The sequence below is a fragment of the Durio zibethinus genome, chromosome 7, assembly GCF_047325235.1.
Source record: "Durio zibethinus cultivar Kanyao isolate XHJ-2024 chromosome 7, ASM4732523v1, whole genome shotgun sequence".
Classification (NCBI taxonomy): domain Eukaryota; kingdom Viridiplantae; phylum Streptophyta; class Magnoliopsida; order Malvales; family Malvaceae; genus Durio; species Durio zibethinus.
Window position 1 is genome coordinate 20,649,052 of NC_143168.1, and position 72,089 is coordinate 20,721,140.

A 72,089-nucleotide genomic window follows, 5' to 3' on the forward strand; every position below is an offset into this window, starting at 1 on the left:
TGTTTGATCGTTGATAATATGTATGGGCTTTTAAATTGTTTCTATACTCACTACATGCATTAAAATAAAGTATTAACAATAAAAAGTAAAGTTTATAAATTATGCTTAATAGAATGAATGATTTTCTCTCATGAATAACTTACGTGTAAAATGATTCAATTGAGTCATGATGAAAAAGAACATATTGATGTGCCTATGCCCAAGATTTATTATCTAACTTTACCACTTTGGCTTTGCCAATTGGTTGTCCAAAACTTTCAAAAAGATAAGTATAGGCAAAGTCAATATGCTGCATACCAAGATTTTTTGATGGTCTATTAAATCTCATTTCAACATTTTTAAATACCGAGAATAAAATGTCATACACTCCTCTGTTAAATATCCTTTAGTAACAGAACCTTCTGGATAGCATTCGTTGTGACAATAAGACTTTAACCTCCATAAAAATCTAAAGCATAAAACATTTGTCATATATCTTTTTAATTAGAATGGCATCATAAACATTAACAACTTATTAATAAATAATACATTTCGATAGGATGCATCTATTGATAATAAACTGATCTACTGACTTTTGCTTCATATGAAAGGTGGATAACTAAATGCATTATAATAGTGAAGAAGTTTGGAAGAAAAATCTTTCCTAAATGGCATAAAGTAATCGTGGCTCGATCTTGAAATTTGTTAAGCTCTTCCACATTCAAAACTTTCCCACGGAGAGCTTTACATATGTTACTTAATTCAATTACGATTGAAATGACTTGCTTTGATATTGATGAACGTAAAGCAAGGGGAAGTAAATCCTGCATCAAGATGTGGTAATCATGTGACTTCAATGAAGAAAGTTTTTGGTCCTTTAAATTCACGCATCTTGATATATTTGATGCATAGACATTCAAGACTTTTACATTTTTCAACACCTTGTAAAACACATTTTTCTCACTTTTAGACATCCCAAAACAAGCAGAAGGTCATTGAGATTTGCCATTAGAAAGCAATTTTGGATGAAGGTCAGGGTGAATCCCTATGTTAACTAGGTCAAGCTAACTCTTTAAGTCATCCTTTGATCTTTTATTCACATTGAGTGTTGTCTTGATAAAATTTTTGCAAACATTCTTCTTTATGTGCATTACATCAAGGTTATGACATAATAAATTATATTTCCAATAAGGCAAGTCAAAAAAGATACTTTTTTTTTCACAACTCAAACTCATTAGGGTTATTTTTTTTATCTTTCTCCTCATCACTTTGAATATCAGCATTACCAACTTGAGTATTAACATCACCAACTTGAAGAATACAAGGTTAGATACCTTCAAATATCTCTCTCACTCTTTTTATTGATTGAATCATTTTTTTATAAATGAAATTTATATCTTTTAACTTTGACAAGATATCAGACCCAATAATTGGTAATGACGCTCTCTTTAACTTTTCAGTTTCACCAAAGATATGTTTTTGGAATCTAAATAAATGATTATCATTAACCATCTATGATGTGTCATATAACTGAACTTTTTTTCATTATATAACCACTTCAAACATGTTTGTACAGCATAATATGAACAAGCATAGTGACCTTTGGTGCTCCAACCAGATAAATTTGCATAAATAGAAAAATCATTAGTAGTCCATAATAAGGCAGCATGCATATTGAAGTTTTTTTTTTTTTAAAGCATCATAAGTCTCAATTCTTTCTCATAAGTGCTTTAACTCTTTAATCAAAGGTTGTAAGTAGATGTCTATATCATTTTTTTGAACTTTTCTCTCTAGAAATTATCATAAACAAAATAAATGATTGTTGCTTCATGACAATTCATGGTGGCAAATTGTAAGGAATCAATACAATTGGCCAAGTATTATAAGAAGTACTCATCACTTTGAATGGATTGAATTCGTTAGATGCCAATCCAAGCATAACATTTCAAGAATTAAAAGCAAAGTCTGAAAACCTAGAGTAAAATGATTTTTATGCTAAAAAATTAGTAGGATGCCTTAATGATCTATCATTTGTCCACTCATTATGATGCCACCTTATAGAATCTATAGTTTTGGAAGACATGAAGAGTTGTTGAAGTCTTGATATTAATGAAAAATATTGTAAAAACTTTACAGGCTTTTTTTTTAACATGGACTTCATCATCATCCTTATTCAACCTTTTTTCAGGATTTGTGTCAACCAAAGAGAATTACCACACATATGACAAGATTGTTAATTTTTTCTATCACTCCAATATAACATGCAATCATTGAGACAACTATGAATTTTCTCATATCTAAGACCTAACTCATTGATCATGTTCTTTGAATCCTTACAAGATTCAAAGATTTTTGTAAAAGAAAACATTTCTGTCATAAATTCCAATAATAAAGTCAAAAAGTTTCTTGTCCATCCATAAAAGTATTTCAAGTGAAAAAGATAAAAACAGAAAGACAAACTTGAATGCTTAGATCCCTTATAAAGTTGTTCATTTATATCCTCAAGCAACTTATAAATCTTTGATGCTTTTTTACTAGGTTATTGGTTACTTACACCTATCCCATGTTCATCAAAATCATTTATTTCAACATTTGGCTGATTAAATCTATCATTTTGAGGAGATGAATTATGAAAATATTGGTTATGAATGTTGAAAGTATCTCGCAACATACTTTCTATGTCATTTTGTCTAATAAGATCATATTGGTGGTGAAGAGTTCTTGAAGTTGAAGGAACTCTAGTCATTAACCTTGACGGTATAGACTCTTCATGAAAATACCAATTAACATACCATAAAATAAATCCAATACAAACTAAATGTTTAAAAACAACTTCATAGATTTGCTAACCGATATTAGCACACCTCAAACATGGGTATAATATCATATTATCTTTACTTGCATTATCAAATGCAAATTTAAGAAAATTTTTTGCTCCATCTCGGTATTCTGACTTAATCTTAACTTTTGCATCAAACTCTTATCTATTTAGTACTTGCTACATTATCAAACTAAAATTATATAATTAATTATATTAAAACAAACTAAATATTACACTTAAATTAGTAACAAACTTAGATCTCCTAACAAGTTACTTGAATTAATCAAAGGTGATTATTTGTTGAAAAGGGAAATACCTTTACAAATTCAAAACACTAGTGGGCAAAGACATAATTAACAGAAATGAAGCAATTGCTAATGAGCAAATCTTAAACTTAAATTGAAAATAAACAACAACAAAAAAAAAAGAAACATATTAGTATTTTTACAGACTAATATACAAAATGAGCAAAAAATTGAAAACAAATAGTTTATTATTTCTTAAACATGTTGTCGACATAGTAATTAATCAATTATTTTAAGCTTAAGCATAATTAACTTTAATAATATGAACTAGTTATGAATTATGATTGGTATGCACATAAATGATAAAATAATAGAAAATTGACTACCTTTAAGTTGTTGTTCAGAACAAAAACATGAGGTATGAGATCTAGAACTATTGTTCACACTATACTAATAATAGACCAAATTATGCAATCTGATGAAGTCAAGGGGAAGGGTTGATCAGTAGCTGATCACAATTGGATAACAAAGATTTTAGACAATCCATTGCCTTTCATTCAAACACATCTTTGAAAAATAGCTTAAGTCAATGGGGTTAAAATGCATTCTATTGGCTATAAATTAACTTATTTTACCTTGATTTTGATTTCATTTTGTAATTTTACGATGTCTCTGAATAGTTCAGAGCTTTTTCATTAGAATTATGGTAAGTTTTTATAAAGTTAACTGGCAAATGAATTATATAATTTTATTGATAAAAAGCATGCAACAAACATTCCAGGGAACTTCCTCAAGTTCCTTCCTTGGTCCATAGGTAAAAGTTTTAATAAATCCTTTTATTTATCTAACTCTGAATTTTAACTAATGATAGTCAAGTATTTCATTGAACCCACAAAGAAAAAAAATGCTAAAATCTTACTACAAACAGAGAAAAAATGACGTGACTAATATTTTTCCATTGAACCTACAATGAAAAGACTCATGAAGTATTCCAAACCCCTACTTGTTGGAAAAACTAAGAAGGAAAATTGAAATCATCAAATAATACAACATTACACTCACATATTTTACAATTTGAATTAACAACAAATAGTTTAGATCCACCAATAAACTAAATTAGCAATTTTTTTAAATATTAAATTACCGTTTTAAACAAGCAGCTCGAAAAGAAGCAAAGATAGTATTTCATCACAACCTTAATACAACATAACTAGTAACAGTCATATAAATAAAAACAAGAAAAGCAAAGACAACTTTAACAATTACACAATGGCCTACAATTACCAGAAGTTTGACAATTAAAAAGAAAGCTTAGCCAATACCCAGTACCCAATAAGCTCAACCAATATAAGATAGAGATTTAATTTGGGGAAAGAGATTGAGATTCAAGATATTTGCAATAGCTTTGAAGCAAAGAGGCAAGTAGATTTAATGGTTTTTTAGGGAAAGAGATAGGGATTTAAGGTTGCAAAAAGACAAAAGGAGTGTGGGGAAGAATTTGGGGAGGGAGACGAGATGGGTTGTGTGATTTAATTTGGGCAAAATTTTATGTAAAGTCAACCTTTAGCGACGTTTGTTTAAGAAAACACCACTAAAAATACTATATTCGTGACATTTGTTTATTAAAACGTCACTATATTAGTTGTGTTTTTAACTAAAATGCCACTAAATATTAAAAAACGATGCATTTCAATTTTAAGAAAAATTTTATAAATTTATATTTTTAAAATAATAAATTTGGATAATTATTTTGTGGTGTTTATTAGATAAACGCTGCTAAATTTTACCTTTAGTGGCATTTTATATTCCAAATGCCATTATATTATTTTTTTAGTGACATTTATCTAATAAACGCTACTAATTTTATACTAACATATTAGATAGCAACGTTTGTTAGGAAACGTTGTTAAAAAAGTGCCACCAATTTTCTCTTTTCTTGTAGTGCTCTTTCTTCAAAAGAAGTCCATTGGAAAGGACTGCATCGCTGTTATATTGCTAGCAATTTAGCTATGATTGATTTTGTTTTAAATTCTTGAATGAAACAGAAGCCAGTTTAAGCATGGTTTCTGAATTAGACTTAACCAAACATGATAAAATCTAAATTTTAAAAAATGTTGTGTAACAAATTCATACACTTTATGGCTAATTTCTTGAAACCCCAAAATTATGCACATGTTAGCTTCTACTTTGTTCAAGTTAATTATGTTGTTCATTTGAAGAAAAAATCCCTTTTAGAATTATATTTTTTATATAATTTTCGCTGACTGTATTAGAATAAATATATGAGTTTTAAAAACTAAAACAATTTTATTTTATTTTTATCTATGATCATTAACTTTTGTTTAAATCATTTTTCTTATAGGCTAATTTTAGGTCACTCTTGTAACCAACAAATCTCTCCACAGGTATAACAGGTACTTCATATGAATAATTGGTTCCTTAACCAATACATTGTTAGAATAATTGTGTAAACTTTAAGAAGAAATTGTTGTTTCTTAGCTTAATTGAAATATGGTAATTGCCATTATCTGTTTTGTTGTTGCTTTAATATTGCAAACTTTTTTTGAAATAACATTTGATAGAAAAACTTTCTTTGGTAACTTATAAGCTTTCATTTCGACAATGAATGGTTAAAAAAGTTAAATCGTAAATATGGATTCTATTGTATGCTATTGTTAGTGTAACAAGTTGGATTACAAACATTCTAAATATGCTGGCTATAATCCTTTTTGTTATGTTGAGGTCAACTTAAACCAGTGAAGCTTACCAATGATGCTAAGCTGGTCTTCATCGATGTTTACTTTTAAACTAGATGCTTCACTTGAGAGCGAGCTGGGGCTTCAGGCTGTAGCATTTATGGAATTTCAGCTGAGTAAGCTTATAAGGGATGACAGGCCTATGCTTGGCATGGAGTTTGATCCCTTGCCACCAGGTGTGTTTGGCACACCAATAGGCAAGTAGTTTAAATTTGTTTCTTGTTCCTCAAAGAATGTGAATATAATTGTTGAATAGCTTAATTATGTGTTTGATTAAGAATTTTTGACATGGATCATGTACTGATATTAGATTTTGACATTATTGTTTGAAGCTAATTTTAGAAGTTGTTCCATTGGATTTTACTTTGCTTAACAACACGTAGCTTCTTGGACTTGGTTTTTGGACTATGTTAGTAGTTACAAGAACAAGTGGGAATCATGATGTTAGGAATTGGGAAGAAATATCTGTGAGTGATGAATGTCAATTTTATGTTGAAGAAAAGGTTAAAACTTTCTTTGGTCTTAAGTCTTTCGTGGAAAAGCAATAATACATGTGTGTGTATGTGTCACGGACCTAAGGGGGAGTCCTGAATCCCACATCGAACATAATAGGAGGGTCCCTAGGGTATAAAAGGGTTCACACCATCTCCGCCTTGTGAGGCGCCTTTTGTAGGACAAAACCGTGAGGCCAGGGGGCCAGAGCGGACAATACCTCACAAGGGTGTGAACCGTGGCGGTCAGGCTGATTCGGGATGCCGGAAGGGTGAATGCCCGGGTCCCGGAGCCGTGCGGGTTCGGAGCTTAAGTCTCGACCCGTGACATATGCACGTGCATGCAAATGTAAGATGGAGTAGATAGCAGCATAAGAAATTGTATAAGGAGTGGTTTTCTCATCAACTTCTTAAATTTGATATCAATTTTATGCAAATATTAGGTCACCAGTGTGCATTTCTATTGAAGTGACAGTTTAATATGGTTTGAATTTTATGTTTTATTGACTTGGTTTTCTGTTCCTCTTTAATTGGTTCCATTTTTTTTTCCAAAACCATGATATAAAGTTATGGGGATGTATATAACATTCAACATATTGTCCTGGACTTTGTGTATAACTGTTGTCTTTTGACTTAAAGCCAACCAGCTATGTTGAATCGAGAATCATAGTCGATCCTGACATTCCACTATCTCATTAACTCAAAAACAGGTAAACCACAAAAAAAAAAAAAAAAAGCTTTGACCTTAAATTTCCATATAAAATTGTCGAATCTTAAAACTTAAAGGAATACATTTTATTCAGGTGTAATGCTCAAAACAACAAGGTTAAATGTCTGGAACTCAACATTGGACCTCGACCTTCCATCAAAAGAGGAGGAAAAGGAAAACCATTGAGCAACCGATGAAAATTGACCCAACTGGAGCAATGGTTTAGCAATATGTATGTTTATGTTTCTACTAGACAATTAACTATACATTTTCATTCTCTTTGTTTATAAAAATCTAAGAAGTATTATGAGGAAACCCAATACTCAAATAGCATCCCTAACTTATCTATAGTACTTATTTGAACATAATATCTATGATATAAATTTATAAATTACAAATAATTTTTTTATGCATGTTTTATTTTAATCCAATCTGTTAATATTATATGATAAAAAATATTATTAAAAACCTGTAGCAACGCGCGAGAAGAAAAGACAATCCAGCAGATTTTTTTCTCAAGCAAATAGATAGAAGAACTCTTTTTCCTCTAACAGTTCTCAGCGCAAGCATTGATGTATAAATTAATTAGAAATAATGAATCTTTATCATAGTTTTGCGGTTGACTAAAGAGAGTAGGAGAGTTAATGATAAGTCAATGTTCACAAGTTATTCAATTTCAATTTGGATAAACTTAAATTCAGTTTGATTATTATAAAATTCGAGCAATTCGACTTATTAAGTGAGGTGAATTCAAACTTCTTAATATTTGATTCTGAGTAGCTCGCAAATTTAATTTAAATTTTATATTTTAATATATTTTAATTATTTTAATTAAAAAATTATTATTTTATTTTTATAAATGAATTCAAATATAAATAATCGAGTTTAAAATCGAGTATAGAAATTGAGCTCTTTTTTTATTTGATAAATGAGCTTAATCAAGCAAACTTGAGTAGTTTGACTTTTATTTTGAGTCGAGATCGAGTTTAAAATTTAAAATTCGATTAAGTTTAAATCGAGTTTCGAATATTAAATTTTGAGTCGAATTCGAATTTTTTATTATATCGACTCAGCTTGATTCGATTACACATTTAAAAGATAACAGAATTGGGTTGAAATCTTTATTCTTATTACATCCGTCTTGTATAGAGGTTAGACATAATGAATCTTGATTGTAGTTTTTGTGGTTATGAGTGACGATTGAGGACAGTTCTTAATTTGTGTTTGTAGCTAAAAAAGATAACTATCTGCCATTATATAAGAATGTAATATTTAATTTTATCACTATATGTCACTCACATTAAATTTTACCATCATATTCTAATTTTTATTGATTTTTAGATAAATATTAATGTTGAATCTTCATTTTTTTTCACAAAAATTTTTCTTGACAAAATTTACACTTTTATTCCATCGATAAAAGCCACAGTATAATAACAAAATTCATTAATATCAAAGTATATAGTGACAAATTTAATATTTGTCTCAAACAAAAAGGGAACATGTAATTAAAGTTTTCTTGAGGCATTTCCATAGTTGCAACTGACAGTTTACGCTTTTAATAATTATTAACATCACGATAGTTTTGATTTTAGTTGGTAAATAAAAAAAATTTTAATTAATTAAAAAAATGATAAAAAAATCAATTAATCACACAAAAAATAATAATTTAACGAGATTCAATTTAATCAATCTATATCTATAAATAAAAAAATTCATTAATTATAAAAAATTACAAACAAATCAAATTGTCAACAATCTATCCCAAACAAATTAATACCTATGAATGCTCTTATTCTTCTCTAGTCTTATGAAATTTTTTTAATAAAAAAAAGCATATATTCATATGGCTCACTGTACATATGTGAACCCTCTGATTCTTTTCTAGTCTACTTGATGACTCCCTCTTTCTCTTTTAGTCTACTCAAACATACAAGTCTATAACTCTCTTAATCTCCTCTAATCTTATGAGGTGTTTATCCCATAAAATCTTACAATTTTCTTGTATATTTTTCTTATACCTAATTCTATAAAGATCTCACTATTTATAAGTTTAATAACTTATCTATCAAGAATATTTTTTCTTTTAGAATTTTTCTCTTAAAATTCTTTTCATCTATCAAGTAATATTTAACTAATCTAAAAAAATCTCAAACCAAATCTCTATGAGATTTAAGTCACTATCCCAAGAGCAACTTATGTAGATTAAATGCTTCAATTAAACCTACAAAACAATGGTAAACTGTGAGAATAGTCAATACTTCATCCATGACTTGCAAAAACTAGCTAAAATGTAGTCTGCCTTTTCATTTGCAATAATGCACTCCACGACTCGTAATCTAACCAATTTTTTTCCTTTTCATTCTATAGTACATTTGTCCCGCCTGGTCCGAGGGGATAGAGAATTTGTTAGTTGTATATATATGATTCAATGAATCATTTGTCACTTCTGGTTTTCCCAATTTTCTTGGGTATCCTTATACCCTTTCAAGTGCATTACAAATATGAGATCTAATGAAAGGAAAAGAGAGAGAGAGAGAGAGAGAGAGAGAGAGAGAGAGAGAGAGAGAGAGAGAGAGAGAGAGAGAGAGAGAGAGAGAGAGAGAGAGAGGACTTTACTTTATAATCTACGAAAACTGTGCTCGACTTCTATTCCTTTCATGGTCGTCATAAGCAGGCCTGGTCCATAAGAAGAGCAGAAAACTTGAGATTAGGCCTAAAATGGAAATGCATCCCCAGCGTACGAATGTCCGCAGATAGCAGTCCCTGCCCATGCACACCATTGCTTCCTCCAATGAGTTTTCTTGCATAGAACTTTTCACGTTAGAATCATATACTAAAGCTGCAAGGAGACCATAGAGTAGTGATCCGATGGGAATATTGGTGATGAGGATGTTGTGGTTGACACTGGCACTATTAGGCCCAAATAGCTCTGATGTGATGGACACTGCCACTGAAAATACAAATCTCGAGCTTAATCCTGTCATGGCTGTGCCAGCATGCAATGCTGCCTCACTACCTGATGCAGCAAGCAGAAAGAAAGCTATTGCTGTTGGCACCAGGGCAACTGCTAAGCACCCAGTCCTTGCATACTACACCTTGCTGCATTTGTAAAGCATTTAAGTGATCATTTTCTGAGTTAAAACCTACATGGAACTATGGAAGTCAATTTAAAATTTACATTAGAATTCATTCTTCGATTATGAAGCAAATTCAATTCAGAATTGCTTCTGAATTCTACAACTGTATAAATAATGACTATGGAACTCTAATAATGGCCATATGGTACCAAAAGAGTAAGGGCAGTTTCCATGCAAAGTGATGCTACTTTGCTGGAGATGCCTTTCATCTACTTTGCTGGTAATAAAGTGCTGCCGTGCTTATTATTAGATGTTGATGCAATCTCTAAACAGCGTAAATATACTATTTGCGGTAAATACCTACTCACGTAGGAAATCTGGAGCAGCTGAAAGCAAAGGACCAAAGAATGAGAAAGAGGAGTAGAGAGTCATGACTGTACTAATCTGGGAGTAGTATCCGAGTGATTGTGCAATCTGCCCTATGTTATTGCTATAACCAGCCTTATTGTCCTTCCACAGAAATAGGCCACACAATATAGCCAGAAATCCCACCGGCGCACTAGCAATCTTGTAGAGTGTTCCTCACCGAGCATTGTTAACCTGCCTTTCTCCATTACCTTCCCAAAAAACCCTTCTTTGTTTGTCATAGAAAATGAATTGACACTCGAGCTATTATTTTGATTACTTCCAATCAATTCCTTATGGAGCTCGAGGTCATCAGAATCAACCAATCTGAAGTTCGAGCCATCAAGACAAAAGCTGCTATGGATAGCACAACGAGCCCAGTTCCTAACATAGACAATGGCAGGAAACACAAAGGTAGGAGCAATAGGATTAAGGCACCCACCAGAAGAATGCGTGCCCTTAATGCTTCAGATGAAAGTAAATTTAATAGGAGAAGATATAGGTCAGTGATAACAGCTAAAACATTGAGGACGATGAAAATGAAGGAATCCTGACTAATAACATCAGTGGTCAGAAGTTGCGAAGGTGGTTGGCGGAGGATTGGGATGAGAGCTAAGATGGCTGCAAGAAGAGGCACAAGTGCATTTAAGAAGAGATAGAGGGTGTCATCATCAGGGTTTATTGCATTGGCAATTAAAGTGTAAAGTGCAGCGGTTACTCCATTGAAACTGTTGGTGAGGGACAAAGCAAGCACCCTGTTGGTTGGGAAATTTCTGATGCGTAAAACAAAGCATACTGTGTTGAACAAGCAGATGCTACAACCAGCAACCAAACACCGAAGAAATACCTGCCATGGATTCTCATGAAATCACAATTAGTATTCACTGGAATGGCCTCTCAGTACTAATCAAAGGCTTTTACTCAAGCGACTATTTCCCTCTTTCCCCACCAGGGTATTATCCATCAACTCCATGCAATATTTGTTTGTCTACATGACTGAGCAGAATCATCGAGTAATGTACATAGGTACCACATATTGCAAGCAATGGATTCAATAGATTTTCTTTCTATCAAAAATAAAGTAATGCATTCAGTTACGTCAGTATAGAATTGTAAGTTTTGGCTCAATGGTAAGTATATTCCCCTAGTTAAGGAATGACTGAGGGATTTTTCCCAGTGGATTTGACCTCTTTGGTCCTCTCCTCGCTGTGTCTGCAAATAGAGAGGATGTAGACATGGCAACAACTTCAACGATTCAAGGGTCTTTTCATGATATGCAACAAATGAAGCAATTTATTCATAGGCTGCAAGCGAAGGATTTGTTATCATTATATATAATTTTATTCATAGGGTTTTGTTTCAAAAACATTGCTGAAAATTACAATTCAATCAACAATAATAACCCCGTTCAACAATAAGCGGATGTATCTTTTAGTCTCCTATATAAAAATGAGCTAGTAGAAATATAGAATAAAAAGCATGAATCAACTTAAGTTTCCATATTTAAAAAATCTATACAATGTAATAAAAGCAGTCCCTAAATTAGGACCGTTCATTAAGAGCTTAATTTTGTGTCAAGTTTTGCACATTAATTGGTTTTTCAATTTTTTTAATTTTTTAAGTTAAGCCTTCTTATCTTCCAACACTCTCTTTCTATTTGTTTCCACTCAATGCAATATATATATATATATATATATATTTACAAAAAAAAAATTTAAAACTTGAAAAAAAAGAAAACTTTATCAGATAAAAAATAGTTCTTAATTTTGTCTTTAATTTTTATCATTAAGCTGCTTTATTTTCTGTAAAAAAAAAAACCTTCCCTTTTATCAACCTAATGCAAAACTTTTAACCCTGCCCTTTACCAAATATTTCTTTCTCTTTTATTATTTAGAAGAGTAATTCACTTTAAGTAAAAATAGAAACCAAAATGCAATGAAATTAACCAAAAAGGAAAAAAATTTAAAGGAAAGGGAAAATAATTATTAACAGTAACATTTGGTCTTAAATGCTTAATTAGATGACACGTCTCCTTAATTGTAAAACTTGATTGGATTGAATTGAATGAGTTATAATACATAGATTGTAAGGTTCGCAATTAATTGGGTTCTTGAATACTCTTCCATTGGTATTTTTATTTTTTATTATAAATTACATGAATCTAATTAGTTATAAATTTAACAATCAATGAACATAGTCATTCATGAATTTATGGTATGCATGAACTTATTTAATTTAGGATGAATGTACTTTGCATTTAGTCTCATTTACATTTAATATTTTAAGTTTAAATTCATATATACTATTGAGTAATATAAAAAACCATAAATCAAATTCAAACTACATGAACATTATTATTTATGAATTTAATGATTCATGAATATATGATATCTATGAACTTAATTAATTACGGATGAATGTACTTAACGATTAGTGTTATTTAAACTTAACATATCTATTAAATATTATAAATACATATGAATCAAATGCAAATAATTATATTTTAGTTTGATTTTTTATGTTTCAATATATTGTAAAAATATAAAGTATTTGTTCTGTATAGTTAGAAATTAAGTTTTATTTTTTAGTTTATACATCAATATGGTTCCATTTGAATGAATTTATTGATTTGTTCATTTAAAGTATTTTTTGATAAATATTTATTATTTATTTATATTTAATAAATTTATTAAAAATAAAAACTCAACTTAAATTATTAAAAATAAAGTTAGATAAAAATGGATAGAAGTTAAATGTAAACTTGCTAAGATTATTATGCCAAATGTCCAATCAATTATCATACAAGTAAGCAAACGCTTTATCTCAAAAAAGAAAAGAAAAAAAAAAGGAAAACGTAAACTCTTACAACTCTACAAATTTTTTTCTCTCATATCACGCCGTATAAAGATTCATCTATATTTATAGATCAATTAAATTATCAAACAAGTAAATTTGATCACCAAATGTTATTTAATAGATTAAAAAATCTCAAAAAATCTTCAAACAGTATTTAACATTATATTAGACTTGACGATGCAACAAAAAAAGTCATTTTTATCAATATTTATAAGTACAAATAAAAGATTAAAAAAATATTGCTATTACTATTGAAGACAGTATCTTAACACTTTTTTGACCGCTAGTTGACTGTCGGCTAGGTGAGTGTCGATGAAAACTTTCTGTAATCAAGCCATCGGTGCCAAAGTTATATATGTGTTTGACAACATAATTTTTTTCGACACTTTAAACTGTTGTTATAAGTAAAAAACTTTTAAATGCATTTTAAAGTGTCAATAAAAGTCACATTTTATTCAAATTTTTTATATTTAATAAGTGAGCTATATTCACACTTAAAATCGCCTTTAAAAGTATTACTTTATTTTTTAAAAAAATATTTTCTTATTAAAATCAGATAATTTATGAATGCATATTTTTTTTATAACAATTAAAATTATAAAAAAAAGAAAAAAAAAGGAACCGTGATAGTGGAATGCTCCTAATAAAATGCAACATGCGGTTAATATTATGGAGATAAACCACACTTGGAATCTATGGGAGCACATCAAAGAACCTATACATATATGTTGGACACTACTTGAGCCCAAAAGCTTAAGCTAGTAGGTTCTTAGGTCCTTCATGCATAAATAGGACATCTCATTCAGATTCCTAATGATGTGAGATTCTTTACTCACATATGAACCATATCCCAACAATCTCCCTCGTTCATTTGTGAGTTCTGATCAAGTCCCACCTTGGCTCTCCCGTGTAAGTAAGTCCTATCAATACTTTATTTGGGCCAGGCAATTTCATACCTTTAGTGCACTTTTTGGGCTAGGGCACAATACTCAACCTGGGTGCCTAGGTTGTCTTAATGCTTCGTCAAGCATACACTTCAGGTTGACTCAACACGTCACCCACTTGGGTGTTCTATTTCTGCATATTATCATATGCTCGCTGCATCTAAGTCAAACCTTTTTAATATCGGTGTTCGAACACATGGAGTTGATGGATTCCAAGTGTGGTTTATATCTCCCCAACAAGTGGTATCAAAGTGAAGATTATTTTGAGACATCGATACAAAAGCAACCCAAGATAGAAGTAAATTTTATTGGAGATTATGAAAGGTGATATAGGTTCCATGATAAAATTGACAGCATCAAATTATTCAATTTGGAAGCCTATGATGGAGGATCATTTATATTGCAAAGATTTGTATAAGCCAGTATTGGGTGATTCGGCTAAACCAATGAAAAATGAAAACTGAAAGAAGTTAGGCAAAAAGACACTGGCTATAATAAAAAAATGGGTTGATATTAGTGTGTTTCATCATGTAGCATAGAAAGCAGATGCCCATATTGTTTGAAAAAAAAATAGTAGCATTGTATGAGAGAAAAACATGTATGAATAAAGTTATGTTTGTTAAAAAGCTTGCAACTTTACAGTACGAGGATGGATGATCTATTATAGAGCACTTGAGTGATTTTTAAGATATATTTAATCGAAGGACTACTATGAAGCTTAAGATAGATGATGAAATGAAGGCGTTATTTTTTTTTGGGTTCACTGTCAGACAACTAAAATACTCTAATTGTGATTATTCTTAATTCAACTTTTGATTATAAGGTGACATTAGAGATGGTAAAGGATAATATGCTTAATGAAGAAGCAAGGCAAAAAGATGTAGACCTTGAAAATCAAGCTCTAGTCATAACTAACTAGGGTAGAAACATCGATAGAGGTCAGAACTTAAAAGGTCGTAGTAAGTCTAAACATAGATCTAAGTCTAGAGATAAAGTGAAGTGTTTCCATTATAGTGAGGCAAGTTATATAAAACGACACTGTAAAATCTTAAAGCAAAAGCAAAAAGATAAGAAAGATAAAAGTTCAAATGATGGTAATGTTGTAGCAGTGAATTCAGATAGTGATTCAGTTACTTTGATTTGTACACATGGTGATTGTAATCATGTTGGTGATCCTGACATTGAGTAGATAATTGACATAGAAGCGACATATCATTGTATTCCTAAAAGAGAGTTGTTTACAACTTACAAAGCAGGAGATATTGGTTGCACCAATATGGAAAACAATAGTATGTCATTGATTATTGAGATTGGTGATATTGTTGTACAAACTAGTACAAGTTACATGTTGACTTTGAGGGATGTCAGACATATTTCGGATATGAGAATAAACTTGCTTGCTATTAATGTCTTTGATAAGGAAGGATATAAAAGGTCGACAAAAAAATAGACAGTGAAAGCTTTTCAAAGGATCTATGGTAGTTATAAAGAAAAAACTATGCTGCATAATGTATAAAGACATGGATGCAATTGAATGATAACCTAGTAAATATCATTGAGGATGATGCTTCAGCAAACTTATGGCATAAGAAGTTGGCACACATGAGTGAGAAAGGGTTACAGGTTTTGGTAAGGTAGTCTCTCATTCTCTTGACCAAAGCTATATCTCTCGATTCATGTGATTATTGTTTATTTGATAAACATCATAGGGTTTCTTTTCGTAAGAGTTCTCAGAGAAAAAAATAGATTAGAATTGATTTATTCTGATGTATGTGGTCCCATTGAGGTTGAGTCATTAAGTGATAATAGATATTTTATTACTTTTATTGATGATACTTCACGTAAGACTTGAGTATATATGTTGAAAAATAAAAGTCAAGTATTGTAGTACTTTTAAAAATTTCATACCATGGTTGAAAGGATGACAGGGTTGCCTTTGAAGTGTATTCAAACTAATAATAGTGGGGAATACAAATCCAAAAACTTTGAAGAGTATTGTTCAAAACATGAGATCAGACATGAGATGATAGAACCTAGAACACCTTAGCATAATGGCGTAGCTGAAAGGATGAATCGCACCATTATGGAAAAAATCAAATGTATGTTAAAGATGACAAAATTACCAAAGCTATTCTGAGGTAAAGCGATCAACACAGCCTATTATTTGCTTAACAGATCACCATCAATTCTTTTAGGCTTTGACATTTTAGAAAGAGTGTGGACAGAGAAAGATGCTTCATACTCTCACTTGAAAGCTTTTGGATATAAAGATCACCATCAGTTTTTTTAGGCTTTGACATTCTAGAAAGAGTGTGAACAGAGAAAGATGCTTCATACTCTCACTTGAAAGCTTTTGGATATAAAACATTTATGCATATGCTAAAAAAATAGAGGTCAAAGCTTGATAGTAAAGCTACAAAGTGTGTGTTTGTGAGATATAATGATAAAAAATTTAGCTACAAGGTATGGGATCCAGTAAAGAGAAAGACAATCAGAAGTAGAGATATGGTTTTCCATGAAAAAGAAATCATAGCAGACCTTGAGAAAAATGAAAAGACTACATAAGGTATTGTTGAGTGTGATATTTCAATATCGATAAAGGTTTCATAGGAAAGAGCCATAGATGATGAAAATGAGTAAGAAATAGAACTTGAGGATAGGAATGAGCCACCTACAGTTAGTGATGAGCCAGATGCAATTAGTTTTAAGCAGAGAGAGCAATATTTTCTACCTAAAAGTGTTGAGTAAAGAAGCTACCTTCGGCATCAAGTATTTTAGCCTAGAAGATATACCAGAGAGCACAAGCCATCTATCAGATATCCAAGTTTAAATTTTATTTTAGTTACCAGTAAGAGGGAGTTAGAAAGCTTTTAAGATGTGCAAGTTACTCTAGACAGAAAGCACTGATTAAAAATAATAAAAGAAGAGATGGAGTCATTGTGAAAAAATGATACTTATGATCTTGTTAAACTTTTGAAAGGAAAAGGCCATTAAAAAATAAATAGGTGTTCAAGTTAAAAAAAAAAGGTGACAAACTAGTGAGGTATAAAGCTCGATTGGTGGTGAAAGGTTTTCCACAAAAACCATTCATCGATTTTGATAAGATCTTTGCCCCAGTTGTGAAGATGAGTTTCATTCGAGTGATACTAGGATTAATAGTTAGTTTGAATCTTGAGCTTAAGCAACTTGATGTTAAAACTGTATTCTTGCATCGTGACTTGCAGAAAGACATTTATATGAATAAGTCTAAGGGTTTTGAAGTGAAAAAAAAAGAGTACATAGTTTGCAAATTAAAAAAAAGCTTGTATGGCTTGAAACAAGCTCCACGATAGTGGTACAAGAAGTTTGATTCTTTTATGGTGAGTCACAGCTATAAAAGAACGGTAACAGATCCTTATGTGTATGTCCAAAAATTCTCTGATGGTAACTTCATTATTCTCTTATTATATATTGACGATATGTTGATTGTGAAACAAGATGCTGGTATAGTTTGTAGGTTGAAAGAACAATTATCTAAGTCCTTTGATATAAAGGATTTAAGTTCAACAAAGCAGATTCTCGGTATGGACATTATCTGAGATAGAAAAGTTGGAAAGCTGTGGTTGTTATAGAAAAAGTGTTTTGAATAAATACTTAGTGGATTCAACATGCAATATGCTAAATCAGTTAGCAGTCCACTTGCTAACTAATTTCATCTAAGTGAGAAATCTTATTTAGTGTCTAAAGATAAGTAACTAGTTATATCTAGTATTTCTTATTCTTCTATAGTCAATTTTTTAATGTATCTTATGATTTGTACATGTCATGATATTGCTTAGGTAGTTGATGTAGTGAGTAAATTTTTTTCTAATCCAGAAAAAGTTTGCTGAGAAACAATGAAATGGATTTTCAGATATTATAGGGGTACCTTAAAAATATGCTTGAGTTATGAAGTTTCATAATTAGTTCTAGAAGGGTTTACTGATGCTGACATGGTAGGTGATCTTGATGATAAAAAATCTACTTTAAGTTATTTATTCACTTTTGTAGGATGAGCTATGTCTTAACAGTCTAAGTTGTAGAAGTTTATTGCTTTGTCAACTACAAAGGCTAAGTATATTGCAGCAACTAAAATAGGTAAAGAAATGCTTTGGATGAAATATTTTCTTCTTGAATTGGGATTGAATCAGAAAGAGTATGTGGTGTTTTGTGATAGCCAGAGTGCTTTAGATTTGAGTAAGAATGCCATGTACCATGCTAGAACGAAGCACATTGATATTAGATATCACTGATTACGTTTAGTAATTAAAGAACAATAGATGTTGTTGAAGAAAATTTATACTGATGAGAATGTAGTAGATATGTTAACTAAGATACTTCATAAAGAGAAGCTTGAGCTCTGCAGTAACCTAGTTGGAATGAGTTTCTTGGCTAAGGTAAGTTTCAAATGAAACTGCTATAGTGATAAATCTCTTTCTAATGGGGTTGAGGGAGAGATTGTTAGGAAAATGGGGTCCAACCCAATGTAATTAGTTTTAAACCAATCAAAGGCCATATGCCTTGGTCTTTCTTTTTACACAAAGCCCTAGTTACTTAATAAAAAGAGGTGGGGTTGTTTTAAGGTGGTGTTGCAAACCAAGAATAGAAAGAAAAAAAAAGCTAGAAAAAGTAGAAAAAAAAAGAGAAAGGAGAGTTGATTGAACGAAAGTCGATCCGTGGTCCAATTGAGCTAAAACTTTATCAGCAGATTTATGATTTAAAGTTTTACATTCTAACGGTAAAGATCATATTTGAAGCTCTCTAGGAACAAATTCAAGTTGTATTTGTTAAGTTACCTATTTGATGAGATTTCTTCAATTGTTTCTCTAGTTGTTGATTAGCTCTAGTTTTGGCTAGAAAAGAACTTTGTATATCTATTATTTGATAGTGAAGATTTTTTTGGTGATCCGTGATTTTTTTCCTCTACATTGGAGGGTGTTCCACGTAAAACTTAATGTGCTTTATTTTTTCTGCATTGTTGATTATTGTCTATTACTGTGGGTTTATTATGTTATATTGCTTCTACATTCTTGTGTTTATTGCTTCAGGCCCAATAGTTAATCCACAACCCTAAATAAAATTCACCCAAATGCATGGATTTCCAAAATAAAATAAACATGTTGAATGGCAAAACTCTTAAACAGAAATGGCATGACGTCAATGGCCAACTTGGCTGATTCAGTAGATTATTTAATTATATGGTCTTTTGAAGACAAGAATTCATTTAAAAAGTCATTTGTCCTTCATCAATGTATACAAGCAGTTAAAAACATCATAGAACTATTAAAGGCAAATTGCAACCTAATACTAATCCTATTACAAATATTGAAACTATCAATACACCAAAAACTTATCAAACTACCAATTATTAACAATAATGCAGTAGTACCATTCTCAAAGTATAGTAGTGAACATCATTCTAAAGCTATCAAATTATCAAAAAAGTTATCAAAATACCAATGCAATAACATCATCCTCAAAGCCTCCATTTTTCCTTAGTGATCCCAATGAACTCGATGCATCTGAAACTTATAATATAATACAATTTATGGATTAGTAAATAACTATTATTTACTAATTAATAATACTACTTATTGTTGTTACCTATCTACTGTCCGTCATAACGGTTTTGTGTTCGCCTGACGAATTTGGAAACAAAATAAAAAAAATAACGGAGTCACCACTAATCTTTTTTGACTAGGTGCGATTAACCACATATTAAAATTTATCTTTTTAATTAGATTTTAAAATTAATTAAAATTTATTAAAAAGATAATTTTATGTTCTGTGAAATAGTCTAAGTTTAGAAGTCGGTTATGTATGGGGAATGATTAGCACCCTCACAATGCCCGTTTAAAAATGGTACCACTTAACTACTTGTTATTCTTTGATTTTGATTAAAAAAAAGTCTCATTTTCGATGTTTGAAAAATAAATTTCTAGATTTTTTTATTTATTGGAAATAGTTTTTGTTTTTTATTATTTATTGTTTCATTTTTATTCAATAAAAATAAATCAAAACCTTTTTATTGAAATAATTTTTAAAATATTTCAGTACATTGGTAACATTAAAAGAACTCTTTCCACATAGATATTTCGTAGGCATCGCTTCTCGGAATACTTTATAATTTCATCTTCGGAGACTTAAATTTATTTTTCATAAAAAAACTATGACATGCATGCAATATAAATGATAATAAGTTAATGCACACATTTTATTCTCTTTTTTAGAAATTTTATTAATTGTTTTATTTGATTTTTTATTTTTAATTTAAATTTTTGAAGAAAAAAAGAATTTTTATTATATTGAAGTTTTTCTGTAAATATTTCAATACGCTGGTAATATTTAAAAAAAATCTTCTCATCTAAGAATTTTGTAAAGCATCCCTACTTGGAATACTTTTAGAATCCCATCATTGGATAAAATTTCATTTTTTCTTATTTATATTATTATTTTTATTTTTTATTAACAAAAAAAAATTTTATTGTATTGAAAACTTTTTATAAATACTCCAATACACTGTTAGTATTTTAAAAGAAATCTTCTCACCTAGAGATTTCGTAGGCATAGTACTCGGAGTACCTTTGAATCTCATCATCGGGTAAAAATTTTCTTTTCTTATATTTTTATTATTTTATATTATTTTTATTTAATTATAACTTTTTTACCAATTATTTTATAAAGTTTATTCAAAATTATCAAAAATTGTTATTATATATTTCATCATTTAGTTTTATTAATTATTATTATAAAACAACAAAAATTTATTTTGGTAAATTTAAACATTTTAACATACATAAATATTAAGAATAATAATTAAAACAACAAAAATAATATATAAAAAATCTTTTAAAAAAATTCAAAAAAAATTTTTTTTACGTGAATCGAATTGGTTAACAGTCTGGTCAATGGAAGATTTGGTTCAGCGGTTCGGAGTCAACGATTTAAGGATGGTTCAATTTGGTTTGGGTCGATTTAGCTGGACCGATCAGAGGTTGAGGGATGGATGGGTCGATGGATGGGTCGTCGAGTCAGGTGCGTGGACCCTGGGTCAGGTCACGGGTTGACGCGCGGATCCTGAGGGGCTAAAACGATGTCGTTTTGGGTTTAGCCTTCTATATAAAAGTAAAAAAAAAAAAATTTCTTTCATTTCTCCCCCTCTCCAAAAAAAAAAACCAAAATTCTCTCCAAAAAATCCAAGCCGATCAATTCTGAGAATCGGTGGCTACTCTATCGGTCGACCGCCGTGCCACTGATTGCCAGCTACTGTCACTGGTGGTTGAAAAATTCAAAAAAACCCAAAATGTTCCTTTCAACCTTCAGAGTTTAGATATGAGCCTAGTTTTATGAAAACATGCTTCAAACGACGCAGATCTGACCTGAAAGTTTCGGTCAAAAAAACAATTTTCTGCGTTTATGTTTTTTTTTTTTTTTTATGCTGGCGCTTGGTTCCCCTACCTTGGGGACTGTGGTCTTTTTTGTTTGCTTGATTTTTGATGTTGGGTTTCAACTTTTTTTAATCTAGCAAAACCTTTTTTTTAATCTAATTTTTTTTTAGCAAAGCTTTTTTTTTTTAATCTTCCTCCTCCCTTTTGTGCAGGGAATGAACTCTGTTTATAAAGCTTTTTGAGATTCAAATCCTAAATTTTTTAAGATTCTAATCTCAAATTTTCAACCGACGTGGTAGGCTTTTGGTGGCTGTGATTCATGCTGCCAAGTTAGGTTGGGTGTCAGGCAATTGGTGGTGGTGATTTTGGACTTTGGGGGAGTGCATTTAATGCACTTAGGTTTTTGTCAAGTTGAATCGGATAAGGAAAGAAGAAGAAGGAAAAAAGAAAGAAATAAAAAAAGTAAAAAGAAAATAGAAAAAGAAAGAAAGAAAAAATAATAATAATAATAATAATAAAATGGTGTTTACATTGTCCATTGGTATAGCAGTTGAGTTGTTATCCATGCTTGGCACATGTGAAATCTCCTTTACATGGTAATTGCAAATTTAACACACTCAGCATTCACTTTTTTAAGTAAAGCTATCGTGACATCAAGTTCACTTATTTTTGAAACTTTTTCTTCCAACTTTGACACTTTAGTTGCTTTTTTTTCCAAATTGGCAACTTTATCTATCATAGCTTCCAACTTTTCTTGCAGCCTAAGTACTTATTCATCTCTACTATTTTCAACCTCATTCAAGGCTTGGAAGTGATGAAAAACAAAACCCAAATCTCTGTTTGTGTAGGGCCTAATCCCAAGCCTCATGCACGACTAGGATGTTCTTTTCCCATGACTTCACCAAAACCTCATCCATTGAAGAAGTTGTTGCTTGTGATTGCTCCAAGTTGGTAAAACGTTAAGATAACAACTCCTTTAACTTCTCTTATAAAATATTCAATCAATAAGTGAAGGCAGCAATGAATATTCAAGTGAAGGCAGCAATGAATATTCAAGTGAAGGCAGCAATGAATATTCAACTAGTAAATGCAATTTTATAACCAGGTAACCACTTACAGTAGCTTCTGCAGCAGCAGTATCCACAAAACTTCCATCTTTATGTTGATGAGTCATCATAAACAATTCTATTATGTTGGCTCCTCTCCACTGCTTTGTTTCTATTACCACAAAATTTCAGTTCAAAAGATCCAAAAATCAAACATCAATGATTCTTTAAGTTGTTTATGCATCAAATTCATCAAGTGAACAAACAGTAAACCATTCCAGACTTCTAGTTGAAATTAAAGGCTCATCATGTGAGAGTAATTTAATTTTACTGACTGAATACTTATTTCTCTCATCTGTCTGGAATAGTTGATAGACTGTTCACAAACAAGACTGATAAATAATTAAGGGAAATGGAAGACGAAACTCCACAACTGTAAGGTTTCATATATATGTATATATATTTATAATATTAAAGTATCAGATCATGTATACAATGAAAATCTAGTAAATTAATTAGAAGTGTTATATAAAAGCTATATATGAATATTGTTTGTCATATATTCTACATTGAAATGACAACACCAATCACTAGCTCCGGCAAATCAGCACATATATAATTATAATTGACCATTTTCTGGCCATTAATGAGCTTTCACATTCAAAACCACTGAATAAATAGGGAAGAGACATAAGATTGTTATGTATTAGATTAAAAGTGTCTTCAAAAGTTAATCTATTAAAGCTAGTTTTGTTAAGTCAATGAAATAAAAATAAAAATAAAAAATTATTTGCACTTTTATGAACCCTCAAAATTTTAGTGTCACTAAAATTAAGAATTTTTGTAGTGTGATTCGTGTATTCATGTCGTATAAAATATTAAAATTCATTATTCATATCATATTTTATATGAAAATTACATGTTATAATCCATGTCAATATGAAAACATAAATACATTTTTTTAGTTTTATTAAACCTATATATAACTAATGCTAAAATTTCATCCAATATTATATGCACAAGTGTACTAAATTTTAATAATGTCTTCCAGTTTTACTTAAAACCTATATTTGATGAATCTTAGACTAAATACATGCACAAGTGTACTAAATATTTATACAATCAATCTTAAAAAATGATATTCAAAAGGTTTAGAATTCAAAATTAATCTCAACACTTATAATTTCTTCTCTCAAGTCAAAAACTATGACATCCTTAAAAAAAAAAATCTATATTTAATACATTGTACATGTAAGATCACATCAAAATGAATCCCAACTTTAGATATGTTGTTTATGGGTCATATGGCTACCCAAGAATCTGTCCGAAAGGGTAAATGTACTTTTGCCACACTTGCTGATACATTTAATGCATTATCAATGTATGATTTATATGCATAAACAAAAATTTAATAAGTAATATTATCTCTTCAAAAAAGAATACATGATTGAATTATTTATAAGATTTTCTTGATAAATATATATTAAATAATTGTTTTTTTTTTTTTTTGCATATAGTATAATCGTATTGTTAAAGATAGATTACAAGTGCAAATTTTTAAAATTTTTCGATACTTAATTTTTATTTTAATTATTTTCTTCGATTCAATTCATAGACACCTTTAACGTTTCCTCTTGATGCTTATTTTGTTTGCATTTTTTTATATAATTTTCTAAATATTTGTATGCTCTTTTAAGGATAAATTACACTACATCTAGGATTTGAACGTGATATTTTATTTTCATTCATATCTCTTAAAACTTAATTTTTAAATTAAAATTCATCTATTTCGTTAACTATCATTAAAAATATAATAAAATATGTCAAATAGATACGATGTAAATTTTAGCTTGAAAGTCAAAAAAGCCTTTATTGTTTTTCATATGGACATCTAAAAAGACATGTGGCTGAGATGGCAAAATTTTCATTAACGAAGAAGGATGGCATAGATGAATTTGAATATTTCTAAAAGTTAATGGTTGAAAATTTAAAATTTAAATATCGTGATTGAAAATAAAATATTATATAAAGATCATAAACGTGTGATACAATTAATTCGTTCTCTCAATGTTTTATTGTATCTAGACTAGGTATAATGTGACTGAGTAAATCTAATATCACGAATTAACCGACAAAATAATCAATAACTAAAATAACATAGAAATCTAATAAACTAGAACATAATATATAAAAATCTATCTTTATATAATTTATATAGAAGTGATTGAGTTCGATATTGCGAATAATTAAATGACATTAACTCAGTTAGTAACAGCAGAGTTTCCAATTACCAGCCAGCAAATTCGATTAGTCAGAGCCAGAAAAGGCGAAACCCTAGGCGGCGCCAACAAATCAGTTTTTTCTAAGTTGTTGTCTATATGGGATATACACTACACTATTACGAATTAATTGAAGAGAAAGGTAATACTGCCTCTTGGGGATCAACCAAAATAAAATACCACATTGACTTTATTAGTTTATCAAGCAAAGAACGAATCGTAATTTGTTTAAGATTTACCAGCCAAACAGGAAAGGAGAATCGTGCCCGTGCTAGTGAAATCTGATAATGGTTAAAGAGTGATGTATCGGATCACCTATAAATACTGGAGTGGATAATCCATGCCTAAAATTGTACGGTGAGATATGAATAAATAAATGAACGAATGATACTGTATAAATTTTTTTGATCAATCGTCTCATATAAAAATAAGTATTTGGTTGAAGCTTATTTTTTTATTAATATTATTACATGTTTACTTTTTTTGCATATTTATTTTTTAATATTATTTTTATAATTATAGAATTGAAGCCAAATATTAACTTGCAGTGTCACTTCACATTTTCAATAATTGTACGTCTATGATAATTACACACCTCACCTTCACATTTACGCGTTGCTCTAATTTACCGGATGCAATAAGGTTGACAAATGACAATGCCATAAAAGATAAAACAATTGTCTGTTACTGGTATTTTTATTTGTACACACAAATTCCATTAAATTCATGGGTCGTTGCCATTTTTTTAATTACGAATCTATATCTGACCCAAATATGAAAGAAATGCATAACTAATGAAAGATGATTTTAAAGAATTTAGAGCGTTGATATTTTGATTAAAATCGAATTAATCAATCCAAATCAAATTAATTTGATTAATGGATATGTAAACGTTTCATAGTTTAAGAAATTTTTCAATATTAAAAGGCCTCAAGTTTCATTTAGTTTTAAAATTATTTGGATCAATAAGATTTTGATCATGAAATTAAATTTTGAGCCCAAATCTAAAGGTCAAATTTTTTTTTGAATTTAGCCACTTTTATTATTTAATTATTTCTTTATTTAGTTTTATTTCTATTGGTCAAAGAGTTAAAATAAAAAAATGAAAGAAAAAGATTTGGAAACTATGATTTTTGAGAATCAAAAGCAATTGGTCAAAGAAAATTCAACTCACTTTCGATTTTGGAAAGCCTTGAGGAACAAGAAAACAAAAAAAAAAAAAAAAAAAAACAAGTTAGGACTAAATCAGAATCGAATTTGTCAAAATCTGATTTCATTAAACCTCTTCTACTAAGTTTGAGGTTTGAATTTTTATACAAAAATATGAATCAAGTTAAAAGGGGAAATTTTAAAAAAGAATTTAGAAAGCAATTAACAAGCAATAGACAGCAATTTACAAGCAATAAAGAACAATTAGAGCAATTTCAAAATATAGATTCTCTAGGTTTGAGAAATTTTTGTTGAGATTTATTCTAGAAAAGTTTTTTTGGCGTTAATTTGTTCTTGCTATTTGTTTGAGGAATTTTTTTAGTGATTTTAGTAAAATGTAGGGTTTAGGAATTTGTTTGGTTTGTTTTTTTTTTATAAATTTTCTTGAAATTTTTGGGTTTTGTTTGTGTTTTTTGACGGTTTTTATTTGAATTATTCGACGATTAAACAAAAGTTGGAGGAATTTGAGGCAATTGGACTCTAAGTTTCATGGTAGTTTTTGAAAAGTTTGAATTTTTTTATGACAGGTTAAATTTTTCAATGTCATATTTTGGAGTTTTTAGTTGGATTTTGGGGGTTGATGAGTTTTTAGAAAAACGATAGAGAAAAAAAAAAAAAACTGAGTGAATGCGAAAAAAGAATTAAAAAAAAAAATTGGCTTTTATACAAAGCATAGCGACATCGTTTTAAGAGGCTTATATTTGCTCCTTGACTCACATGCTAACTCAACACCCAACCTAATCGCCAAAATTTTTTTTCTTTTTATGTGATTTTTTTGAATTTTTGAATTTCTATTTTTTTTATTTAAATGAATAATAATGAAGAAAAAGAAAAAAATTTTTATTTGAATTTTTTGTGTATAATATTTTGTATAATTATGTTTGTAAATAAATAAATGGGAGGTAAATAAATTATTTTTATAAAATATTTAATAAATCTAACGATAAAATTTTTTGAAGTAAACAATGTGTATTCAAGTAAATGGATGTAAATAAATTATTTTCATAAAATATTTAATAAATTTGACGACATAATTTTTTTAAGAAAACAATGTATATTTTTTGAATACTCATAAAATGAAGAAAATTTCTTTTTTAATAACAATCTAAATACTTTTTTCCAATATCTAATTATTGGAATTAAAGAAAATTAAGAATAAAAATTATTTTTGGTACAAATAAAAATAATTTTAATTAAGGCTTAGACATGATAATGTAAAACTAATTTGATACCAAAATTTGGACGTTGTAGAGTGCTAAAACATTCCCTACATATAACCTACTTCTAAACTTAGTTTTGAGAATATATACATCAAATTTCTTTTTAAGATCCTTCCTTGAACTTAGAATAATTTTAAAAAAGATAAATTCAATTAAATGATCAAGAACACTTAGATAAAAAGATTTCTAATGACTCTGTGATTTTTATGTCTAATGATCAAGTTTTCAAACTTAAATGTTATGACACCTTAGTGACTCTATTGAAGATCATTAGACAGCTAAGTTGATAGTCATAAAAAAAAAGGCTACGAGCCATTGAACGAATGCATATTTATGGTTCAATATATGCTATAGACACCTAATTTTATCCAAAGTGATAAATGACAAGTGACTATAATTTTCCATGTTTTGATAAGGTGACACTAACTAGAAAATTTCATGTGTATGAGTTCTGAAGTTATGGATATAGAGAAGTAGCTGTCGTACATAAAAAGTCTCTCATGCAAGAGCTTTAAATGGAAACAACTAGAAGCAAATTATACACTGAGTATGGGAACAAATTTTTGCATGCTTGAGCCGATGTGGAGCAAGATTCACCATGTGCTGCTATTAGAAAAGTTCATGCAAAATTTCAAAGTAGCCAAAAGTCATGGTTTGACAAATGAAGGACAAGAATGCTTCACTTTTCAACCCATGTTGCTTCATTTAATAGCCGAACCTCATCAGAAAAAAATACTTCGACCATTGTCAAAGTGGGAATTTATTAAATCATATAAGAGCTGGTACATGGCATGAAAGAAAATGAAATTCATTTTCATTGAGCAAAGCGCAGTCTGCTGCACATGCCTGCTAAAGCGTTTAATTGTTTTATTGTGCTAGATGACTTTGTGCATCTTTTGCACTGGATTTAAGCTTGTCAGCTTCATGATCTATCTTTGCAAGCTGAGATTTCAAAGCCAGCATCATATTTTTCTTCTATATTCCTTTCAAATCCGGGATTGGTTAGAAAATTTTTGTTATAAATACAAAATCAATTTACAATTCAAGAGAGGGAGAACAAAAAAAAAAAAAGTGAAGGGATTTCTAAAAATTCAAAGGCTAACGAAGACCAAAAACCCTGCCAAAAAACTTGGTTTTTGCACTACCTAAAAAAAAACCTGTCTTGACCATCGCCAAAAGCCACTTACACTAAGCAAATCTCCAGCACTGCCTTATACCTCCACAAATCACAATTACCTCCCATTTCATAAAGCCACCATAGATTCAACCACAAATCCCAAAACAAACAAGCTCCTACATAGCCAAGATCAATACCAATAGCTCCACCTAACAACCAAGAAACCAATAACCCAAAACTACATTAAAAGAAAAAAAAAAAAAAAAGCCTACCGTTGAAACCAGACAACAATTCACAAAGAAAAACAATCCAAGATCTAAACACCATTGACAGCTTACCCTTCACGTAGCCATCATCACCCAAGATTAACAAATCCAAAAATCACAGCAAACACCCCCCCAAAAAAAGGATGAAGCTCTACCAACAAACAAATAAAAAAAAACTTCTTGGCCAAAACCGAGAAAAAGCCCCAAAAATATTCTTAGCTTACTAGAAAACCAAAATCAAACACACAACAATAATAAAAAAAAAAACCACAGCCCCTAAGCCGAGGACCCAACACCAAAATAAAGCCTCAACAAAAACAAAAAAACAAAAAGACAAGCAAAAAAATTATTTTGGTTGAAACTTTAGGCCTCGATCTATGCCATTTGAGGCTTTTTTTGCAAAACGAAGGCAGAATTTGTGTTTAAGAGAAGGAAAAGATTTAATAGGGATTTTTTTGGATTTTCCAACCACTTTGGACGGTAGTCAGTGGTGGCACCAGCAGCGACATAATGACAACAATGATAAGAACCTGTTGATTTTTGGGGTCTTTTTTTAAGAGATATAGGCTCTCAAATCTAGTGAGAGAAATGATAGATAAAAATGAAAGAATCAAAATTTCTTTAGGTTTTATAGTTGAAGTATGCTAGGCAGAACAGCGTAGTTTTGATAAAAAGAGGATCCACACTTAAACCTGTGACCCCGAAACGAGGTCCACACAACCTACCCGAAAACCCACCCTTCTTTGAGCCAAACCCCTTTGATCTGGTTCAAACCATTTTGAACTGCGCTAGACAGCCCGATTTGTTTACAAACCGTTTTAAACTGCCTGAACTGCTCCGAATCAGTTGAAGCACATTGAACCGACCAAACTACCTCTGAACCATTGACTAGAGTTGATCAAAGGCATTTTTTATATTTTTTTCATAATTTTTTTTTATTTTTTCTCAATTTTTATATATTTTTATTATTTTATTTCTATTTTTTGTGATATTTTTATTTTATTTTTGTATAAATTTTTAGAGTAGGAATAAAATAAACGTTAGAAAAAGACTTGCGTAAGATAAATAACTTTTAGTTGTGATTTAGTAAAAATAAATAAAAATACTAAAAAAATTTTAAAATTATAATAGTCTCTTAAATACTTTTAAAAAATAACATGTAATAACGAAAATAAAATTTTTAATGAACAAGAATATAGAAAAATATAAAAAAAGACAAAAATAATAAATAAAATGATAAAATAATAATAAAATCACACATGATGATTTTATTAAAAATATTCATGTAAAAAAATTTTTTAAAATATTTTAAAAGCATTAGAAATATTTTAAAATTTTTCAAGTACAAAATATATAAAATAAAAATAAAGTCATAAGTAGTGATTTTGTCGAAAATATTCATACAAAAGAATTTCTAAAATATTCTATAAATATTGAAAATATTTTAGAATTTTTTCTAACATAAAAATAATAACAATAACACTCACTTTGAATAAATAGGAAAAATTAAATAAATACATAAAGAAAAGAATAACAACAATAATAACAAAATCACAAATAGTGATTTTAAAAAAAGTAGCTTTTAAAATTTTACCAAAAATACTGGTAAGATTTTTGAAAATCTTTTCTATAAAAAAATAATAAAATATAAAATACTTAAATTGTCAAGGTAAATAAAATTTTACAACAGTAAAAGTCACAAGCAATGATTTTATCAAAATTTCTCAAATAAGTAATTTTCTCAAAATATTCCCAAAGTGTTGAAAATATTTTAAAATTTTGACCAATAAAATTCTTGCTTACCTTATTATTAATATAAACAATAAGTAGACGTTTCAAAATTGATTAAAATTCTCATCGATAACAAAATTAAAAAGAAATCACAAGTGGTGACTTTCCTCCAAATTTTTAAGAATCATACCAAAAAAGGTTGGTATAAGAAAATTTTGATTTATTTTGAAAGTATTAAAACAAATCTAACGTCAAAACCTCTTTAAGAAAATAAGTGATTTCTTTAAATACTCTTAAGGTGATGAGATTTATTAAATTATACCAAAAGTGTTGGCAATAGCTTAGAAAATTTTCAATAATAAAAATATAATAACTAAAATCAAATATTAAGTAAAAAACTATTCAAACAAAACCATTTTTAAATTTTATAAAATTAATTGGTACTGTCTTTGAACGAGTGTTATGGGAGCACTATAATCTTCCCTAATCATAATTGTACTCCCGAACCCAACCTCAAATTCGTAGACTAAAAGATAGGATTGGTGGCTAATCGCATCAAAACAAAAAAGATTGGTGAATACTCCTAAATTTTATGTCTAGTGATTAAGTCCCAGATTGATATGTTATGACAGATGCTATTGGGCTGTGCCTAGTTCCTGATGTGAATTTCACCAAAGCTCAAAGTGCTTGAATTCGAAAAGTATGATAAATGCATAATAAGACACGTCACTATATACTGTCGTAAAATGGTTGTACATGCATATAATGAAAAGTTGTTCATCCATATTTTTCAAGATAGCCTCATTGGTTGTACTAAAAGATGATATGTTAAATCAAGTAGGACTCACACCCATTGCTGGAAGGAACTAGCAAAAGCATTCATCACGCAATACAAACATATCATAGATTTGGCTTTAAATCATTTGTCTTAACAAAGCATGAAAAAAATAATATAGAGATCTTTTAAGAAATATGCCCAGAGGAAGAAGGATACTACTATCCAAGTCCAACTACCACTCATTGAAAAAAAGACTACAATTCTATTTGTCAATATTCTCAAAGTTCCCTACTATGAAAATATGATCAAATATACCTACAGAAACTTTGGTGACATTGTGATTTTTAAGAAAATAATAGAAAATGCATGAAAAATGGTAAGGTTTAAAATGGTGATGCAACTAACGCAAATAAAAGGGATACACTGGAAAAAAAAAAAAGAAGAAAAAGAAAGGAAATGCGCAATTTGTAATTTATGAAGGGCAATAGTTTGAAAGTTTCAACTCACATTATTATTAACCAATGCACCAAGCCCATGCAGCAACAACATTTTATCCATATCAGCTAATTAAGAATCTGTAAGCGTACAGATCATACAAGTAGTAAGTAAAAATCGTTCCCACGAGAATTGTAAATAGAATTAATACTAAGAACCAAAATTATAACACCCTAATTATATTTAGACATTGAAGCTAGTATGTAAAAGCTAAATTAAATTACTTAACTAATCAAATCTAATGTAGCAGCTTAAGAAATCAAATTATCAAGCAAAAATACTGAATTAACTAAAACTGAAATTAAGCTTAATAAACTTAATTTAACTCATGAAATCTTAAGAACTAGAAATTAAATCTAATCTAAAATGCTTGAATCATAAGCAATGTAAATAAATTTAAATCGCAACTAATAAAACTAAACTTAAGCAAATTAAATTTTAAATCATGCATACACATTAAACCTAATTTAATAACTTGAAATCATAACTTGTGCAACTAAATTTAACTTGAGAAACCTTAAATCAAACTAGAATTTAACTAAAATTGAATTGCATGAACTGAACTTAAATTAAATTAAAACAGCAAATTAAAGTAAATAATAAGAATAGAAAATTAAAGAGCTTGAACTTAAATTAAATCAAAACAGAATTTAAATTACTTAAAAAACTTAAATTAAACTTGTAGGAATTTAAATTAACTTGAAAGAAACTTAATTGAAATGAAAACTTAAGAAAACAATGTAAGAAAGCTTAAAAGAACAATTGTTGGTTTGTCATCCCAAGCCTTATACTATAAAGAACTTAAAAACCCCTATAAAGCTATAGGATGGGCTGTCACCACAACCGTGATTTTTCCTAATGCCTAACCAAGCTATTTATATAACAAGGATACAAAGAATCCTCAAGTTAGAAGGATACGTAGATGATGGCTAGGGCTTTCTTTGAAAGAAAACAATGCTTTGTAATTACTTAAAAACCTTTAGCAGCCTTCAATCTTCAACTAGGATTAGACGTTGCATCTCTTAAGCACTTTTTGGACTACGATTAGGACTTCTTGAATAAAAGAGAATTGGGTTGCTCAGTCCTATTAACAACTCACCAAACCCAACCCTTATAGTACTTTGGGCTCTATTTCTTATAGCCCTCATCAGGGTTGTAAGCATGCTAGAAAGAGGGGAACTTTGAAATTAAACAAAAGAAACAAAACACATGTAATTAAAAACAGACACATGAGCATGCACAAACACACGTACACAAAAAATTAAAAAAGTTATGGCTACGTAAACATACAGCAGGAAATCAAAATTTGGGATGATTCACAGCCAGAAAAACACAATAATTCAGAAAACCATGTAGACTCAGAAAATTGCAAAACTATCTTCCCAGTGGGGAGAAATTTTTAAAACACAATAGCAAGTGTTGAAAGTCTGGTAACAGAATAACCATCTTCAATGCTCCATATAACTGGAGATCAATTACATATTAGAAGCACAATAACTCAACTTTTGAAAATCCCAAAACAGTAAGCTTATTGACAAATGCTGAATATTTTATTCTCATCTCAAGGGAAGATAAATTCCCATGTAGCCTATAGAGTAAATGAATGGTGGCACTTCTTTATTCCCAATAAAAACACCACATACAGTGAAAATAGGCCTTAAAAGAAAATATAACATCAAATTGATCAAAGAACATTGCACTTTCAGGAAATAGATTCATGAAGTTAAACAGACACAAAGATGGAACTCGAAAAACATGGTGAACCATGAGCCAAGGAGCTAGGATAAACCTTTGATGCCAAGTCATCAACTTTTTGCTGAAGATTTGAGAGTATCTTGGACAGTTCTGAAAGCTTTGACTCCAACTCAGAAACATCAGGTCTGCAAACAAACTTGATTAAAGGAAGATAATGTCACTACATCTGCTGATAGCAAACAACACATCATGACATTGGAATTTAACTCAAAGTCTGAAATTGTCATCAATTGCAATATAGGATTGTTTTTAATTGTAATGGGACCTATGCTGGGTCTATGATCTTCATAGCTAAACAGTTCAGCTAAAGTACTATATAAGCATCTTAAATTGTGACATTGCAGTAGAAGTAGGAGTGGAGTGCAGTCTAATAAAGGAGGCAGGAGGCTAGTAGCAGAGCATGATCTTCATAGCTAAATAGTTTAGCTAAAGCACTATATAAGCATCTTAAATTGTGGAATTGCAATAGAAATGGGAGTGGAGTCAATAAAGGAGGCAGGAGGCTTGTAGCATTAGAGGACTAGCAGAAAATTAATTCCATAACCCAACAGTCCATGACATATGATAGTTCCATATTTTGGTTTAAATTAGATACATGCAGTAAGAGAAGGCCCATTATCCAGTGCTAGTCTCAAGAAATGTTCACTGCTATGATGGAAATACGAAGTGGTCCTATCAGGAAATGGGAAAAACGGCTACTCTCAGGCTCAGTCACATAGGCGTGATAGTTGAGTACTTGAATCATGGCAAATACCAGCTCTCTGGCAAGGGCAGTCTTGAAGCTGATCCTCAGCCACAGACAGGGCAACATATTGGCAATTATCGGACAGTTTTCAACTCAGATGAATCAAGGGCTCTGTTGATCAAAGCTCATTAGGAAAATGTAAGTTTGACTTACATTTAAATAGTATTGCAAATAAAAGAGAAACAGGAAAAGCAGAATCAGATAGGTATGCGGATACTATTAAGGGAAAAGAGGGGCTGCTATATGAATTGAATCTGCAGCTCAGCAGGAGACAATTTGCATTCCTCAGAGAATATTAGAGCTTGTTTCTCAGCAAAATAGCATCTATCAGTTGTATGTCCTTTGCTACCTGCTCATCAACACTGCAAAAGAATGTAAAGAAAATTTTTGAAAAAAGAAGTCATGTTATGATACCAAACATTAAAAGCAATAATTGAAACAAAACAAAAGATATAAACATAAGGAAATGAACATTGCTTCTTTGAAAGTTATCATAGCTTCCTCGTCCCTGTAAAACAGTGTTATTGCTTATAGTTGGAATACAAATGTTCAAATGTGCTAAATAAACAACAATAATCTATAACTGACATAGGATTCATCCAACCAACGTCATAACCAAAGGTCCTAACATTGCCCCATTGAGACATTCAACAAACAACTCACAAAATAAACCTCTATACTTCTCAGTACCTTTTCAAAAATGTCAAAGCCTCCTATCATAGCTAGGAAATATTTTTCTAATAATTAAAGGGGAAAAAGGTGCAAGTTTATACTGTTGGTTTAGTTCATCTCCAAACCAACCATGTCCAACCAATCTCACATTCCTAATTTAAGACATAATATGCTACAACAAAAGTCCACACTTTGAAAAAGCCGCGGATTTCAAATGTCAACGTTCCAAAATATAGCTTTTCATTTATGTCCCTAACATAACTTTTGAACATCATTAGTAACCTTTTTTTTCTCTCTCTTTGTCTCTCTTCACCAAACAAGACGCAAAATGCCAAATTATACTATGCCCATTAAAACGAGGACTGAATCCAGCACTTTTAAAAGAAAATGCCACTACTTTCATCTAAGTTCCTTTCCCTTATTACTTTTACTACTTTTTCTTCCAGAAGCCAAAGAACAAAAAAAAAAAGAAAAAAAAGGCATTCACAAACAAAATTAATTACTTTTTTAATAACCAAAAATTAAAATTTCAATATTTGTGAATAACAAAACGCATAATTTGTTTTCCTTTCATGTAAAATCATTATATTTGAACATGTGTTGCATTCTTTTTTTAAGCAACCTCCAAAGAAGTAAAAGTAATGCTCAAGCAGAGCCTGTAAAAATAGTAACTTAAAATCTGAGTATGCTCACTTGGATGGCTTCTGTATCAATTGTAGTAGTAAGCTCCAAAACTTCGCAATCTCAGCCAAATCTGTAAATTTCAACAGTTTCCCCAAAACCAAACAAAAACTATATCAACAAACCCCAAATCCGAAAAAAGAAGAAAAAGCAAGATAAATTCAAGAGATAATGAGCTTTACATTGTATTCTAGAAGTTTCTTCATCATGATCCATAACATCCCCCTGTAAATTTTGTTGCGAAAACGGTGACTTATCCCCCTAATAGCCTGAATTTAACTCCCCCCCCCCCCCCCCCGCCCCCGAAGAAAAAGAAAACAAAAAGTAAAAAAAAAATTTTTGAGGGTTGAAAATGAAATTACCGAAGAAAGAGCCATTCAAGAAGAGCGTAACGTTCCATGCCGGCGAAGAGAAGAGACTGAGCTGGAGCATTGGCTCCAGGATAATTCAACATCAATAATTTTCTTTGAATTTCCACCATTTGTTTCGCTGCCATTTATCTTTTTCTGTTTCATAAGCTGAGAAATTCAGTCGGGGCCGTCCATACTTTGCAACAAATTGAAAATTGAAAGGGAAGGTTTAAATTGGGGTCCGTTTGGTAGCTTGGTTAAATGAAATCGGGTCGTGATCAATCTCAAATCAACAAAGCCCAATTGCTTGCTAGTTTTAGTTTTCTAAATTTGGAAGTACTGTACTATTTAGGATGCTTTTGTTAGATTTTGTAGTTGGGGCAAAGTGGAACTGAATCACTTCGCTTAAACTTCCAATTGGACCAATCCAAGTCAATAGCTTGCTACGGCAGACAACATGAAGCCAGATTATACATCCATAGCTCTTCCATAAACTTTCAAGGCACTGTATTTTTGTAAATCGTTTCAGATTTTTTTTATTCAATGAACCAAAACCCAATAAAACGTTCGAATATTTGTAATCCCAAAACCGTATCATAAAGGACCTTTGATTGAGGTCCAAACCAAATAGCAGTGATATATCCCACCCTCTTTCCTTCAATCCTCCATCATTTTTTTTTTTTTGGTTTTTTTTACTTGCTGCAGAATCTCTTGCAATAACAAATGCTTACTTTGAATCTCATACCATCCTTTCCTGTCACTTTCTCCAAATCCACTCATCTATATGATCCTATAAAAAGGATCCAAAACCCAAAAGAATGTTACTTACCCTCCTGCTTTTCTCAACAAATCCACCCCTCACAGCCACAAAGTTTGCAACTTTAACCAAATCCATGGCTATCCTTTCGGCAAGATCCAAGTTTTAAGCTCCAAAACAACTCATTTCAGCAATATCCATGAAAACTCATCTAGGAAACCAGAATCTCATTTTCCCAAAGCAGCTGCAGCGTCTGAATCTAATCCAGAAGGAGAAGCTGAAGCTGCTGAAGTAGCGGCAAAGTCAAAGGCCAAAACTTTACAGCTTGCACTTGTGTTCGGTTTCTGGTACTTTCAAAACATTGTCTTTTAACATTTACAACAAAAAAGCTTTGAATGTCTTTCCTTTCCCTTGGCTTCTAGCTTCTTTTCAACTCTTTGCTGGTTCCATTTGGATGTTCGTTCTATGGTCTTTAAAGTTACAACCTTGTCCCAAAATCACAAATCATTTATTATTGCACTTCTTGGACCAGCGTTGTTTCACACAATAGGCCATATCTCAGCTTGTGTATCATTCTCTAAGGTTGCTATCTCCTTCGCTCATGTTATCAAATCGTCAGAGCCTGTGTTTTCTGTCGTTTTCTCTTCATTTCTTGGTGATACATATCCTTTGAAAGTCTGGCTTTCCATTGTTCCCATTGTTTTGGGATGCTCTTTAGCTGCTATAACTGAGGTTTCCTTTAATTTTGAAGGCTTATGGGGTGCTTTGATTAGCAATGTTGGATATGTGTTAAGGAACATTTATTCCAAGAAAAGTTTGCAGAATTTCAAGGATGTGAATGGATTGAATTTATATGGTTGGATAAGTATAATCTCTCTGTTTTATCTGTTTCCACTTGCGGTTATTGTTGAAGGGTCCCAATGGGTTCAAGGGTATCACAAAGCAATGGAAACGGTCGGCAAAGCATCACCATTTTACATATGGATCTTGCTTTCAGGAATATTTTATCATCTCTACAACCAATCATCTTATCAGGCACTTGATGAAATTAGCCCTTTGACATTTTCAGTTGGCAATACAATGAAGAGGGTTGTGGTTATAGTGTCAACTGTTTTGTTATTTAGGAATCCAGTTCGCCTCTAAATGCACTTGGATCTGGGATTGCTATACTTGGAACTTTCTTGTATTCACAAGCAACAGCTAAGAAGAAGAGTACTGGAGATGAAAAGAAGAGCCAAGGGTTTAGTAATCTATATAAAGTTTTAACTTTTTGCTTTTCCTTATGATCGGATGATATTTGCATTTTTATCTTTTCTTCCCTCACTTTTATTAGTGTTAATGAATGACCTATATTTTTCTTCCTTAATCTGCACTCTTTCACTGTTATATGCTTGCTTTGTGTTTGCTGTGCTTGGGTTTAAATTGGAAAAAAGATCTGCTTCGGTTCTTGCAGTTGTCTTGAAGTGACAATCTTTTATGCACCTAAGCTCTGGCCAACAGAGGTTTCTTATTTTTTTTGACAGTTTTGTTATTGTCAAATCTGTATTCAATTGATAGAAGTTGTTATTGCAGGTTAAGATTATAACATATTTGGGCTGACAGCATGCTTTATTTAAATTTGCATGGTGCAAACTAGTTTCTAAGTTTAATTTTCAAGAAGCCCTGCATGTATAATTGCTGTTACTAAGTAGCTCTAACATCTAGTTTTAGTAAACATTATCATTTCTTATTTTAATTGTTGACTGGTTATTATCTAAGCGTAATGATTCACTTACTTCTCTGTGTTGGTTTGTTTAAATACTTGCAAGGACACCATAAACTTTGAAGGTTCAGTTGTCTTCCATTCTCCCCATATAGAGTGGATTATCAAAGAACTGTCCAACTGTTTGAAGTGTTGAGATTTTTACAAACTGCTTACTTGACTTATAACTCTAAGAGATAAGCACATTTAAGGGAAATATGTTTGTTCTTGCATCCTTCCTTTAAGACACCATAGGAGAACGATTACCTTTCATGGTAAAATGTTATGCATTTTGTCATTTGTGTGTCGATATCAATCCCCCTTTATCACCTATTGATTCTGAGAATGCCTTAAAAAAAAAGTAGTTTGGGGGCTTGATACTCCAGATGTTTAGCATAAAGAAGCATTAGAGGATAAGCAGTATCAAGCAGATGTTAAGATAACCTTGTAAAAGATTCAGAACTTCTGTATTGTCCTCTCTTTTCTCTGTGCAGAAATAACCCGAGCTGTGGACGTGACTTTCTGTTAGCAAAGGAGGATTTCCTAGCCAAAGGTGGTGACAAGAAACCTACTATTGTTGGTAATTTTCTCCCTCAATCCCAACTGGTGCCTTGTTATAGTGCTTGTCATAAACTATCCTTGCCAGCCAGTTGTATCCTGTAATTAAATTGTAATGCCCAACTTAGAAGGAACTAAGCTAACCTCGGATGGTTGGTTTAATCAGTGCCCTTATCCTAAAAGCAAGGTCATCATCATTTCTAATGTAGTTATTGGACCAAATCAGTCAGGAATGTGAAAATGTGGCCAATAAAGAGTTTATCTCAGGTTTTGCGAGTTGAGATCTGCCGACTAGCAGATGGCTGGAAGCTGCTGCATGCAGCCATTGAATATCTGAAGAATTACTTGATATATGCATGCTGTAATTCAAGCAAATAATAAAATAGAAGAGTGCAAATAATTTGGTGTTTCTTGTGTTTATTGTTTCGGGATAGGTCTCCTATGCATATTGTGGTATAAAATGAAAAATGTAGCTTTTCCTTTGCGCATACTTGTCTGATGGCTTGAGAGTTGAGAGTGAAGGTTTTGTTCTGATGAATAGTGTGTTCTTGGAAGCTCTTGCTCCCAATATCAATCCAAAGTCAAGTAAGAAATTTATCTGTAAGTTGGCTCCTGATTATATGATTGACGGTAGATAACGTTGAGTAAAATGGTTGTTTTGTGGAAAATTTGGCAATTTCTTTAGACTATAGTAGACTATGCAACTACATGAAATGAACATGCTCACCATGCAACGACATGAAATGAACATGCTTAAAATCTTTTGGATGATAGGCATTAGATTTTGGATTTTCTGGTTAAAAAACTTAAGATTTCTTGGTTTTATGATGAGAAACAGAAATAGTTGAAACGAGAAAATGATACGATTGAGATTTTGGTATTTTAGGATTGTTATGCTGATAAATCCTGATCCTTACCTTAGTTTGGTACATCCTTTCCCATCAATAAAATAATTTATTTTCAGATAAAAAAAAAAAAGAAACGAACTTGAAAATAAAACTAAACTTGGATATTAATCACTCCTTTTATTTGATTAAGATGGGATAAAAACGTAAACAAATGGCACTATAACGAATTAATGCATAAATACTGCTACTTCAACCTCTTTGCTTCCTTGAAGGTCTATTAATTCATCCAAATCCTATGATTCAGCACCTCGTTCTTCTTGTTCTTTCGCATCTTGTTCTTTTTGTGCTTTCGCTGAGCACTCGACACACAATACAATAATGCACAAGCTTACCACGCCGACAAGTCCCAGGATTATCCATGAATACTCCATGATGCCTGTGTTCACAACCGAAGATCAAAGTGTAACACAACAAGTTAAGGTACAAATAAGAAAAAATACTCTTTATCCTCTATTTATAGTAATATATGGAATCTACCTAGCAAGGGCTTAAAAAGAAAAAAAAAAAAAAAAAAAAAAAGGTACATACATTGAGGTTGCTAACATAATGTTGTATTACTAATGTAATTATATGGTCAAACATAAATAAATTATTATGATATTGTAATTAAAACAATATTTAAGATTACAATATGTTGATACAATACTGTAATTATATCATATTCTTAGATATTATTTTAATTACAATATCACAATCTTTAATATTACATTTGACTACATAATTATATTAATATTTCGTAATATTATCATTCTTGAGAAGTGGACAATTAGACATTTATTATTATATTATCATTCAGCCAATTCCTTTTTTAAGATATATAGATAATTATTAGACCAAATTTTAGAAGGGAAAATAGTTAGAGCCTCTTAGAACGTATTGACAATAATAATAATAATAATAATAATAATAATAATTTTATGTTTGTATCATTACTAAATAGAGATAAGACCTTAGTTTTGAGAACATTCATGATACAAGGAAGACCATACATATATATCCCCTTTCCCCATAAATAACTAGGTGATAGTTGAAGGGGATCTAATTCAATATTTCGAGTCATGATCGTGACAACATTCGCGATTTTATCATGTATATTTTAATTTATGATTTTTATATTATAACACTTTAAATCCAAAATTTTAGGATATAATAAAGTTATAAGCTCATGAGATGAATCTCATAATTTTGTAAAATTATATATATCTCATTAAACCAAAAATCAAAATCTCAAAAAAAGTCTTCAAAATTACAATTTGCGAAAGCTAAAAACTCATTTTCCCAAATTAACACTTTACAAAATGCCAATTCTCCGAAATACAAATAATCCAAATCCAACTAAGATGTATGCATATTACTAACCCCTAAAGTGCAAATATCAAAATCTAAAATCCCTAAATTTCAGAGCCGCTCTTGGCTGCAGTTCCCTTTTTTATTTAGGGTTAGAGAATAGGATGTATATATAGTGGAGTAATTTTGGGTAATTGCACCTTTACCCCTTTAAATTACTTTGTGCAATTTAGTCGCTCTTGAAATATTATCAAATAAACCTGTAAAAATTTAATCCCTCTTGTAAAGTTATCAAATAATAAACCAAAATAAAACACTCTTAAATAATACTTTGTAATATAATTAAATAAGATAATAAAATTTTGGGACGGGTATTACATAAACAACGAAAAAAATTGCAGTGCATAGCATTGCAGACCAATGTATGCAGCAGATTTAGCTATTGCTTTCTAATCGAATAAAGGATTGTGTCTATCATAAAACTTGAATATTCTTGGTCTGTTTCGTCCAAATCGCATGGTTCAACAGCTGATTTTGCTCCTTATGTGTTTGTTTGGGTATTTGTGGTTTTCCCCCTTTTTTGGTCTTCTTCGCACCATGACATACACAGAACTAATATAAGAAGAAGCAGAACCACCAATGTGACAGCCGTCAACACCACTGTCAGTCTCTCTGTTTTCAAAAAATTGAGAATGAGCGTATATAAAAGAAGAAATTATACAAAAAAACAAAAGGAAGAAAGAAAGAAAAGCCTATAATAATCGACAATGCCAGGCCAATCATAAAGTAAATTATAGTACGTATATTTCATGAAAACAAAAACTTTTCATGCATGGATGCTGTCAACTAAAGCTACAATTGACAATGCCATGCCAATCAAGAATTTAATCAACTATAAATTATCATAATATGTACATATAAATCTTGAAGATAATCGATGCTAAAAGAGAGTTTGTTAGATACCCATGCTAGCTAGCTAGAAAGAATAAACTCCAAATCCAAAGCCAAGCTTGAGAATTATTCTCCAAGGGAATGTCCAAGCTGTTGGTAGCGGCTGCTTTCAAACCTGTATTTATAGTAGTTAATGGAACCTTATTTGAAAAGAGTGTTGATGGTCAAAAGAGAGAAAAATCAGGGCATATCTTTAGAATTTGACCCAATTTCTTAAGGAAATTAGATACATGAAGAAAATTCACTATTAATTATTTCTATAAATAAATTGCATATAATTAGACCTAGTTCTTAAAAGGAAAATAGAAATAAGAGCTTTCATAAGATAATAATTAACATAATATTCCTTCAAAAATGGAAATATGATTAACATAATAAATATATTTATCTTTGTTCCGTTTATGATTATTTATACAAGGAAATATAGTAGCACGTTGCAAAAAAAAAAAAAAAAAGAAAAAGCAAGGACGAATTTACTGATTTGTTGCACTACAAGGGTTTAGGTTTTTAGTGGCATTTTTTTTAACGTTTAGCGATGTTTATAAACACTAGTAAAAGATTTACGATGTTTGCGAAAAACACCACTCAGGGTGCCGGCTATACACAAGTCACGAAAAATAGCGACGTTTTCGAAAAAACGTAACCATTTTAGCGACGTTTTTATCTTTGAGATGCCGCTAAATTAGTTACGTTTTTATGAGAAAAACGTCATTGTTTTGGTACCGTTTGTAACTAAAAATGTCACTACTTTAGAGGTATTTGTATCTGAAAACACCTTCATATTTATGGCGTTTATATCTTTGAGACGCTACTAATTTAATGGCATTTTTATGAGAAAAAACGTCGTTGCTCGGTGGTGTTTGTAACTGAAACCATCGTTAGTTTAGAAGTGTTTTTATCTGAAAATGCCTTCATATTAGCAGTATTTGTATATTTGAGATACCGCTAATTTTAGTGGCATTTTTTTTTAGAAAAACACTGTTGCTTTGGTGGCGTTTGTATAAAAAATGTCACTTATTAGTGACATTTGCTGGTAAGAGTGCCGCTACTTTTAGTGACGTTTTACGACACAAATGCTACTAAATTATTCATTTAGCGACATTGTTAAACGCAAATGCTACCATTATGTAGAAAAAAAAATATTTTTAATTTCTATTAATTAATTTTAATTTCATTAAAGAGCTTAAATTCAGAAACTGAAATTAATATAAACTTAATTCACGTTTAAGTATGCATCTAATTAATACAAAGTTTAATAATTAGTATAATAACATTCAAATATTTTTAATATATCAAGAAAATAAAAATTAAAATGTATGAAATGGATGATCGCATACATTTTGTTGACTGCCAATTGATGAAGAACATTTTTCACTTTGGTCACTAGCATGCTAAAAAACCTACTAAATAATACCATATAATTTTTAACACTTCATTGTAAGCTTTTTTTTATATTTAAAAATTTAAATATTTACTAAATATAATACCTGAGTTGGTGGAGCACTAATATCATTTCTTGGAAATTGTTGTTGCACAAAATTCATAAGATGATCAAATCGATCATGCAACTACTAAAATTTTGCACGCTTTTGCTATATTCTAGCACGTTCTTCCTCAATTTTAGCACGCTCATGTTCTCTTTTTGCTTCCATTTACTGAAAATATTGTTGCATAGTTTGCAACTCCTCTCTTAATATTTAAATGTCTCGCGAAGACTGACTTGCTGATGATGTAAATTGTTGAAAGCTATGTTCATAGTAGGTAGATGGTGTTGGACCCAATCCAAGGCCTCGGACCCGTCCATGCCTTTCTTTTCCAGCAACTTCTATGAATATCCGATTTTCCATTTCTTGTATGTTGAGAGAACTATCAGATGCTACTTCAATCTCAGCAACCATTTTCTCTTTCATTTTTTTCTGTGAATTTGTCATATACAACTATCAAGTTTAATGATTAATTGATAATATGTTAAAAAGAGTAAATATTTACTTTCTATTAAAATGGATGATATAAATTATCACAATTTCTTGTGTTTCGATATTTATGTAAGATCTGTATTTTTTTTTTGTGTGTTATGCGAAAAAGTTTCACACGTTCAATTGTTCCACCCATCTCATTCTCCTATATAAAAACATATGTTATTTGATAGGATATATATCAACTGCAACTTATTCATGCATATCAAGCTTGTCAATCAAGTATTAACATTTCAAATAATTTTAATCTCATGTATTTATATTTTGGCCTTGTAACAACACAACACTCTTAAACATATGCAAACAATAAAAGCATTTTGGGCTTTCATACATATCGATCATGGAAACCAAATTCAATTATTTTCTCCCCATTTAATATCAAGGATTGAAGCCATTTAATATGTTGAAAGCCATTCAAAAGTTTAATTTGTATATTTGTTTTTTATATGCAAAAATAGTCTCAAATAGACTTAAATGACAATTTTTTCTCTCATATCAATCGTAGAAACCAAGTTCAATCATTCAGACAAGTTTAATATCAAGTATTGAAGCTATCCAAACTATTAAAATACAACAATAACAACAAATTTGTATTTTTACCTAAATACACATAAACAATAACTTTTTCATACATATCATCCGTGTCAACTAAGTTCAAAACTTTCGATAAGTTTAATATCATGTATTAAAACTATAAAAACTATTAAAATAGAACAATAACTATTAATTTGCATATTTACCTTTTAACGGCAAAAAAAGTTCATTCATTGGAATAAGTTTATTATCATAAACTTACTATTTCTTTTTGCTTTCTTGCAAAACTTTTGAATCCATTTGTGTGGTTATATTTCTATTGCTTTCTGCTACCAATCTCAATCTCAATCTATTCTTTTTTCTGTCATAAAAAATAATTCTATATATGATAAAAATACAAATATTACCAACTTAAACTATAAAACACTTTCATCATTTCATTCTACTATACAAAGTTATAAACTAGTACTTCTCTTTTTCTTGAGAATTAAAATCTAACTAATTGTTCATATTACCATCTAATCACATTACAGGGTAGATTTCTCATCATCGCCTCTACAAAAGTATTTCGATCGAAATACTTATTCTTCAAACTATGCTTATAATCTTTCTACTTTTTTCTCAATGACTTAAGCACAAATGAAGTTAGTATTTTAAGTACAAATCTTTACTATAATAATACAATAAGAAAAGTTTAAATAAGTAAACAAAATGTTAAATAAAAATTTTTTTATTTCTAATTAATTATACTAATACCTCAATAAAGTTTAAAGCATCAGCCTTAACTTCTTCTAAAACTTTATGTTATGTTTCATAATGAATAGGCAATTTCATTCCATTACAGGCTACCATGCCTAGAAATCCAGCCAATAGTCGAGTCTCTTCACCAATTGGTTGCCTATCAAAATTTGCAGACACTACAATATGCTCGTTAGGAGGTAATATAAACAACTCCTTCAAAGTTGTCCGGCCTATGGTCTTTCATTGACTATTGTTATCAACTGTAACAAACAAAAAATAAATTTGTAAAATCATAATACTTTTATCATTATACTCAAATTCTAAAATTGAAGTATATCATACCTGCATTCAAATTTAAAGCATAATCAATTGATGGGGTACTATCTAAACCTAGATCTCTCGTATTGCTAGATCCAATATCAGTTGAAGGGTTAGAAGTGACGAAGTTAGATCCGACAGTACATTCATTTTCTTCCAAAGGATTCAGTATATTGCTAATATCTATAGGTACCGCAAATGATTTTGAATTAATATCTTTGATATGTTTTCTTTTCAACCTAGTCTTCCACATTGTAGCTCACCTGTATCATAAAAGCGAATATAGAAAAGATATTAGTTTAAAACATATATAAAGCTATTGAGAAGTTAAGAAATTAAAACTTATGATATATAAAGAACATATCGATTTAATTGAATCAAAAGATAATGTATGATTTAGAATACAATAATTATACAATAGCGAATGTGACATTAATTACATACAATCATTTATTACATTATGTCTTAAATACTTAAATTACAAATTATAGATGCACAATTTCATGGTTCATAAATGTCTTTAGTAACATCTTTGCAGACCCACTGAGCGTAGTTACTAGAGATATTTTAATCCAAGTTTTGTTTAATAAAAGGATAACATTCAGTTTCATGTTCAACATCATCTTTAGTATCTAACCCCATATCAAATAAGTTTCTAGGTATGTTTCGAAGAACAACAAACCAACCTAATTCTTTGAGATCTTCAAAGTAAAATAGTTGTTTGACTTGAGATGAAAAAACATAAGGTTCATCGATGAGTTGTTGTCCAGTGTGAATTAATCGAGAAAAATTCATAAGTGTAAATCCATACTGATATTTTTTAATACCCCTTGCGCTATTTACATCAACCTAATCACATCGAAGTAAGATAACTTTTCACTTGCCATAATAATATAACTCAATAATGTCATTAATCATGCCATAATAGTCAATATTTCCCTCTAAAGGGTTTGTGCCCCTAGCATTAGCATAGCTAGTAGTTGTTGAAGTCATAACAATGCCTGAATTTTATGTACTTCTAAATCTCTCACAAGATTTAGTGTAAAATCTAAATCCATTGATGATGAAACCTTTGTATCGTTTCAGAATTTGGTTCAGATCGTGTGAAAGACACTTTACCTCTTCACTAACAAGCCTTCCACTCCAAACCTATAAAAGTGGAATAAATATATATATGTTATTAATGTTATTTATACTGTAAGCATTCTATGTAAATTTCTCATAATGGAAAGTATGGCATTACTTACAGTTGCTTCTAACCATTCATGAAAGTTTTCAGCAAACAACTTGTTAAGCTCTCGAGGGTTTGATCGTCGATAATGTGTAAGATTTCTCAAATTATTTCTATATTCACTATAAAGCATCATGATAAAGTACTAACAAAAAAAATAAAAGACAATAAATTATGCTTAATGTAATGAATAATTTTTATGTTAAAAAACTTATGTACGAAATGATTCAATTGAGTCATGATGAAAAAGAATATATTGATGTGCTTGTGTTCAAGATTTATCATCTAACTCCACCAATTCAACTTTGGCTATTGGTTGTCCAAAACTTTGAAAAAGATAATTGTAGGCAAAGTCTGTATGTTACATACCAACATTTCTTGATGGTCTATTAAATCTCATTTCAACATCTTTCAAATAATGAGAACAAAATGTCATACACTCTTTTGCTAAATATCTTCAGCAATAAAACTTTTTAGATAGTGTTTCTTGTGACAATAAAACTTTAACCTCCCCAAAAACCTATAACATAAAACATTAGTCATATGTTATTTTAAGTAGAATGGCTTGATCATCAATAAAAAAATGTATTCAATCTATTAACAAATAATACTTTTCAATATGATACATCCATCGATAATAAACTGACCTATCGACTGTTGCTTCATAATAGTGAAGAAGTTTGGAGGAAAAATCTTTTCTAAATGGCATAAAGTAATCATGGCTCGATCTTGAAGTTTGTCAAGCTCTTCCACATTCATACATTTCCTACATAGAGATTTAAATATGTTACTCAATTCAATTATCACAGAAGTGACTTAGTTTAACATTGATAAACATAGAGCAATCAAAAGTAAGTCTTGCATCAAAATATGATAATCATGTTACTTCAGTGAAGAAAGTTTTCACTTTTTTAGATTCACACATCTTGATATATTTGACGCATAGCCATCCGAAACTTTGACATTTTTTAAAATCTTACAAAACACATCTTTTTCAGCTTTAGAAATCTCAAAACAAGTAGCAGGCAATCGATATTTGCCATTAAAAAGCCATTTCAGATGAAGGTTTGGGTGAATCCCTATATCAACTAGGTCAAACCGACTCTTTAAGTTATCTTTGGATCTTCTATTCACATTGAGAATTGTTCCAATAAAATGTTCGCAAATATTTTTCTCTATGTGTATCAAATCAAGGTTATGGCGTAATAAATTATATTCTCAATAAGGCAACTAAAAAAAGATATTTTTTTTCATAACTCAGACTCATTGGGGTCATCTGTTTCATTATCTTCTTCATCACTTTGAACATCAAGATCACCAACTTGTGTAATACGAGGCCATACACCTTCAAAGACGTCTTTCACTTTTTTATTTGATTGAGTCATTTTTTCATAAGTGAAATTGATATCTTTTAGTTTTGACAAGATATTAGACCCACTAATGGCTAAAGGAGATCTCCTTAACTTTTCAATTATATCAAAGACATATTTTGGAAATCTAAATTGATGATTATCATCTAACCATCGATGATGTCCCCTATAACAAAACTTTCTACCATTAGGTAATTACGTCGAACATGTCTGTGCAGTACAACATGGACAAACATAATAACCTTTTGTACTCCAATCAGATAAATTTACATAAGCAGAAAAATCATTGATAGTCCATAATAAAGCACCACACATATTAAAGTTCTTTTCTTTTGATGTATCATAGGTCTCAATTACTTCCCATAATTGGTTTAACTTTTTAATAAGAGGTTGTAAATAGATGTCTATATCATTACCCAAATTTTTTTTCTCGAAAATTATCATAAATAATATAAATAACTATTGCTTCATAGCAATCCATGGTGGTAAATTGTAAGAAATCAATATAACTGGCCAAGTACTATAAGAAGTATTTATCATTTTAAACAGGTTAAATCCATCATATACTAGTCTAAGCATAACATTTCGAGGATCAGATGCAAAGTCTGAAAACCTAGAATGAAATGATTTTCATGCCAAAAAAATTTGTAAGATGCCTCAATGATTTATTATCCATCCATTTTTCATGATGTCACCTCATTGAATCTATATTTTTGCAAGACATGAAGAGTCATTGAAATCTTCGTATTAATGGAAAATAACATAAAACCTTAATAGGCTTCTTTTTGATACATTCCTCATTACTATCCTCATTCAACCTTTCATCAGAGTTTTTGTCCACCCAACGAGAAATATCAGACAAATGACAAGATTCTTGATTTTTCTATCCCCCCAATACAACATGCAATCATTGGAATAACTATGAATTTTTTCATATCCAAGACCTAAATCCTTGATCATCTTCTTTGATTCCTTACAAGATTCAGAGATTTTTGCAAAAGAAAACATTTCTTTCATAAACTTTAATAATAAAGTTAGAGAGTTTCCCATCCATCTACATAAGCATTTCAAGTGAAAAAAATGAACATAGAAAGATAACCTTGAATGCTTCGATCCCTAAAAAAGTTTTTCATTCATATCCTCAAGTAACCTATAAAAGTTTGATGCTTCTCCTCTAGGTTGTTAGTCACATACACCTATCCCAGGTTCACCAAATTCATGCATTTCAATATTAGACTAATTAAATATTTCATTTTAGGGAGAAAGATTATGAAAATATTGGTTATGAATGTTAAAAGCATCTCGCAACATGCTTTTAATGTCATATGTTATAAAGGATCATGTTGATGTTGGAGAGCCCTTTAAGTTGAAGAAACTCTAGTGGAATACCTCGACGGTATAAACTCTCCATGAAAATATCAATTAATATATTCTGAAAGAAATCTAATACAAATTAAATGTTCAAAAATAACTTGACACATTTGTCACTTGATATTAACACACTTCACACATGGGCATAATATCATATTATCTTCACTTATATTCTCAAATGCAAAATTAAGAAAAATTTTCACTCAATCTCTATACTCTTGACTTAATTTTGACTTTTGTATCCAACTCTTATCTATTTAGTACTTGTTACATTATCAGACCAAATGTATATAAATAATTTATATGAAAATGATCATGTGCAATCTTAAGTTTACTATGTTTTAAACAAAAAATAATAACAAGACCAATACTTACACAAAATGAGAACTCCTTGTTGTGAAGTAATTTATCAGCTACCAGATATTATGAATGTTAAAACTCTGTTACTAACATAAATAGTACCCAAAAGTATTTATAGTTAGGGTTGAAATAAGGTGAAACAAGGTGGTTTTTGGAGAAAATTGTTTACACAAAAAAAAATCACGAATTGCAAAAGCTAAAAGAATAGTTAATTGAAGTAAAAGCTAAAGTAAATAAGTAATGAATAGTCAAAATAGGGTTCTAAAAGACAATCCTTATATACTAAAAGTTGAAAGAAAGGGAAAGTAAATTGTACTTGGTCTGAAAAGAGAAATAATATAATAATGAAGATGAAACATGAAGTTGGTGATTGGATACAGTAAGTTTGGGAAGATTTTTATTGGATCGGATTATGGAAGGCGTTTACTAAGAAAAATGCCTACAATAATTCCATCATAAATATTTTTTGAATATATTATAGACGCCTTCAACAGAGTCGTAGTAGAATTGTTTAAAATTATTAAAGGCATTTACTCCACAAAAAAATGCCATTAGTAATTTCATCTAAATTTTTTTTTGTATTTATTGAAGGTATTTTTTTACATAATATGCCTTTAATAACTCCTTCATTTTTTTCTTACAACATCAGTGAAGATGATTTTCTATAAAAAATACCTTCAATAATTTCCTTTTAAAATTTGTTTGGGATTATTAAAGGCATCTTTTGTTAAAAACACCTTTAATATTAAATGAATTTAAATTTTAAAGAGTTATTGAAGGCTTTTATTCTAGAAAAATGTCTAGACTAATTCGTTTTATTTTTTTGAAGTAATTTATTTAAACCTTATTCTATTGCAAAACGCCTTCAATATTTCACTGCTAAAATTTTAAGATGGATAGTAAAGACATTTTTTGTAGAAAAATACCATTACTAAATGCTTTTATTTTATTTTAAGTACAAACGCATTAAATAATTTCCAATTAAAATTATTGGTATTAGTAATGGCATCTTCTAGTGAAAAATGCCTTCACTAATTGAGAAATTAAAATTTGTAACAGTTAGTGAAGGTGATTAATCCAGAAAACTGCCTTTAATAATTTCCTCTAAAAAATTTTAGGATTACTAAAATCATCTTCTACTAATAAAGGCCTTTAATAATTCCATTTAAATTATCTACATAAATATTGAAGGCATTTTTTGATAATAAATGTCTCTTATAAAATTTTGAGATTATTAAAGGCATCTTTTATTGAAAAACACCATCAATATAGAAAGGCATTTATTCTAGAAAAATGCCTTTACTAATTTATTTAAACTTAGTACATAATTACTGAAAGCATTTGTTAATAACACACGCATTCAATAATTTCCCTTTAAAAATATTTTGAAATTATTATAGGCGTCTTTCGCTAATAAACGCCTTCAATAATTTTTTTTAAATTATTTTCATAAAATTGAAGGCGTTTCTTGATAAGAAACACCTTTAATAATTTCCTTGTAGAATTTGTTGAGATTGTTAAAGGCGTCTTATACTGTAAAACGCCTTCAATAATTTTTTTTTATTGAAAGCTTTTATTACAAAAAAATACATTGACTAATTGTAGACACCTAATTTGGTCCAGGCTCAGATCAATTGAGCATGGTCCAAATAGGTAAGTCTATGTTCTTTTTTTATTTTATTTTTATTTTTTTTTGTATTTTACATTTTTATTTTATTTTTATTATTATTATTTTTATATATTTTTTTCTTTTATTTTTATCTTAGGTATTTACTTATTTATTAATATGTATATATCTTTATTATTATTATTATTATTGTTAATATTTATGTATATCAGATTATGTATTATTTGTTATTTAATTTTAATTTATCTGTTAATTTTTTTGATTTATCTGATTTATTTTCATTTGATTTTTTTTTATTTTTTTTATTTATCTGACTGAAAATTGGATTGGGATTCAATCAGAAGAGTTAATGTTTGATTCAATGATTGAATCCTGATCCAAAGAGGAATTAAGATTGATCAGAAACTCTTCTGATCAATCCCTATAAAAAAGATCCTCAGGAACACAAAAAATAAAGAAAACAGTGAGAAAAAAAGTTACTGATTGAGAGAAAAAGGCATATAGAAGAGATTTAAAGGCTAAGAAAGGTTTAGAAGTGTTAGAATAGATTTAGGAATCGAAAAATTTTTTTTAGAGATTTTTGGCGAAATTTTTTTCTGGAAATTTCTGAAAAATTTTCAGATTCCGGTGACTTTTTCGGAGGACATTGAATTTTTCGGCGAAGATTCTGACCAAGTTTGAAGTTTCTGGCCAACTTCCCAGTTTTTGGTGACATTTCCATAAATCGATCAGTTTTTCGATGAACTTCTGACGAAAAACTCATATTCCGGTGAAAAATTCGAGAATTCGATGAATATTCAACCGAAGTTTTTCGGGCGTTTTAGAAAGAAGGGAGAGAAAATGAAGGAATAGAGAGAGGGAGGGGGTTTGGTCTGCTGAAAAACGAAGGAACCAACCTTATATACCCTTCCAAAACGATCTCGTTTTTGCGTTAAATAACCCAGAGGATCCGCGCGTTTTGCCAAGATCCGACCTGACCCGAGCATCGACCCGTTTTTTGACCTGTGCGTGTTCTACCTCCCCGAGCTATTAGCCGAGCCGAGCCGACGTTTTGAGCCGCCTCTCTAAGTCATTTTTCTTCCTTGAGCCGAGCCGAGCCGAGCCATTCTCCGAGCGCTCCAGATTTTTTTTAATTAATTAATTAATTAATTAATTAATTTGTTTGTTTTTTTTATTATTAGATTAGGTTTATTTAATATTCTTTTATCTTTATTTTATTTTTACTTTTGTTTTACTTTTATTTATTTATTTATTTATTTTCACTTTTATTTTGTTTTATTATTTTATTTTCTTTAAATAAAATAAAAAAAAATATTTTTGGGGAAAAGTTGAAAGTATCAATTTTCCTCAAAAATCAAAGTTTCCAAAAAATATTTTTGGGAAAAAGTTGAAAGTATCAATTTTCCTTGAAAATCAAAGTTTCCAAAAAATATTTTTAGAAAAAGTTGAAAGTATTAATTTTCCTTAAAAATAAATTTTTAAAAAAGATTTTTAAGGAAAAGTTGAAAGTATCAATTTTCCCTGCACAAAAGCAATCATTTTTTTCTTTTTTTGAATTTTCCTTAATGTCAAATAATCCAACGATGGAGCCTTTGCAAGTGAAATAATAGTTTTTCTTGCATACTCTTGAAGTGAGGGAATTTTTTCAATTTTTTGCTAAAAGTATTAGAGTCAATTGAGAATAATTTTCAATAATTAATTACTTGGTAAAATTTTAAAGCTCATTGGATAACATAAATTTAAGCTGGTACCATCTTTTAATGGGCGTTGTGAAGGTGCTATAACCTTCCTCACACGTAACTGAACTCCCGAATCCTATTCTGGTTAGTAAACCTGAACCTATTCTTTTAGGGACCTTTAAACTTAGGTGTTCCCTGAAAGGACAAATTCCTTAGGTGGTCAATCGCACTTAAATAAAAAAGATTGGTGGCGACTCCTAAAAGGCAATGTCTAGCGATAGATCCCCGGATTTAGATGTTATGACAGCTTGGCGACTCCACTAGAGACTTTGAGAGTCAGGCCAGCAAGTAATTTGTGTTATCCAAAAGCCTAATAAAATTGAACATTTTTGTATATATGTGTTATTATTCATTCATATTTATTTACCTTGTTAATTATGTCATTCATATGCATGTGCATAATATGGCTCTACACCCGAGCTCCGTCCCTCTAGGAGGGAGTAAAGTACCTATTGCTTTCGTGAGGTCTAATGCCTTCGTAGTGGCTAGCGAAATACTCTCACTCAAATTGAACTTTTTTCGCTTGTAGCCTGTAATGGGTGAGGATTAGGGTGCCTTACTAGTCTGTGCTGGACAAGGATGTAAGGAACAATTTGAGAACCTTTAGACTTTGACCTTAAAACCACATATAGTGAACCTTAAGAATGCCTAATATAGTGAACCTTAAGAGTACCTTACTAGTCTGGATTGTGATAGTCCATGTTGGATCTTTTGATGGGCGTTGTGAGGGTGCTATAACCTTCCTCACACGTAACCGAACTCTCGAACCCTGTTCTGGTTAGTAGACTTGAACCTATTCTTTTAGGGACCCTTAAACTTAGGTGTTCCCTGAAAGGACAGATTCCTTAGGTGGCCAAGCGCACATAGATAAAAAAGATTGGTGGCGACTCCTAAAAGTCAATGTCTAGCAATAGATCCCCGAATCTAGACGTTATGACACTAATTCGTTTTATTTTTTGAAGTAATTTATTGAAGGCGTCTTTTACTACAAAATGCCTTCAATATTTCACTGCTCAAATTTTAAGACAAATAATGAAGGCATTTATTGTAAAAAAAATCATTACTAGATGCTTTTATTTTATTTTAAGTACAAATGCATTAAATAATTTCCAATTAAAGTTATTGGTATTAGTATTGACGTCTTCTACCAAAAAATACCTTGAATAATCGAGAACTTAAAATTTGTAACAGTTAGTGAAGGTGTTTATTCCAAAAAATGGCCTTCCATACTTTTTCTCTAAAAAATTTTGGGATTACTAAAAGCATCTTCTACCGATAAAGACCTTCAATAATTTCATTTAAAATATCTACATAAATATTGAAGGTATTTTTTTTATATAATAAACACCTTTTATAAATGAATGAGATTATTAAATACGTCTTTTACTAAAAAACGCCATCGATATTGAAGGTGTTTATTCCAAAAAAATGCATTTACTAATTAATTTAAACTTATTACTTAATTACTGAAGGCGTTTGTTAATAACACACACCTTCAATAATTTTCCTCTAAAAAATATTTTGAAATTATTAAAGGCATCTTCTACTGACAAACGCCTTCAATAATTCCTTTTAAATTATTTTCATAAAAATTGAAGGTGTTTCTTGATAATAAATGCCTTCAATAATTTCATTATAGAATTTATTGGGATTATTAAAGGCATCATCTATTGTAAAATGCCTTTAATAAAATGTCACATAAATTTTAATACAGTTATTAAATGCGTATATTGAAGAAAAAAACCTTTAATAATTCATTTTTAATTTTGTAGATAATTAGTGAAGGCATTTTCTGGTAACAACCACCTTCAATAATTTTTTTAAAATTTTTTTTTGAGGTTTTTAAAGGCGTCTTTTATTATAAAACGCCTTCAATAATTTGTTATAAACTTTTGAAGTCCATAATTAATGAAGGCATTTTTTACATAATATGCCATCAATAATTCCCTTTATCCTTATCACGGACATATCAGTGAAGGTGGTTTTTTACTCAAAATGCTTTCTATAAATAATTTAAGAATTATCAAAGGCATTTTTTGAATATAAACGCCTTGAATAATTGCGTTGAAAAAATAATTTTTGGATTATTGAAGGTATTTTTTTTGTGAAAAAATGCCTTAAAAAATCTTCAAAAAATTTTTAAGGGGATTATTAAAGGCATTGTTTCGAGAAAAATGCCTTTAATAATAATTTATATATTTATTTCCCTACCTTGAACTTCGAAATCACAAACTGCTAGTATACAAAATGATTAAAAGCTACGTTATTCAACCAAACCAAATCCTTAAACACATTTCTGTCAGACCATTGGTTTCTTTATCCTTATCGTCATCACCGACCTTCAACAAATCAATGGTGCGCGCATCTCTTTTTATCGGTAAGTATTTTTTTTTAGTTTATTGTATTATTTATATATTCGATAGAGATTTTTTTTCAGTTCCTTAATATTTATATATGCGCTTATATATTTTCATTAACTTCATCATAAGCATAATCGTTCAAGCACCTTTCATTGCATGTATGTTATTTTTATGTAGTACGCCTTAAATATTATGGTTTGCTGAACTTTGTTGTCTGATATTGTTTTACTGAATGGTTTTGTATGATATTAAGGGGTTGAATCGTATGTTGAATGGTGTTTCTAAGTGGTTTGCTGAAGGGTGTTCTGAGCATATTGTTGATTGGTGTGCTGAATGGTGTTTCTGTATGTAGTATGGTATTGGTTGTATTTAACAACGTACATTGTTAAATTTAGATGGTCATATTATGTAACTCGTATAATTATGATCAACATTACAGGTATCATAGACTTTGAACAACATCATTCTCCTTTTAATGAACATATACAAGATATTGCCATAGGCCAAAAAAGAAAGAGAAGAGGCCCAAATAAACAAATTAAAGTGAGTGACACAAAAATTCATGTTGACTTCAATCAAAGTGGGTAGCCTGTGTCTAAAGGAGCAACCAAAATGGCTACTCATATTGGAGTCATCGTTCGTCATAGGATTTTCATTATGTACACTGATTGGTGATGAATTTTTGATGATCTAAAGGATGATATATGGCAGTCAGTTATGGTATGTTTATTCAACTATTTCGTAAAATTTGTTAAATGATCATAACATTGAAATTCAATATGTTCATACTAATTGCATTAACTTATTTAGGAACGGTTCGACGTCCCAATTGACTATAAAAAGATTATGTTGCAATCTGCTAGGAAAGTATTTAGGGACTTTAAAAATAGATTAACAACCTAATATATTTTATCGTTGGCTGGTGAAGTTGATGTATTAGTTGTTCCACCTACGACATATGCAGATGTGATAAGTGTTGAAGATTAGATAAATTTTATTCAATATCGACTTTTAGAATATTTCTCAATATACAAACCCATTACCAAAAAAATTGTTTATAAGTCTTTATGCAATATAGCGTTTGATTTTCATATGTGATTAACATAATTTCTTGATTTTGTAAAAAATCAAAGAACAGTAACAGGACATTCAGGCCAAATAACAATATCACCATCGAACAACGAGAAAGGGATATACAAATGTGAAGTATGTATTCATACACTTGTTTTATACTTATTAATGAATATTTATGAACAATTATTTCATACATTCTGATTCTGACATTATGATAATTTTATAAGAATTAGCGAGCTTTAGCACAGAAGTTTTTGATGGGATGTCTGGAAATAAAGACATCTACGAAATGATGGATCCTTTGTAGATGAAGTAACCGAGGAAATGGCAAAAAAATTTGTATGTATAACTGATTTTTTAATATAATGTATGATTGATATTGTGGTTGTATGTATGAGTGTATACTAGCTTGTATAGATTTATTGTTACAACCTATTTTATTATTATCTTTCAAGATGATTATGCTGTCAAAGTCCAATCTAGTGAACTAGCAACCCAGTATGATGAAGATCATTTGTCTTTAGCATTAGGCGCTAAAGAAAAGCTTGGTCGGGTTCATGGGGTTGGTAAATTTATCTTGCCATCCAAGTTTTTTTGTAATCAACAAAAAACTTCACGAATGAGAAATGCACAATATGAAGCAATCATTGAGCAACAACAACAATGAATTGATAACCAAGAGTAATGCCTCAATGACCAATAGTAAAAACTCGTTGCTTTAGAGTCTATATTGGCAACAATACAGCATAACATGCTAGTTCATCGGTCTGACAACATCGTCCCTATACAAGAAGCTTTTGTTGTAAGTAAGGAAGCGAACCCATCCTCCGGTACCACCTAAAAAGTATGATGTTGTTCATAATTTTAATATTAATTTGTCTATTGTATTGATTAATTTGGTTTTAATACTTATATTTCATTAAATATTGTAGCAGGATGTTTAAACTCACAGTATGATACTTGCTCAGGCTTTCATAGATGAGTTATCCAAATATTCGCTGGAGCATTTTTTCGAAGAAAACTTCATAACTATTGAGTCTGAGGAAAGGTTATTTGATAAACCATTATTTTCTTTCATTGGTTTGGAGGAGGTTAAAGAATTTTGTAAACTAGATGAATTATCAGCTGCTGAGATCATTGCTTATATGAGGTTAGCTTATAAATACAAATATGCACATTCAATATGTAGTAATCTATATTAAGGTGTAATACTAACTAGCAGTGTTGATTATTATATTGCAGCTTCCTATATAGAGAGCTCAATAGGAGACAGTTGATCAATAAATTTTCATTCATTGACCCTAACTTCATTAGTGAGCATATTGGGAGAGTCGCTTATCGTGCTAATCATGTGATCCAATGCATAAAAAGATCGACTGATTATTATTTGCTCTCGTATAATATGCAGTAAGCTATATTCCAACTTTAATTACTCCAACCTTACCAAATTTGATCTGATGTATAATCTGGGTATATCATTATTATTATTTTGTAGTCGTCATTAGGTGCTTATTGTGATTGACACCAAATCCTTAACGCCATACTTACTTAATTCAATTAATCCAACGATAATGCCTAACACCGATATTGAAACTTTTATAAAGAGATATTACACTTTATTATATTATATATCTTCTGTTTCTTCATAAGTAATTTCATTTATATATTAAGTAATTTTTTTTCTTTTCAATTTAGGGTAATATCTGCATTCAATAAAAAGATAAAAAAATCGAAATGGGTGTCATTACCAGTAAATGTGAAATATATTCTTTTATGCTGAGTTTGTATAGATAAATATTTTCAAAATTCACTCAATTTAATTTTCAGGTACCTCGTCAACCCGGTAATATTGAATGTGGATATTATGTCCTTTGTTTTATATGAAAGATAGTGTTACATGATTTTATGATCACACCATTCAAGGTTAGTATAAATTTCATAAACTAGTTATATCTTCAAAAAAATAAAAAAGTACATTATGTTCTCATTTCTTAGCATTTACTTTTGATTTTTTTTTTTAGTGAGAAAGTAAAAAAAGCTTCACGGAAGAGGAACTAGATGAAGTTTGTAAAAAATGGTGTGATTATGTATTATTATTTATCAATGTTGACAAACCTTCAAGTTAGACATTGTTGGTCGAATGTAAATATATAAGGAACAAATTATTATAATGTTTTGAACATGCCATGTTGAATGGAAACTTTAAGTTTGTACATTGGGGTATTGGTTTAATATTATTGTTATACTTAATATGAATACACTATGTGTACTTAATAAATTATTGAGTATGATTATTTCAAAAAAGTATATTAATATGGCAACATTATCAGTTTTAATTTCGGATGTGTGTCAATTTAAAGAAATACAACAATGTTCATTATATAAATTTCAAAATGTAATTCGTAGTATCATATATAAAAATCAAATGTTTTATGGGCATTAATGTACAATTGATAGCAAACGTTTTCTGGGTATAAACCTACAACTGATTTGACATATACAATATCAAATATGTTTTTTTGATGGGATTAGTGAAGGTTTTTTAGCAAGAAAACGCCTTGAATCATCCCTAATAGAAAATTCAGAATGCGTTTTTAAGCAAAATCGCCTCTAATAATCACCCAAAAATTTAATTATGTGGAATATTAAGGGCGTTTTGGGAAAAAATACCTTCAAGAATTCGTCACACCTTTTTTGTATGAATTATTAAAAGCGTTTTAAAAAAATGCCTTCAATAATAACAACTAACAATTAATCGAAAGGATTATGAAGAGCGTTTTCCTATAGGTAATGTCTTGAATAATCCCTAACAAAATATTATTGAAGGCATTTTTGGATATAACTGCCTTCAATAATCCGATCATTAAAATTTATTATCATTTCTAATTAATGGTGTTTTTTACCAAAATCGCCTTTAATAATCCCACTAACAATTTGTGTGGAATATTAAAGGCATTTTGAGGAAAAAATACCTTCAAGAACTTGTTGAGTCTTTTTTGTATAATTTATTAAAGGCATTTTAAAAAAAATGCCTTCAATAATACCAACTAAAAATTAATCGAATGAATTATGAAGGGCATTTTCCTATAGGTAACGCCTTGAATAATCCCTAACAAAATGTTATTGAAGGCATTTTTGGATATAACCGCCTTCAATAATCCGACCATTAAAATTTATCGTTTGAAATATTAAAGGTATTTAGAGTTAAAAATGACTTCAAGCATCCATTCAAACTTTTGTCTATGGATTATTGATGGTGTTTATGACAAAAATCACCTTTAATAATTACAACAAAAATTTATTGATTGGAGTATAAAAGGCGAGTTTGACTAAAAACGCCTTCAATAATTGGCTTCATATTTTTCCTATAGATTATTAAGGGTGTTTTCTTCGCGAAAAACACCTTAAATATTCTATACAAAATTTTTTAAAGCAATTAGTGAAGGCATTTTTCTCAAGAAAACACTGACAATAATCAATTACAAATAATCTCTACAAAAACCCAAAAAAAGCTAAAGGGAGAGCTCGAACCTACAACTTTATGGTTAACATCCGTACAATCCAAACATTTTGATATGATATTTATTAAAGGTGGTTTTGAATAAAAACGACTTCAATAAGCCTATGGAATTTATTGGTCTAATTATAAAAGGTATTTCTTGTAGAAAACGCCTTCAATAATCTCATATAATTTTTTTTAGGTGATTATTGAAGGCGTTGTTTGCTAAAAACATGCCTTTAGTATTCACTAAATTTTTTAAAGCAGGATTATTCAAGCATTTTAGTCGACAAATGCCACTGATATCAAGTCTTGGGTGGCGTTTATAAGTAACAACGTCGCTATTTGAATATTTAATGGCATTTTGATAATAAACGCTTTAAGTTTTATAAAAACATGAAAGCTAGCGATGTTTGTAAGTAAATGATCGCTACAAATCTGCAACTAAAATGCCATTTTCTTGTAGTGTTGTGGTGTTTAAAATTATTTGATCTATCTATACGATATGTCTGGTCTTTAAGGTCTGAGATTATCTTGCATTCTTATAATCGAATCATGTTGCAGTTCTTTGTTATTGATAGCCTTGCTGCTAGCAATTTTTTATTTGGTTTATTAATAAAATAGAATTGGCTGAGAAAAAAAATGCTTATGGAGATATGAGTGGAGATGATGAAAAGTGATATGTTTTTTCCCTTTAATAGTGCAAAACTGTAAAGTCAAACAAATTTACAATGTCAATCAATTAAACCAGATGCTAATAAAATAAAATATATATATATATATATATGTATTTCACAACTAGTCAAATTAACATGCCTTTGTGTTGTTATTTTTGTTAATTTGCTCAAATGAAAATTTGTTGTATTTGTCTTTGTGAGGTAAGATTTTTCAACAAAATTATTCAATTCATACCTCTTAGATTCTCGTTTAGTTTTTGTTGGGTTTTTTCTAAATGTGTTAAATAGATTTCCTTGCACGCACTCTCACTTTATTCACCATCTTTTAACTTGACCATTGCTTCAGATTTGATGGGAATGAGATGGAAACTGAGCTTTGGTTCATTTGAATACTAATTACATTTAGAATTAGTATGTAACATAGTTTATATGCAAATTTCGCATTGACATTTAAGAGTTTAATTTAGTTTTATCTCTAAATTAGATAGTATCAAACCGAGCATTGCTCTTGCTTGCCCATACCTCTATGATAGATTTTTCTTCTTTATACTGTGATATCCAAGCCACACCAGGTCGAAGCCAGAAGGTTAAAAGAGGCCATGGCCTCCTACCTTTTGAAAATTAATACCATACATGTAGTATTTGTTAGAATTTTTTATAAATAGACTCCTATTAATTAGTGATTTTAATTTAATAAAATCAATTGATAGATTTAGTCTTAATACGAGATAAGCATGGGAGCTCAATTAATTTAATATGATCACCTAAGTATGAGTTTGGCACATTTACTAGGTCAGTGTCATAGCGATTGTGTAGGCATTTAACTCAGTAAACTTTTAATAGGAAGATTATTAAGATTATTTAATTAATAAGGTTAAAGTCCTCTCTTCACTTCTCATATATAATAACTATCCAATGAAAAACCGTTAACGAGAGAAAAGCAAAGAGAAAGACCATAGTCACTTCAAGAATTATTTTGCTTTCATGAATTCATGATGACTACCCAAACAGATATTCTTTATCTCTTCGATTAATGTATATATTCTAATTTTCACACAATAATTTTTGGTTAGTGCTTACAGTTTTAGTTTGTGCTCAAGAAAATTACTTGTTTAAAGTCTTTTTTTTTTACCCTTTTGACTTTTTTCCTCCAAGTTTTATATAGGTTTTTCGACCTTTAAATTTCGACAATGTATTTTTTTTTTCATTTTACCTTTGAATTTTAACCATTTTAACAATAGCCCATTGAATTGGATAAAACCTAATAAACAAATAAATAACTCTAGAAAATTTTAGATATTTTAAACAAAAAATAAGATTATAAAAAAATTAATTAAGTAGAAAATCATTTTAAATTTTTAATTAAGGCAATGAATAATAACATAAATTATTAACTGGTACCATTCTTGGATATGCATTACGAAGATACTAATCTATTCCCTATATTTAATCATACTCTTAAACTTAATTTTGAAACGTAGCTTAAAAATATATATTCAATTAGATAAGCAATTACATTTAATAAAACTATATTAGTGAAAAATTTTTTATGTCTAACCGACAAATCTCAACTTACACGATATGACGATCGTACTTCATAGGAGTGGTACATTCGGTATTAAAACCAACAAGAGGCCACTAGTTAAAAGATTTGAATATAAAACCATTTATATCAAGGCAACAACATACCAGTTGAACCAAATTTATTATTAATGACATAGAGCTACATGTTCTCTGGCAACGCTTGTCCACCTTATAAAATATCTCAGCATAGTAGAAATCTTTCGATGAGTAAGTACAATCGCCAAGTTTGTTAGATATTTTGGCAACTGCTTCATCATCGCCTAAGCAATTATCAATAATTCCTATGTGACGGAGTAACTTCACATCCTTGCCTGAGTTGATGAGGTCATCCATGAACACCACATAATCACAAACGTAAGTTGGTTCAGAACTTGAGATGAATTGTTCGTAGGCAATGAAATTACGCAAGAGACGCTCTGTACTATATTCAATGCTTAACTTTGGAATCTTCAGTTTCGCATTTTTAAATTTTATCTCGAACAAGTTATGTAGATTTTTCTTTTCATTTTCCGAGAAACTGATTCCTGCCGCTTTCAGCTCCGTTGCACAGCGCATGTTCTTCCTTAAACGTTGGTCTTTTTCTTCCTGCTTGCTTGCGCAGCATATGAATTTCCAAAAGCATCGGTCTGTTTTTGCTTTAAAATCCTTGTGTCGCTTTATTCCTTGAGATGAAGGAAGCCAACTATCATGTTTAAGTTCAGTAGATGCTTGGTATCTTTCGCAGAAATGGGACACTTTTTATCAGGGCGTATCTTTGGTCCTGGTATCACTTTTGAAAGGCAACAAAGAGCCAATTCAGTAAACTTATCTCTTTCACCATTTGACTTGTTGATCATACCATACAAGTCGGAAAGCGCAAAGAAAGGAAGCTGATTTTCGAGTAGCAACAAATCATAATATACCTCAGTTAGAAACCCGTTCAGGTTGAAAGGATACTCACTTGGATAATTACCTTGAAATAGCTGAACAATAAAGCATCCATCAAGGATCATCATTTTCACAAATGTGTCAGAATCAATGTGATCTAAAGGTTCTTCATAGCATTCACGAACTTGCTTTTCTATTGATTTCATGGTCTCTACAAAATCTATGGGCTCAAGCTTGTTATCCTTAATCATCCTACTGAACAAACTCCAAACTCCTTTTGATAACTTCCTTTGCCTTCAAGTGTTGCTTACCATGGTGATAGGGACCGATTGAAATCACATTGGGTTTATAGGCTTTTGCATTTACTTGACGTAGTCTGTAAGGCACTTTTTAAAGAGTAGTCCAGCGATTTGCGTCGGAGGACGGCTGAAAAAGTCGACGGAGATCCACCTCTAAACTTGTCGTTTGGGGTTCATGAATAATATTACCTATTTCACTTGTAATCACCTGTGTTCAATGGGGCGTGAGATACTTTGTTAATAAATTTAAATAATAAAATATTGTTTGCACATTTGACACATTTTGTGCGCACCGTAACCGACTTTTTACCATGCCTAAAATAAGGATAAGATGTACATGTTGAGTGTGCAAATAATATTATCCTTTAAATAATTACAATAAATTTGCATTGTGCGCGCACATGCTATGAAAAAAATATTTTTTATTTAATTAATTAAACACATTTTGTTTTGAACCTCATTATTTATCGTACATGTTAAAATTTATAAACAGTACAATAAACTTGATACTTTTAGTTTTAAGCCTCATTAGTACATATTAATATTGCGCTTCGCAGTAGTTTAACTTTTTCATATTGTTGACTGTTTGAGCTATTGAGAATGAATATTGATTTGCAATAGCAAGCTTCAATTTTTTTTATAATTGATTTGCAGTGATAATAGCAAGAATGAACACCTACTCTCTTTCAAATTAATTGTCTTTTATAAGTGGACTTCCAAATTATTGGCTATAAAATAGGCGAAGAGTTTACTTAATTATTTCAATTTCATGTCAACCTAAGTGATTTTGATTTTACAATACACTTTTATGTCTTTGAATAAATGTTTTTACGTAATTATTTTCATCAATATTAATTAGCATTTGCTGCTTTCAATCTAATTTGAATAATTATTTATTATATTTTTAATAATTAATTTTAATAATTAATAGTAACCAATTATTTATTTTATTTTTAATAATTAATTTGCATATTTGGCCAAAAAAATAATTAATTTTATTAATTAATTATGATTAATTTTATTTTTGTTAACTAATAATGATTAATATTAATTTTTATTAATTATATTAAAAAATGTTTCAAATTTATTTCAAATATATTCTTTAAAAACTAATCAAATATATTACTAAAAAATTTTATTATACCTTACTTTAATGAATCAAACATCATAACAGTTATTTTATTTTATTTCGACTGCTAAATACTTATTTCATTTTCCTCTATTTTACTTCGGGAACCATACGTGCATAGGCGGACAAAAATAGTGGTTAGAGGCCCCCTCAAAATTTTTAAATTCTTTTAATATCTATCTTATGATAAAATTAAATGGCCCTCTCAAACTAAAATCATTAATTTTATTTATTTGTATGTGATTTCATAACTTAGTTTATTCATTAAAATTAAGATGTATTAAAATCACATTATTTATTTATTTATTTATCAACAAATCATTATCTATAAATTTTTAAAATTAAGAAATTTGTGATAATGGTTAAATTATAGTAAAATAAAGTTAATAAAAACTAAATTAACTTTGTAGTTTCTCAAATAAGATTAAAATTTTTACTAACCTAAAAGATTTTTAGCAGCCAAAGTGGAAAGCAGAATCGTGACTGCAGAGCTGTGCTTGTGAAATTTGGTGTTGAGTGACAAATCTGATCACCTATAAATACTAGAGTGGGCGACCATACCCAGGCTATGTATAACGACTTATGATTGAATAACATTAGATATATTACTTCACATCTTCAATAATTAAAACGTTTTATTGTCTGTTGTTAGTGTCACAGGCTCTGACTTTAGACTCAGAATCCATACGACCTTAGGCTTAGAATCTCCTCCTTTATGCTTAGGTCAACTTAAAACACAAGCGTGCGGGCACTAGAACAATGGGAATGGCCGATTACGCAAGTTAAAGAGAAACAGGATGAACAAGGTAGAATACTAGAATATGCTGTATATTTACTGAAACAGAAGTGTTTGATGGTGTACAAATGAGGGTGGAGCAGCCCTCTATTTATAGTTGAGGCTCCAGCTACAACTTAATGGCAATATCCCTAGAATAAAGGCTAAAATCATGGGATTATACAGAATACAATCAATCAGGATGCTAACTCCTGATTTTCAGGGTCAACCAAATCTGTCAGGATGCTCCTACTGATCCTGCCTGCTTCCAGAAGCTTCCCTTGCGTGTCCAGCACCTTGGGCCCTTCTGGATGTGGTGCGAGCAACTTGTATGCCAGGCCTTGGTCTCACGGGCTGGCCTGCAAGTTGGGCGGGCGTTCTGAACTTGTTTGCTAGGTTTTGCACGCAGATACCCAGCAGCACGCTTGGTCTGCGGGCCTCAACCTCTGGCTCGCCTGCTGGTCTGCCTGATGTGCCTGGCGCACCCGCCCAGGGCATGACATTCTCCCCCACCTGATTGCGCAACACCCTCGTTGCGTCTTCTACATGGTACTACCTGATCTGGTCTCCGAACTACCATAAGTCCTCTGCTGGTTCCCAGCTCACTTCACTGTCTGGAAGTCCCTTCCAGCGCACCAAGTACTCATGTCTTGGTTGATAGTTCTTTCGTCTCACCTCCCGGTCAGCTATGATACTGTGGACCTCTTTCTCATATGAAGCCTTTGCTCCCAATGGCGCATGCTTTGACTCTGCCCGTCCTGGATCTCCCTCATCCTCATGGAACAGCTTGAGCATGCTCACATGGAACACCGGGTGTACCCTCAGCTTAGGTGGCATATCCAGCTTATAGGCAACCTTGCCTACCCTCTTGACTACTCGAAAAGTCCCTCATACCTCTGAACTAGGCCTTTGTGCAGCCCCCTATGGCGCACAATGGGATGCAGCTTTACCAACACCAAGTCTCTAACCTAGAACTGCACATCCCACCTCTTCTGGTCTGCCCACTTCTTCGACCTCTTGTCCGCCTTGTGTAGACAAACTCTGGCCAAGTCAGTTTGCTCCTGCCATGCCTTGGCAAACTTGTATGCTATTGGATTCAACCCTGTATAACCTGCAGCAATCGAACCGGGTGTTAGTGGTTGTTGCCCTGTTACAACCTCAAATGGGCTCTGGTTCGTTGCCTCGCTCCTTTGGAAGTTGTAGGAAAACTGCGCAATATCTAACAGCTATGGCTAGTCCCTTTGTGTGGCACTCACATAGTGCCTGAGGTAGACCTCCAATAGTCCATTCACTCGTTCTGTCTGCCCATCAGTCTGCGGATGCATGCTGGTGGAAAAGTTCAAGTCTGATCCTAACAGCTTGAACAACTCAGTCCAGAACCTGCCCGTGAAACACTCGTCCCAATCACTAACAATGGTCCTCGGCACTCCCCAGTACTTAACCATGTTCTTCAGGAACAATCGAGCTGCCTTCTCGACTGGGCACTCCTTGGTTGCTGGAATGAAGATTCCATACTTGGAAAACCTGTCCACCACTACCATGATGCTTCCAAACCCCTCTGTCTTGGGTAGACTGACTATAAAGTCCAGAAAAATACTCTCTTATGGTCGCTCTGGCACTGGCAATGGCTCCAAGAGACCCCCTAGTTTCTTGAGCTCCACCTTGTCCTGTTGGCACACAAGACAAGTCTTCACATAGGCCTCCACATCATCTCTCATGTGCGACCAGTAGTATTGATCCTCGATCAGCGCCAAGGTGCCACTCATTCCAGGGTGTCCAGCCCACCTTGAATCATGGCACTCTTGTAAAACTTTCTTGTGGAGCTTCCCGTGCTGCGGCACAAACAGTCTACTGCCCCTGGTGTACAACAAGCCATCTTACAACCAAAATCACCTAGTCTTACCTTGCTAGGCATACTCCATCAAAGCTTTAGCTATAAGATCATGCGCAAGTCCTTCCTTGATGCGCGGCACCAGTGACCCCTCGGTTGCCTAATGGCAGCAAGGTTAGCCTTCCTGTTCAGGGCATCTGCCACTAGGTTCGCCCGCCCTGGCTTGTACTCTATCTGAAAGTCAAATTCCACAAGAAAATCTTGCCATCTCGTCTGCTTGGGGGACAGCTTCTTCTGCGTCTGGAAGTAGCTGGTCGCCACATTGTCCATCCTCACCAAGAACCTCGACCCTAATAGGTAATGTCGCCAAGTGCGCAAGCAGTGCACCACTACTGTCATCTCCTTCTCTTGGACCGTGTACTTGCGCTCAGTCTCGTTCAACTTTCTGCTCTCGAACGCGACTGGGCGTCCCTCCTACATCAATAGGCCCCCTATGGCAAAGTCTGATGTATCTGTATCACCTCATACGGCTTGGCATGGTCTGGCAAGGCCAAGACAGGCTCCTCGGTCATAGCCCGCTTCAACCTGTCAAAGACTTCTTGGCACCCTACGCTCCACTCCCATGCTCTCTCTTTCTTGAGCAAGTCAGTCAATGGCATGGCTATTACTGAGTAATCTTTGATGAAGTGCCTGTAGTAGTTAACCAGCCCAAGGAACGATCTCAACTCAATGAACTTGGCTGGCGGTTGCCACTCCAGGATGGCGTGTATCTTGCCTTCATCCATGCGTATCCTGTCACCTCCCACTATGTGGCCTAGGAACGGGATCTCCTGCTAGGCGAATGAACACTTCTCCCTCTTGACAAACAGCTTGTGCGCCCGCAACACCTCGAACACCTATCTCAAGTGGTCTACATGCTCTCCTAAAGTCTGGTTGTAGATCACAATGTCATCCAAATAAACCACAACAAACCGATCAAGAAATGACTGAAGTACCTTGTTCATAAGGGTGCAGAATGTTGCTGGAGCATTCGTGAGTCTGAAAGGCATCACCAAGAACTCATACGAATCATACCGAGTGACACATGCTGTCTTTGGCTCATCTCCCTCCGTGATCTTGACTTGATAGTAGCCCAACCTCAAATCCAACTTGGTGAACCACCTTGCACTCCTAAGTTGGTCGAACAAGTCCGTAATGAGTGGGATGGGGTACTTGTTCTTGATGGTCAGCTTGTTCAAAGCCCGATAGTCTATGCACAGCTGCAACGACCCATCATGCTTATGCTGGAATAGAATCGGTGCACCATAGGGTGCCTTCGATGGCCTGATGAAGCCAGCATCAACTAACTCCTTGAGCTGCTTCCTCAACTACTCCAACTCTGGTGGAGACATTCGGTAAGGGGCTCTGGCTGGTGGCTTGGCCTCGGACACTAGCTCGATCTTGTGGTCCACTTCCCTCTTAGGTGGTAGCTTGCTAGGCAGCTTTGCAAGCATCACATCACTAAAGGTCTTCAGCACCTTTAGCACCTCCAAGGGTGACTCGGTCTCCTTCTCCCTTGGCTCATCATATTTTAGGGCTACCAAAAAGGTGTCTTCTTGTTTGCTTACCGCCTTGGCAAATTGGATAGCTGACACCATCCGTGACCCAACTCCAGACCCTCTTCTTAATGGCACTAGGAATTGGCAACGTGCATCCAGGATGCAAACACAATCGATAAAAGGCACAATGAGGGCGTTAATCAGAACAAGGAAATCCAACCCTATCACAAACTCATAGTCGTCAAGGGGTATTACCTCTATGGTCTCCTTGCCTTTCCAGTCTCCAAGCTGCAACTCCACTTCCCGTGCTACTCCAATGGTTGGAACCTCCTTGGAGTTCATCGTTTTAATGGTACCAGTCTCTTTCTGTACCTTTAGTCCGAGCTTCTGGGCTCCATCACCTGAAATAAAAAGATGTGAGGCACCTATGTCCACCAGTGCACTCACCTTCTGACCCGTAACCATCATATCCGTAAACATCAAGCTCTTTGGCTTGCGACTCCCCTTACTCTGGACAGCATTGAGCACCAACGACCCAAGCTTTGCTACTCTTGACTCTGGCTTCTCGTCAGACTCCTTGTCTACAGCAGCCAACTTGCCCTTCTGCGAGCAATTACATGCTATGTGGCTCTCTCTACATAGGTAGCATGGTAGTGGCTTTCGGTCCCCTTTTGCTTTCCACTTGCCTGCTGGTGGCTTCCTCTCGCCATCCTTGGTTGAACGGTCTCGGTCTCCATCCTTGGATTCTTGATCACGGTCATTCCCCTTGGACTGCTTCTTTCGGTCCCTATCGTCCCTGCCCTTACCCTTGGGCTTGGAAGACTCGAACTTGTTCAGAGGCTTGAACTCTATCAAGGCCTCGACAGGAGTCATGGCTTTAGCCAAGTCATGAACTCCCCTCTTTTGTAGCTCATGCTTCACCCACGGCTTCAGCCCATCCATGAAAGCAAATAAGGCATCCTTCTCGCCTAGATCCGAGATCTGTAGCATCAGCTCAGAGAATTTTTGGACATACTCCCTTATGTCCCCTTGCTAGCTAAGCCGGCGTAACTTTGCCCGTGCCTCATCATCGGCATACTCCGAGTAAAATTATTCTCTGAACTCCTTTTGAAACTCTGTCTAGGTTCCAATCTTGGCGCTCCCACGCCTGACATCATCACACCTGCGCCTCCACCACAATAAGGCTACATCAATAAGATACATAGCAGCGGTGCTTACCTTTATCGCCTTGTCTTGCATGCTCATGGCCTGGAAGTACTGCTCCATACCCTAAAGGTAGTTGTCTACTTCCTTGGCCGCCCTAATCCCCTTAAACTTCTTAGGCTTGGGGACATCCAATCTGGATTTGGACACTCCAGCAAACATGCCATTCCCAATGACAGTCTTGCAAGCAACGAGCTCACTGGCAAGCTCTTCCATTCGATGGCGCATGGCCTCCATGCCATCGCGTAAGGTCAGCACTTCAGCCTCTAAGGTCTGATTCTTTCGGGTGATCATGTCCATGCCTTTGTTGAGAGTAGCTTCCAGCTCACTTTGGATCTCCTCCCCCATGGAGTCTAGCGATGCAATGTGAGTCTCTACTTCCTCAAGCTTCTCCCCCATGTCGCCCATGGTCACCTCCACCTTGGCTAGCCTACCGTCCATGATAGACCAGATATCTCTAGAACTGGCTTTCTTACCTCTTCCATGCCCATGCTCCTGGGCCTCTGGTTGTTGGCTAGCAACGTCGCTTTGGGATGCCATCTCCTCAATCACGATCTAACCTGCACAACACAAACACGCAGAATCGAATTTGCTCTGATACCAACTGTCACAGGCTCCGACCTTAGACTCAGAATCTGTGCGGTCTTAGGCTTGGAATCTCCTCCTTTATGCCTAAGTCAGCCTAAAACACAAGCGTGCGAGCACTAGAACAATGGGAAGGGCTGATTACACAAGTTAAAGAGAAACAGGATGAACAAGGCAGAATGCTGGAATATGCTGTATATTCACTGAAACAGAAGTGTTTGATGGTGTACAAATGAGGGTGGAGCAGCCCTCTATTTATAGTTGAGGCTCTAGCTACAACTTAACGACAATATCCCTAGAATAAAGGCTAAAATCATGGGATTATACAGATTACAATCAATCAGGATGCTAACTCTTGATTTTCAAGGTCAACCAAATCTGTCAGGATGCTCCTGCTGATCCTGCCTGCTTCCAGAAGCTTCCCTTATGTGTCCAGCACCTTGGGCCCTTCTGGATGTAGTGCGAGCAGCTTGTATGCGAGGCCTTGGTCTCACGGGCTGGCCTGCAAGTTGAGCGAGCATTCTGAACTCGTTTGCTAGGCTTTGCACGCAGATACCCGGCAGCACGCTTGGTCTACGAGCCTCAACCTCTGGCTCGCCTACTGGTCCGCCTGATGTGCCTGACACGCCCGCCCAGGGCGTGACACTAGTATTTGCTGCTTTCTATTAAATTTTTGGCATTAAAAAACGTGGCTACCCAGGTCCCCGCCTCCCTAGCTTGAGTGGTAAGGAGCCCCAAACGGACATCAGGGCTCGGCTTCGAACCACCCCTCCCCGTCACTCCAAAAAAAAAAAACATATATACAATAAAAAATTAAAAAATAATTTATATTTATATATTTGAAGATGAATTATATTCGTATAAAATTAATTAAGCTTTGCGTCCCTCTGCACGAGGATAAAGTAAAAACTAAAATTTAGGGAGCATCGAGATAGAATATATGTATATGTTGTATATTATTTAAGAAAATATTTTTAAGCATATTAAATATAAAATAAAGTTTCAAATTTATGTAAAATGTAATTGTGTTTAAAAAATAAAGTTTGAAATATTTTATACATTGACATTTTAATTTCACAAACAAAATTAAAATAATGACATGTTATTTTATATATTTTAAAAATTTATTTAAAAAACAAATCAGATATGTATCATTAAATTAA

At 31.6% G+C, this 72,089-nt stretch overlaps 1 long non-coding RNA gene and 2 pseudogenes across 2 annotated transcripts; 1 reads left to right on the plus strand and 2 right to left on the minus strand.

Moving 5' to 3' along the window:
• Positions 1–9,628: 9,628 nt before the first annotated feature.
• Positions 9,629–22,866, minus strand: LOC111277451 (protein NUCLEAR FUSION DEFECTIVE 4 pseudogene; annotated as a pseudogene).
• Positions 22,867–28,445: 5,579 nt separating this feature from the next.
• LOC149518104 (uncharacterized) lies at positions 28,446–36,238 on the minus strand. Of its 2 annotated transcripts, none has more exons than XR_016343598.1 (7): positions 36,049–36,219; positions 35,869–35,911; positions 35,699–35,759; positions 34,343–34,695; positions 33,623–33,713; positions 31,846–31,913; positions 28,446–28,772 (listed from the first exon to the last, which is right to left on the minus strand). It is a non-coding gene; the product is annotated as an uncharacterized LOC149518104 (long non-coding RNA). The 2 variants fall into 2 exon arrangements; XR_016343597.1 differs by having other exon boundaries at positions 28,631–28,772; positions 33,623–33,724; positions 36,049–36,238.
• A 288-nt stretch (positions 36,239–36,526) lies between these two features.
• On the plus strand, positions 36,527–39,504 carry LOC149518105 (xylulose 5-phosphate/phosphate translocator, chloroplastic pseudogene; annotated as a pseudogene).
• The last annotated feature ends 32,585 nt before the right edge of the window (positions 39,505–72,089 follow it).